This window comes from Mesoplodon densirostris, chromosome 5, assembly GCF_025265405.1.
Source record: "Mesoplodon densirostris isolate mMesDen1 chromosome 5, mMesDen1 primary haplotype, whole genome shotgun sequence".
Taxonomy (NCBI): domain Eukaryota; kingdom Metazoa; phylum Chordata; class Mammalia; order Artiodactyla; family Ziphiidae; genus Mesoplodon; species Mesoplodon densirostris.
Window position 1 is genome coordinate 70192127 of NC_082665.1, and position 72089 is coordinate 70264215.

The 72089-nt window shown below is 39.6% G+C and overlaps 1 protein-coding gene across 1 annotated transcript; it reads right to left on the bottom strand.

Annotated features, from left to right (window-relative positions):
- Positions 1–5689: 5689 nt before the first annotated feature.
- ACP3 (acid phosphatase 3) lies at positions 5690–47442 on the bottom strand. The gene is made up of 10 exons (XM_060099959.1): positions 47329–47442; positions 28608–28703; positions 25846–25932; positions 25250–25402; positions 20649–20747; positions 17935–18027; positions 16464–16596; positions 11687–11769; positions 9591–9694; positions 5690–5879 (listed from the first exon to the last, which is right to left on the bottom strand). Exons 1-10 carry the CDS (start codon positions 47440–47442, stop codon positions 5690–5692), a joined length of 1152 nt encoding a protein of 383 aa, XP_059955942.1.
- Between the last annotated feature and the right edge of the window lie 24647 nt (positions 47443–72089).

Genomic DNA, 72089 nt, shown 5'->3' on the forward strand with positions numbered 1-72089 from the left:
TGGGGGTGATGAGTGAGTTGGGGTTTACCAAAACAAGTTACCAATGTCACTAATGAATGATGAGACATCTCCTGGGAAATTCATAATAACAAGGATGTGAAAAAGGTATAGTAATCAGATGGCCTCATCTCTGAGGAAGTAGGGGTGCTGGAAGGGGTATTATTGAACAGGGGCTTTAAATAGAAATGGGGGAACAGGAGAATGCCAAAGTGACTATGCTGGAAACAGAGGCCAAATACACAGACACAGTGGTATAAATATACAGATATATAGTCAATGAGTGGGTCTTTACAGTGCAGTTACAGTCAAGGCTCATTCATAGCTTCTCTCCCCCATTTATTGAACAACTGACATCCAGGCTTCTGACATCTGGGCCCAGCCATGAGGAAATCAGGCTAGGTATGGAGGGTGGAACATTTGTTCAATTAGCAAATATTGATTAAAGGCACCAGGTTCTCAGCATTGCCTACTGGCTGAAGATTCAAGGAGGAAAAAAGTATGGATCTTACCTGTAAGAAGCTCATGGTTAAATCTTGGGCATGTGTTTATGTGCTATAGAGTCTCAGCTTTACAAAGGTTATGAGGGGAAACTGGAACTTCCTAACAGTAAATCTCTTTCCTACCAAATAACTGGAGTTGGAGATTGAGGTAGGGTTGGGAGAATGCAAGTGAAGAAACTCTATGTTAGTAAAATTTTGGAATTAAAGAAACATTTTCTAAAACAAGAATTTTATTATTTTCAAGTAACATAGTATGAAACTTAGACTTTCCCAACAAAGCCTCTGGTTAATTTAATTGATATGAGAATGGAGTTAATTGGGCCTACCAGCACTAGGTGAAAACACTGCTCATAGGTATAAGGAGAATTTCATGGATGGAAATACCCTAAGGAGTAGGGTTGTCAGGAATTCTGTATATACAGGATATGTCCTGTTAATGGTTTTGTACTGCTTCCTCTACTGGCTTTCTCAGGGCACTGTTAGGGTCTCAAATTCAGCTTTTTTTCAATAAATTATAAAAATTCAGCAGTTAGAGCTATTTATCAAATTTATCTGGGCATCCTGTACTTTTATTTGCTATATTTGGTGGCCCTACTAAAGAGTCATTCAACCCCTACCACCTTCCATACTTCAGCCTGCTCTGTAGAGTCTCTGCCAAGGCAAATGGGCATCCACCCCAATGGACATTTCTGGTCCCAGGGATTGCCCAACATTGAACATTATCTGTCTTCCTGAAATGTTTACCTGCTGCCCCTCACATCACTCTTTGAGACCATATAGAAAAAATCGAATCCTTTTTTCCCTAAAGAAGTTCAAATATTGAATTCACTTTGTTGGAGACCACTTCATGTTACAAACTTCCTATGAACTAAAACCAGTGGTGTGCTGGTAAACTGGATTTAAAAAAAAAACCCAAAACAAAAACCAAAACTCTAATTTGTGGCATATGCTGTTTTCTGTGGTGAAAATACTCCTATATAACACCATGACCAATTTCAAACTGCCAAAGTGAAGTCATTGATCTCAGAGTTGGGAAGTGATACATACTTTCTACACGAGATCTGTATGAGCTAGCTCCAGCACACCAATCCCTAAGTTTTCTTTTTATTAACATATTCTGCTGCTTAATTATATTTCTCTCTACTTGGACATTGGATTGTTGATGTTGGTCTTTTGAGGAAAAGAATTCTACAAACATACTGCAGGTAGATTTGATAAGAAGAGGTGACAGATGGCTGTGGAGAATGAAGGAGAGAGTGATAACCAGATAACTCCCAGGTTACTGGGTATTGCTGCTAATCAAGATAGAAAGAGTAGGTTCAGGGAGGAAAGGTAACTAATTTATACGATCATGAGCAAATATTTATTGAGCACTAATCCATGCCAGGAACAGGCACTTCTGGGTGCTGAGAACCAATACAAGAGAGAATACCACAAATAAAAATCCTTGCTCCTGTGGAGATGACATTTTATCTCATTAAAATTGGCCCCTTGAAGAAAACCTGTGGAAATCTCTTTGGACCCTGAATCTTCTGCCAAGTAACTCCCCCATCCTTGCCAGCTTCAAGCCACTAGTACATTTGATAAAGGCCTTTTGAGCACCTTGTACCACACCATTAGAAGAAACCTCCATCCAAATTGATTCCATATGCTGTCAACCCTTGTAGGAAATCTTCCCTGACGATTCTTACTTCCTCCTTCCCTCCAAATCCAGGTAACTCTATTCCCATAGCAACCCCTGGAGTCATTAGACATAACCTTATAATATGTATCTCTTTACTTCCCCACTACATTGTAAATTTCCAGAGGTTGTTTTCTTAGCCAGTTCCATTTTAAATAGATGAAGCAGAGCCGTCCATCAGCTTAGCCTTTATCTGAAGTAGCAAAGTCCAAACTGAATACATTTTTAGTTTAGAATATTCATTTAAACCAAAGTCACTTTACTTTACATTAATATTTTCCCTCTTGTTACATTAAAATAAAACCCCAAACAAAAATAGGGCCCTTAAAATCTGTCCTTCAGGAATTTAATTCTAAGTAAACACACACACATTTTTTTAAAAAAAAAACATTATAAAAGTAGTGCTTTTGAACTTCCTAAAATGACTTTGTTCATTATTTTTCATTTGGCTTACATGCATGGAGGAGAAATGATAATTAAATGATGGCCCCAAGGCCAAATATTTACTTGGAAAAGAAAGAACACAAATAAACATGTCAATTGATGTCGTATGTCAGTCATCCCATGACCAACTAGGAGAGAGAATGGCTTTGCTCTAGACTCTGGCATCCAGTAGAAATCATCTCTAGAAAAACTGTTTCATCTTGATTCCTGCTGGTAATGTAGCATGGTGTTCTCTAGGCATGTTGCATCTGCACCTGGCAAATCTACAGGACTCTAAAGGGTGTTATTTGAATGTGATTTTTTCGTTTATAATAAGTGGTTTCAGCAGGACCTGTGAGTTTGCTTAGATTTTCTGAAGATACCAGAATCGAAGCCTTATACATTCCCTTTGTCCTCAGAACAGATATCACACTCACACTTTCAACATTCCAATAAGTTTTTTTAAAATATTTTATTTCTTTTTTTTAAACATCTTTATTGGAGTATAATTCTTTACAATGGTGTGTTAGTTTCTGCTTTATAACAAAGTGGGTCAGTTATACATATACACATGTTCCCATATCTCTTCCCTCTTGCATCTCCCTCCTTCCCACCCTTCCTATCCCACCCCTCTAGGTGGTCACAAAGCACCGAGCTGATCTCCCTGTGCTATGCGGCTGCTTCCCACTAGCTATCTATTCTATGTTTGGTAGTGTATATATGTCCATGCCACTCTCTCACTTTCTCACAGCCTACCCTTCCCCCTCCCCACATCCTCAAGTCCATTCTCTAGTAGGTCTGTGTCTCCATTCCTGTCTTACCCCTAGGTTCTTCATGACCTTTTTTTCTTTTTTCTCTTAGATTCCATATATATGTGTTAGCATACGGTATTTGTCTTTCTCTTTCTGACTTACTTCACACTGTATGATGGACTATAGGTCCATCCACCTCACCACAAATAACTCAATTTCATTTCTTTTTATGGCTGAGTAATATTCCATTGTATATATGTGCCACATCTTCTTTAGCCATTCATCTGTTGATGGACACTTAGGTTGCTTCCATGTCCTGGCTATTGTAAATAGAGCTGCAATGAACATTGTGGTACATGTCTCTTTTTGAATTATGGTTTTCTCAGGGTATATGCCCAGTAATGGGATTGCTGGGTTGTATGGTAGTTCTATTTGTAGTTTTTTAAGAAACCTCCATACTGTTCTCATAGTGTCTGTATCAATTTACATTCCCACCAACAGTGCAAGAGTGTTCCCCTTTTCTCCACACCCTCTCCAGCATTTATTGTTTCTAGGTTTCTTGATGATGGCCATTCTGACCGGTGTGAGATGATATCTCATTGTACTTTTGATTTGCATTTCTCTAATGATTAATGATGTTGAGCATTCTTTCATGTGTTTGTTGGCAGTCTGTATATCTTGTTTGGAGAAATGTCTATTTAGGTCTTCCGCCCATTTTTGGATTGGGTTGTTTGTTTATTTTGTTATTGAGCTGCATGAGCTGCTTATAAATTTTGGAGATTAATCCTTTGGCAGTTTCTTCATTTGCAAATATTTTCTCTCATTCTGAGGGTTGTCTTTTGGTCTTATTTATGGTTTCCTTCACTGTGCAAAGGCTTTTAAGTTTCATTAGGTCCAATTTGTTTATTTTTGTTTTTATTTCCATTTCTCTAGGAGGTGAGTCAAAAAGGATCTTGCTGTGATTTATGTCAGAGTGTTCTGCCTATGTTTTCCTCTAAGAGTTTGATAGTGTCTGGCCTTACATTTAGGTCTTTAATCCATTTTGAGTTTATTTTTGTGTATGGTGTTAGGGAGTGTTCTAATTTCATACTTTTACATGTCCCTGTCCAGTTTTCCCAGCACCACTTATTGAAGAGGCTGTCCTTTTCCCACTGTATATTCTTGCCTCATTTATCAAAGATAAGGTGACCATGTGTGTGTGGGTTTATCTCTGTGCTTTCTATCCTGTTCCATTGATCTATCTTTCTGTTTTTGTGTCAGTACCATACTGTCTTGATTACTGTAGCTTTGTAATACAGTCTGAAATCAGGGAGCCTGATTCCTCCAGCTCCATTTTTTGTTTTCAAGATTGCTTTGGCTATTTGGGGTCTTTTGTGTTTCCATACAAATTGTGAAATTTTTTGTTCTACTTCTGTGAAAAATGCCAGTGGTAGTTTGATAGGGATTGCATTGAATCTGTAGGTTGCTTTGGGTAGTAGAGTCATTTTCACAACGTTGATTCTTCCAATCCAAGAACTTGGTATATCTCTCCATCTATTTGTATCATCTTTAATTTCTTTCATCAGTATCTTATAATTTTCTGCATACAGGTCTTTTGTCTCCTTAGGTAGGTTTATTACTAAATATCCAATAAGTTTTTTCCTGGGAGATATTCAGAACATTCTTACATTTCTTTCTTTTTTAAAAAAAAATTTTGTTGATTTATTTATTTATTTATTTATTTATTTATTTATTTATGTCTGCCTTGGGTTTTTGTTGCTGTGTGCGGGCTTCCTCTAGTTGTGGAGAGCGGGGCCTACTCTTCATTACGGTGCGCAGGCTTCTCATTGCGGTGGCTTCTCCTATTGTGGAGCATGGGCTCTAATCATGTGGGCTTCAGTAGTTGTGGCATGTGGGCTCAGTAGCTGTGGAACGCGGGCTTAGTTGCTCAGCAGCACATGGGATCTTCCCGGGCCAGGGCCTGAACCCGTGTCCCTTGCATTGGCAGGTGGACTCCCAACCATTGTGCCACCAGGGAAGCCCCCATTCTTACATTTCTAATTTTGTTCCAGTTTGATACGTGTTCCCCAAATTGCAATTCTTTGATCCCAAGTAAATATTTTCTACTTCATTACTGCCTCCTGGGTTTATGTAGGTTGACAAGGTTTATGGCAAGTAGGGGCAGGGCCAGGTGAAGAGGTAGGAGTTGCCTGAAGTTTAGGTCTCTGAAACATACAATTATTGCCCAAAACCTATTTCTTCCAAAGATGGGGTTGAAGCCAGTTTATATTCTCAAAGAACCATCCGTCTGGAGAAAGGGTGTTCTGTCCTCTCTGCAGAGCTCCGTGTGCACCCTAATCCATAGCGTCTTCAGTACCTTCATGGTTGATCATGGCACATTCTGTGGACCAGTCTTGGGGGATCACAGGGGCAACCAGCTCAGCAAACTTTGTCAGAGGGCAGTTGACGGTGCAACCAGGCAGCATGAGGAGATGCGGTTCATGCTGCGTCTCATTCCTATAGTACATCTCTATGAAGTACTCCCTGGTGGAGGAAAGTAGAGGAACAGGGGGAAAGACCTCTGTTAGTTCTGTGTTGTTGAACTGTCATTGAATTTCTTTCTACTTAGCCTGTCAGCTGAAGGACTAGTGGAAGAATGTATGGGAATGAGTAGATATTAGCCAATTTAGCTGTGGGAAGAGGGGGACTGGGGCAGGTGGGCCAGATTGGGAAGGTGGAAATGGGAGGGCTGGTTTGTTAGATGACCAGGGGCATGCAAGGCAGGAACTGGTATGCTTAGTCAGAGAAGGAGCTGAGGGGCAATGGTTGGGGGAGCTGGGGGTGATTTGGTGAACCTTCAAGTAAGAAGTGGGGCGTAGGTGGGATGTTGGGTTTTCTTTCTCCTATTCTCTCTCTTTCATGCTTCACATTTGCTCTTTCCTTTTCTTTTTCCTCTCTCAATATTTCTTTCAGTCTTCCCCCTGAATGAATGTATTTTCGCTCTCCTTAACCAGGCCAGAAACATGGAACTGAACAATATATAACATATGTGCTTGAACATACAGCAAGACTTATAAAAATGATACCTCAGAAAGAGGGGGTGGGCGTGTATTCAAGTCCTTACATTTGCTCATGTTGAGGAGGGCTCTCTTACCACTTTATTAAAAAAAAATACACTGTTTAGGGAAGGACCATTGGCCCAAACCAACCTTGTAAAGCTAGTACAAGCTGCCTATGGAAGTCATTTGCCAAAGAGACAGGAGAGAAATTCAAGTATAGTAACCTCACAACTGCAACTTTTGGATGTTGTTATAAACAAGCCTTTCAAATAAATCACTTTAAGAAACCATATAAACAGTAGTAACCACAAATATTCATTTATATGTTTCTAAAAACTTCCCTAATATTATATGAATGAGCACTTATATCTTGGAATAACTTTTTCAGTGACAGTATCTTTTATCTCATGTTAATATGGCAAAGACGACTAATAGTCCATCAAAATTCATGATTCTCTTTACATAGAATAAAGTTACAGCTGAGAAGTGAGTACACTTCCCAGACTCCCTTGCACTCAAGGAGGCACCAAGTGACTAATTTTAGCTAGTATAGTAGAATGTAAGTAGAAGTGACATATGCCCCTTCGGGGCTGAGGTGCTTGCTAAGCAGATTGTCTTCTCGACCCTCTCATTCTTTCCTACAAGCTCTCTGAAGGTGAGCACAGCACTCTTGAAGACTGTAGGTCCAAAAGATGGAATCCTGGGTCCCCAAATCACCATGTGTGAATCACACCATGGATGAGTCACTTCCTATTGGCCAGGAACATCTGCATTGGACTGTTAGATGAATGAGAAAGAAATCTCCATTGAGTTAAGCTTCTGAGATTTGAGGTTCATCTGTACAGCAGCCAAAATTACCCTTATTAATTAATATATTTGGAAAACATTTTTAGGGGACTCAAAATTGGCTCCAGTGGTAAAGACACAAGTAAAGGTGCATACAAAGAGTTGGAATAAAAGTGTTTTATAAAATATGAAAGTGAGAAGAAGCACTATTTAACTTAGTGAATTATTTTATATAGTATATGATTTTAAGTTTATGTACCTAACCAAAAATTGAATAGTTTTAGAATATATTTAGCTATCTTATCTACAACCTTAAAAGTTTATATGTTTAAGGTGGATAAAAATCTAAAAATTCTCTTTTTCTCTCTTTATTTTCTCATAGGGATAAAGTGGGATCACCTTACATGGAGAATCCCCTAATTTGCTGGTATATACATATGCCTATATTTGTTAACTTGGATTCTCCTTGTTCTTAATCTATAAGCAAGCAAGTTTAACTTTTGATACTCCTCTGGAGTGTTAAAAAAATCTTAATATAACAACAAACTTGACTTCTGCCTGTGAGTGACAGTTGCTTACTTTTTTTTTCTGTTGTTCAGTGTCTCTTAGTTGAAAAATACCCCACACTTGATTCATAATATGGATTTATTCAAGGTGGTGAGAGAGCGATTCAGTGAGACAAAATGCTGCAGTGACCTAAATAAAAGCAGGCTCAGGACTAACGGGTACAGAAATCAGAGGGGAGGGAGGCTCGAGGAAAGTGGGTAGTTTCTTTTGTCTTATCCCGAAGAGACAGAGCTTACTCCTAGAGCTGATCCTGGAATTTTCACTAGATTTATTAACTCTGTGCCTGAAGCCAGTATTGACAGAGCACTTGTTGTCCACAGTCTTCTCACTCCCATTTTCAGCTCTGTTTGGATTTTCTCCATGTTATGGGTATTGTCTCTCCATCTGACTCTAGATATTTGAGAGCAAAACTTGCTAAGACCACGTTTCAGTTCTATTTCATTGTGCTTGGCACCCAGTTAGAGGTTCAACAAAGGATGAACTTACCTTTCCCTAACTGTGCAGGACTCACTTTCTTTGTAAGCAGTGAAGATGTTGGTAGAGAATAGGCCTCTGTGTTGTTATTTTCCTACTCTACAACTTCAGGTGGCCAGAAACCTATAGCCAGGACTACAATTTGCAAAAAGAAATGCAGGGTGCCTTGTTTAAAAATTATTAAGAATTTCAGAATGGTGACACTGGGTCATTAAACCAAGCACGGGCTCTTCTGAGCACAGGGCCCTGTGTAATTGCAGTCAAGATCGTCCTGACTGCGGCTATTGTGAATGTTGTAAGGGGAGAGCAAAATGCACCTCCCCGGCTAACCCTGAAACAAAAATTTTGGGTCCTTGCCCTAACTTAGCCCCTGCCTTCTTCTCATTCCATCAATAATATTCAAGAGGTATCTTCCTCCCAATGAGAATGCCAGTGTCACAGCAGATACAAATTTTTGGTATGACCTTGGCTATAGTGACCAACTCTTACTGGTTTTCCCAGGGCTTTCCTGGTTTTAACAATGAAACTTACATGTTCTGGGAACCTCTCCAGTTCCAGGTAAACTAGGACACTTGGTCTCTCTAAACTTGGCCTTTCTAGTGGGCTTGAGCCAAGCCTTGGTCAGCTGGGGAGGGCCACACCAGATTGCAAAGTGGTGAACACTGAGCAGAGGTTGTACTTTAAGAATCCTACCTGATGGATATGAATTGCCAGAAGTTGGCAATTGACATCTTTAATTGAAAGAACATTATTTATAACCATCAACAAACTTAATTTTTCTCTTGGCATCTTCTACCAGCCTGTGTTTTCCAAGAGAACAGTGTAATGTCCTCATCCTTCTTAGAATACCTTAATCTTTTTTAAAAAATGTAATTTCTGGGCCTCCCTGGTGGCGCAAGTGGTTGAGAGTCCGCCTGCCGATGCAGGGGATACGGGTTCGTGCCCCGGTCTGGGAGGATCCCATATGCCGCGGAGCGGCTGGGCCCGTGAGCCATGGCCGCTGAGCCTGCGCGTCCGGAGCCTGCGCGTCCGGAGCCTGTGCTCCGCAGCGGGGGAGGCCACAACAGTGAGAGGCCCGCATACCGCAAAAAAAAAAAAAAAAAAAATGTAATTTCTGTCACTTAGGGTGGTTCTTTCAAATTTTTCGTCTACTGTGTCTGTACATTATTTCCCAATAAAAATCGTCATGAAAACAAAGAAAAAGGAAGTCATGACTAAGCAAAGATAGTGTTACTCACCACCATTCTTCCCTCTGAATATGAAACCAACCAGATAGACAAAACAACTCTTAAGTCAATAACAACAATAATGATAACAAAACCTGGGGTCCAGTGATATTAATTTTGAAAAACACCTCTTAGACACTTACCCCTTCTCAAAGTACAATTCCATCAAGTGGCAGGATGCATGGGGAGGAAGGATTCCGTTGTAAACATCTAGCGCCATCTGCAGGGCACTCACAGTAGTGTCATGCTACAGAGATTTGAAGCAAACATTTTTTATCTTTATCTCTGGTTCAAATTTACAGTCAACAGATGTGTATCAAGCATTTGTAGAGCACCATGATGGTTTCTGATTCAATTAAATTTCCCATACCTCCAATGACTTAAGAAGTAGAGAGGGAAAGGGCAAATTTTTGGGTGCTAGGCAGTGAGATTTACATACATATAATTATTTCCTTTCAAAAGATGAAGAAACTGAAACCCAAAGGAATTAAGTTACTTGGGTGGAATTCCCTGGCTGTCCAGTGGTTAGGACTGTGGACATTCACTGCTGAGGTCCCGGGTTCAATCCCTGGTAGGGGAACTAAGATCCCACAAGCCTTGTGGTGTGTCCAAAAACAAAAAAAGAAAAAAAAAAAGAAATTTAGTAACTTGCTTTATGTCATATATCTCCAAAGTGAAAGAAAGTAAAATCTGAGCCAAGTCTTCTGATTTTGTCCTATGCCTTCCCCAGTAGAACATCTCTCTGTTTTAGCCTGTTTCATTGATTTTCATTAAATTTTAAAATAATTTGGCATACATTAATGCTAGATTCTATATTTTTTTACAGATTAGCATCATCTGTGATTTTAAATCTGGGGAAGAATATATGAAGTTACAAATGTTTAGACAGAATAAAATGTAAGGAAGTAGAGTGCGTAGCTTAAAAAGAGTTGTTAAAGGTTTATCTCAGAATAGCTGGAAGGCATAGGAGACTGGTTTTCAGCCCCAGTTTTGCCACCTATTAGTTATCTAATCTTAAGAAATCCTCAATTTTCATATCTACAAAATGGGCATAACATTTGGTTGCCTAAACTCTATGGCAGCATATACATACTCAAAGGGTTAGAACTGATTTACTAGAGAAAAAGAAAAAAAAGGAGTGACAGATTTATGACTTGCCAAAAGTCACACAAGTTAGAACTGGAAACCAGATTAGAAACTGGAAAACCTGAAAGAATCAATTAATTTCAGGCCTACTTTTATCAAAGAAGCACTACATTCTGTTCCCTCCATGAGCTCGTTCTCTAGTCTATACCATTTAGAACCCCAGATGATAAACTCCCTGTATCTTTAATAACCTCTTCCATCTTCTTGCAGAATGAAACCATGGCTTTCTCCAGCCAGACCACATCTGAGAAATCCTCTGTCCCGCAGAAGTGGATGGGAGACCGACTTAGCCCTCCATGTCCTGTTTCCCTGCTCATCCCAGACTCAAGGGACATGCATTTCATTGCATAGTACATCTCTAGAATTCCCCCCTGACAATGTCTCTTTCCCTGGCTCCTGCTCCGAGATGGATGCTTTCTCCAAGATCTCTCTCTCTTTCCTTTCTGCACCCAGCTGTAGCTCTGACTTCAAGTTGTAGCTTTCCTTCCCTTTCCTTCTTATATCCCCTTTACTATCTGAAGTTTCCTCTTGGATGCAGCTGGCATTTCAAACCCAACTGCCTAATGGTACATTCACCTGACCCATGACCACCTCTATTAATGGTTCCACTCTCCTTCCAGTCATTGAGACTTGAAACATTACCTTCATCTGTGGCTTACCTTCCAGATCATTGTCCTCCGCCCACATTCCAACTCATCACGAAGTCTTGTACACTCAGCTTTCCTTGTAGTTCTCCTATCATTTTCCCTCTCCTGTTCCTGTTCTGGTTTTAGTTTGGGACAGAAGTGATGTTTCCCTTCTCTGAGGCACCAAAGCACTGGCCTGTATGACACCGCGACTCTGCTTTGCATGGTATTTATGTGCTTACTTTTCTTCTTGTCAGTATTGAACTCTAAATTCCTTGAGAGCCAGAATTATGTATTTAATTTTAAAGAATTTGAACAGGGAAATGATGACGAAGAAGATGAAGACTCCTCCTGAAAGAGCTCACACACTTGAATAAACAGATGCTGAATGGGAACAAAATACTTACTGCAAAAAAAAAAAAAAAAAAAAAAATAAAAAAAAAAAAAAAAAAAAAAAAAATACTTACTGCAGAATACATAATGAGTTTTCTGTGGTTCAATGGCTGAGTTGCACTCTTCATGTGATAGAGGATTTCTTTGACCAGGACACCTTAAAGAAGATAGATCAACAATTGAGCTGAACCAAATATTGGCTTATATTTTAGTTCATAAGATTTTTGCTCAGTCATACAGAGATTCTGTCTGCCAGGATTCTTAAGACTTAAGAAGAGAGGGCAAGAACTCATTTTTGTGGAGCATCTGCTGTGTGCTAATAGTGTGATTTGTATACATTATTTCACTGAATCCTGACTTCTATCCCCATTCATAAGTGAGGAAGCTGAGGCTCAGAGCCATTAAGTGAGACTCGCTCAGCTGGAGAAGGAGAGCTGGATTGGCATGTTAGGACTCTAGTATACCAGATTTTGTTAAAACTCAAGTTAGGAGATTGATGAACTTGGAATTTCAGACAGCTTTTTACAGATAGTTGTTAGCCATTTCTCTTGTCCAGGGAAGGTCTGAAATGACAGGGTGGCATGCACCTCTCTGTCTTCATCACTCTGGCAGCCACACCTGTGAGAGGCCAGGGGAGAAAGCAGCTCTCTGGATGTCTGCAAGGGTGCAGACTGTCTTCTGTGGACATTGCTCCAGGTTACTCTGGGTGTCACTACTAGGGGGGCAGCCAGCACTTTTAGTTTTCATCTGAGGGCTCCATCTGTCGTCAGTAGAGGAAAGCTTTTGCCCTTTGCATTTGTTGCTCCTGAGGTGGTAAAAGGCACACAGAATCAGCACAGAGTCTCCATCCCATCAGCAGACACTGAGGCTGAGGGTACCTCATGGTGCAGGTGCTGTCCTAAGTACGTGCTGCCTCAGGGGCTTCCACACCATCCACCGAGGACTCCTTGTGTCTCTGTTGGTCATCTCTCTACAGTGCATGTGGTGTCCTCACTTAAGGATGACCAGTTTTCTTTTGTAATGAGCAGGGCATTGATGTTAACAGATTATGATCCCAGACTCTGTGGTCCACTAAGCAAAACATGCACTGAGCAGCTACGATGGGTGAATCAGACATGGCCCCTGTCCTCAAAAAGCTCATAAAACAGTGAGAAGAGACTGTCTATTAGTCTGTGTACCAATAAGCACAATAAAAGAGGGAGGTGATCTGCTCTTTCCGTGGATGCTGGGGTTTCCTTGACTGGGAATAGAGGGAGCTAGAGGCTGCACTTCCCACAGGTCTGCACCTTTCTGCTTCAGGGAAGGTTGCCCTCTGGGAGCCCTTCAGAGATTAGGCTTGATCTTCGGGCCATGATGGAACTAAACTCTGTGGCCAAGTTTCTGGGAGTCATGACAGCCACCTTCAATCAGCAGCTTGTCCCTTGTCAGCAGGTGCCTTTGCAGCAGCTTTCAGTGTTGATGACGGAATAGATCAGCTCTTGTTTCTGGAGTGTTTGTGCAACTTGTCCCAGGAGAAAATAGGGGTAACTATCATAATCATCCACAGGCTCTGGCATGCCAATTGTCATGTTTTATAGGAGGGGAAACTGAGGCTCAGAGAGGTTCAGCAACTTGTCCAAGATCATACAACTTGTAAGTAGAGGGGCTGAGTTTCACTGCACACAGCATGTTCAGCTTCAAAACCTTGGTCTTAAATATTAGGCCTCACTGTAGCTAGCTTCTAAGTTCCCTGGTGCATCATTTATTAAATCTGTATACACTAGACAAAATACTATTGATTTGAAGATATAAACTTCACTTCTCTCACTATTGGGCTATATCAGGAGTTGGCAAACTTGTTCTATAAAGGGCCAGTAGTACATGCTTTAGGCTCTGTGGGCCAGGTGTCTGTCACAACCATTCATTCTCAAGTGGAAGCACAAGAGCAGCCAAAGATACTACCTAAATGCATGAGTGTGGCTGAGCTTCAATAGCATTTTATTTAGAAAAATAGGCAGCAGGCTGGATTTGGCCTACAGGCTGTAGCCTGCTGACATCTGATCTACAGCAAGAAGCAGTTTCCATTAACACAAACAGGACCAGCCATATATTCCTAAATTAGCCTAGAGATTTTCTTGTGTGTATGGGGGTGTGTTGTGGGGGAAGGCAATAGGAGGAGGATATTACTGAACAGTGTCACCCTTGAAACCAAGTGATGGAACAGAAGTTTTGGCAAAGGTAAGAAGATGCCAGGGCTTCCCTGGTGGCGCAGTGGTTGAGAGTCCACCTGCCGATGCAGGGGACATGGGTTCGTGCCCTGGTCCGGGAAGATCTCACATGCCTCGTAGCGGCTGGGCCCGTGAGCAATGGCCGCTGAGCCTGCGCTTCCGGAGCCTGTGCTCCGCAACGGGAGAGGCCACAACAGTGAGAGGCCTGCGCACCGCAAAAAAAAAAAAAAAAAAAAAAAAAAAAAAAAGAAGAAGATGCCAGTCAAAGTCCTGATGTTCCCTTGTGACTCTGTCTCCCAGACTGTACATGCTTTCTCTGCAGAGTTGGGTTCAGGTGCTTCATAATAAGCGTGTAGTTGACAAATCTCTCTTGCCTTGCCAGATCTGAACAATATGCTGAGCTTGTGTCTTGGCAGGAATCACAAAGGAAACAATTTCCTGGTTTATCAATAGCACTGGGCTTCCCCTAGAAAATAGGACAGGTGTGTGCATATGAGTGCCAGTCCTTATAGAGTCCAAGACCCATAGACCACCTTAGGGAAGGACTCTGATAGACAAATATAGTTTATTGCACTCATCAGATGGGGAAACTGAGACCCAGAGAGGGGCAGTGACTTCCTCAAAATGCAATCTCTAGTAGCCAAAGGAAAAAAGTAAAGGAAATATGAAGGAAGCTGCTGAGAAAACCTCCATCTTATATTCAGATACAGACCCCTGCATTTATTAACAGATTCTAGTCAACCCCTACCTGGCTTTCCCTGCCCTTTTCTTCACCATCTCCTACATCTAGAGAAGTGCTTCTGAAACTTTATTGTACATGTGAGGTATCTAGGGATTTCATTAAAATGCAGATTCAGATTCAGCTAGTCTGGGGTGGGGCCTGGGATACTGCATTTCTTTCTAGGGGCTTGGCGATGCTGACATTGCTGGTCCATGGACTGCATCCTTAGTAGTGAGGGGATGAATTCCCGAGCCCATCATGACTATGTTGGGGAAATGAAGAGTCTTGTCTCTACTGTCTGATGCATTTGGCCACCATACTGCTGGTCCCTGCTGGTTCAGGAATGAGATCTGGTGCTTATGTGGCCAACGATGCCCAACTTTCACCCTCTGCATCCTTTGTTGTTTGGTACATAGGATTGAGTTGCATCTTGGGCTCTGTTCCTACACACAGTCTGTGTCCTGCCTGCTAATTTTTCCTAAGACACCAGATTCCATCTATGACTCACCTCTGGATGCTCTCCCATCCCCAGGGTCTGGGTCTTGTGGTTCATGCCCTCAGCAAAGAGTGAGGACTTGTACATTCTCATCAAGTCTCTCTCTGTACTGCACAGCCAGGGCTCTGTAACAGCAGGTCTGCAACACTATCACATCATTCATGACCACTGCCCTAAATTATTTGTCCCAAGGTACTTTGTTCACCTCATATGAAATTACTCCCCACCATCCTGACTTCATACCTCATTAGCTGTTCTTGTTACAGCTTACTTCACTCTTTATATGAGCTTTGGTAGCTATAATTGACTCCTCTCCTGGTTGGTGACTTGAATTCTTTCTCTAGCTCTGCAGCCCTGAGTGAACATCCTCCCAGTCTGGTCCAACCCCCAGGATGCTTTGTCTCTGAATTCTCCTGGGGGTCTGCTGAACTTGCCCAACCTCATGGTGAATAGCGTCTTACAATTGTTGGAGTCCTGATGTGATTGTACTGTTTTCTTCAAAGTCTCTAGAGTATATGACTCAGAACATCTCCTGTGACTTAAAATTTCTTCATTGTTATGACAGCTTGGCATAATAGACTTCTTCTTTCTCTCCATCTTTAGTTTTAATGTCTACATTAACAACACCTGAACCTGTCATATCCTCAGGGGTCTCGGCCTGCCACTCAGTTGCCCTCAGAGCCTCAGCATTTATCCCCATCCTGCCTGATCTTGGCTTCTTTCTTCCACCCATCTATCCTGATTACAAGGGCTGGGTTCCTTCATTATGATTAGATGTCCTGTCCTACAAAGGGCCAAATCCATCTGAGAAGAGGCATCACTGAGAAGCAAACATCTTTCAACACCAATGGAAAAATTTAATCTGTGTCATAAACTTGTCAATTGCAATAGGTATTAATCTACAGGGCATACTTAGTCTGCAAATTAAACTGTATTAACTTTAACAGTGGCTACCGCCAAGGGTTTTAGGAAAACAGGCCACTTTTGCTATACCTCCCACTTGAAAAATTCACCCTATAGGCCACCAGACACAATTGATTTTCATGTGGCTCAGATATAAAATCCATGATTCTTTGATCTGGAAAGGATGAAAAGTATCATTTAGCTTTAGCCCAAAGCTTCTGTTTTCCAGATGGGAAAACTAAGGCCCAGAGTGGGTAATATTAATGATCATAACAACACATAATGTTTGATAGTGTATTATGTATCAGGTACTCTTTGTGGTAAGCCTTTGGAATACATACATTCATTTTAATCCTTACTACGAAAGAAGTGGGTATTATTATTATCCCCAATTTGCCGAATGGAAACTGGTACAGGGGTGATTACGTGTCTAATTCAAGGTCACATAACTTATTAACGGTGGGACCAGGACTCAGACCCAGATCATTTAACCACAATGCTTCTCTCATTTTTAAAATACTTACCCCCCTGCAGTCTAGATTTCTCTTTCTGCTTGTGAATTCCATAGAGGGACAGGAGGGACAATTCTGATATTTCTTTCAACTTAGTCATGGTGTCCTCTGTGGCCCAGGAGGGTAAAGTGAAATTGTGAACACGCTGTAGCAAAGACAAAGGAAGAAAATGTATATTTTTATTTCTGACTGCCCTCTTTATTGACTTTTTAATCCCCTTTCCCCCACAAAAAGTACTGGGTCCAGCCTTTCTTGGGAGAGAGGTAGAGTTCATGAAAGAGGAGACCAAAGTGAAGTAGCCTACAGAAGAATTAAGTGAGAGAGAAGTAAAAAAAAAAAAAAAAAAAAAAAAAAAAAAAAAAAAAGGAATGTGGCCACAACTTGGAATAGCTCAGATCAAACTGTAGTAAGGAAAAAACAACCTCAAGACTTGAATCAAAAAGTGGGTTCTTGTTTTTATTGAAGACTCTTTTATAAGACTAACAAATCTTCCTTGAAACAGATGCTGATGATAAAGTGAAAATATTGCGAATGTCGTGTGTGCTTGGGTCAATGAACTCTAACATAGAGGGGTGCAAACTGTGTCATTTGCTATCAAGATGGAACTATGAAAGTAATTGTCATCCCCAGACACTCACAATGACCTCAAAATCAGAGGTGTATAGGAGTTATGTGGCTGGTCAGAATTTTGCCCCAAGATTCAGTGAACTGGCTGGGAAAACAGGATTATAGAGTTTTCCTTTTCGCCAGCAGGTGGAGAATGGTGATTGAGAAAAACATCATGAAGCCCTGAAACAATAGTAATTTATCTAGCTAAAAAGGTTATTTCACATGCGTTGTATAGCAAAAGAGAAATTATTTCCTGATAAACCAATTTTAATAGCCTGGCTTAAAGTTGGCTTGCTTATTTCTATATCCAGAAATCAGGTAATTTTTTTCTTCTTCTTTCTGTACAACAGTATTGCTTTTTTCATTAAAGTCTATTTAATGGAATGGAGCCCAGTGTTCCTGAGTGACTGAAAAATAAGTAAGTGGTAAGGCACAGAAAAAGCAATTTTGCCTAAATTTTCTTTTTTTAAAGATTTTTTTTTGATGTGAACCAGTTTTAAAGTCTTTATTGAATTTCTTACAATATTGCTTCTGTTTTATGTTTGGGTTTTTTGGCCGTGAGTCATGTGGGATCTTACTTCTCCAACCAGGGATCAAACCCACACCTCCTGTATTGGAAGGCAAAGTCTTAACCACTGGACCGCCAGGGAAGTCACTGCTTATAACTTTCTAAAGGGTGAATACATAAATAAGAGAGAGAAGAAGTCAGAATTTTCAAGTTAATATAAAGAAGTCTTGACTTATGTTTCAATGTCAAAGGAAGTCTAAATAATACATCTATATAAAAGCAAAAGAAAATGTATTCATCTGTTTCAAAATAGGCATAAATCATAAAATCAGATGGTAAGTTAATCTTTGATATTTTTTCTTTTACCTCACAAAATAAAGGGTCGTAGACTTTACTCCAAATTCCAAAAAGGTCCTGGTCGTGGTATCCTGTAAATTTTGGCAAGATTTCTATAAAATCCTGAAACACACACAGAGGGAAAAAAATTTTACACCAGGGTTTCTCGACTTGGGCATTATTGATATTTGGACAGGATAATTCTTTGCTATGGGGCTGCCCTGTGCACTGTAGGATGCTCAGCAGCATCCCTGGCCTCTACCCACTAGATGCCACATCACCTCTAGTCCCTCAGTTGCAACAACCCAAAATGTCTCCAGACATTGACAAAGGGTCCCTGTGAGGCAAACTTGCCCCCATTGAGAACTGCTGTTCTTCACATGAAAGTGCACCAGTAATAGTGGCTACGATAATGCCAACCCAAAGATTTTTACAAATGCTAATTGATCATTTCTTATTATTACATTAAAAATGTGGGCACCTGCTGGCTTACTGCCACATGTTCCTGGCTTGTCCTGGAATCAGACTGAAGTGCACTGCCTCAAATTCATCTTGGAAGTAAGTGAAGTATAACTCACATGTAAATGAATGGAAGGTGAGAAGGGAAAGCATGTCTCAGACCAAAGCACCCCAGGAAAACACAACAGAAACTGGGTCTGGTATCTGGCTATAACTGTGGGATTTGGATGGGATGCAAACCTTTCTACAAGTTCTGTATTATTTTTAGATTGTCATGGTAATGAGACCCATTGGTCAGCTGTCTGAATGATGAATTGGTAGCAATTTCTGGGAAGCCTTTGGAAGATTCTGTTTGTCTGATGAATAAATTTTCTAGGAAAATATAATTTGCTAATATTAACCCAAATGGATTTCCATAAAATAAACAGAAATAATTATTAAAGAGACCAAAACCTCCCCCAATAAAACAAAACAAAAGCTCCAGGGCCAGATAACTTTATTGGGAAATTCTACCAAGCTTTGTGCTATTTTAACTGACCTGGAGCATAAAAAAAGAAAGAAAACTTCCAAAAATTTTGTATAAGCATTGATACTGACAAAGACTGACCAGAAAAGAAAACTATTGTCCAAAGTTACTTTGAATATCAGTGCAAAAAGTCTAGGTAAAATATTAACAGATAATTCAATATCATACTAAAAAAAAGGGAGGCTTGAATCTAGACATGTAAAGATAGTTCAATAATAGTAAATCTATGAATATAATTAATCTTAGTAATTGATCCAAGAAAAAAATAACTTGATTTTACTAAAAAGGTTGAAAAGACCTTTCAAGAATTGAACACCAATACTGACAAAAACACTCAAGAAAATAGGAAAGATAGCTAATTTCTTAAACTGATAAAAAATATATCTATTTGGTCCAAAAGCCAGAATTCTTAATAGGGAAATACTTCTAAAATCAGGAATAAGACAAGGATACCCACTACCAATACTATTATGTAATACTGGACTGTAAGTACTGGCCAGTACAAATAGGCAAAATAAATCAGAGGTATAAATTTTGGAAAAGTAGATGTAAGCCATGATTTTTTGCAGATATTATAAGCCTGGAACAAACTTAACAAAAAATATAAAGACCTATATGAAGAAAATCTTAAAACAATCTTGAAGATAAGAACAAATAGGAAAATGTATCATGTTCTTGGAAAGGAAGACTCAACAAATTTGCAACAAAGTTGCAAATTCTCCCTAAGTTAATTTATACATTTAATATAACCCCAACAGAAACACTGAAAAGTTAAATGAAAAGATACCCATGAAAACTCAGAAAAAGTAGAGAATGAGGGAGAGAATATGTAATATGCTTTAAATATTAAAGCATATAAAATTCGTAATAATTATAACAGTGTGGTTTTGGCTAATAAAATGAAAGAATAATTAAAAAGAATAAAAATTCTAGAAATAGACCTTATACATATGGGAATTTTAATATGTAACAGCTCAAATTAGTGGGGAAAAGAAGAACTACTCAATAAACAGTGATAGAGCAATTAGGTAATATTCTGGAAAAAACTTCAGTAGGATACATACTTCACACCTAACACCAGTATAAACTGTAAATGGGTACAATATGTAAATGTAAAAATGAAGCTATAGTAGAATTAGAAGAAAGCATTGCAGACTTCCTTTATAACCCAGGAGTCATGAAGGCTTTTCTAAATACGACTACAAATATACAAACCATAGATGGCTATATCTGCACACTAACAACCATATGGCAAAAACTCTGTAAACAAGTCAATAGGAAAACAATAAAAAGAGGGCCATTTGTATCCCAGAAAAAAAAAGTTAAGAGAGAGAAAGCTCCTAAAACTTTATAAAAAGAAGAAAACCAATAACCCAAAAGAAAAATGGTGAAGGGATATGAACAGAACAGAAAATACAAATGGCTTTTAACTAGACGAAGATACCCAAAGCTCACTCATTGTAAGAGAAACGTACTACAGCACAGTGTTCTATAATAGTGATGATACTGGTCTTTCTTGTCTCATTCCTGATTTTGGAGGGAATGCTTCTAGTGATACCATCTTTCACTTACAGATTGGCAAATATCCTCATAGTTGTCTACGCACTGTTCAGAAGGCTGTGGAGAAACAGGCACTCTTATGTATTTCTGATGGGAGTAGAAATTGGTATAACCTCATTGAAGGGTAATTTGATAATATTCAAATTATCCCAGAATTTCCACTATTTCTGCATACCACTAAATAACACATTTTTTTAACCTTATAAGGATGCAGCCTCTTTTGGAATTCCTCTGATTTCAAAGTCTTCCTCTCAAGTTCTTGAAAACGAGAGCAGTTCCTGAAAGGCATGTATAGCAACTGAGGAAAAAGAGAAATCGTAAATCTTGTATTAGTCAAAAGAACTGAAGAAGCTGCAGCCATTAGGTATAAAGTGACCTGAGTAAAAGATTCAAATGTGTTTTGAGCTGAATGGAATTCTAAAATTGAGGAAAAAGAGATAAATGATCTGCAGGTCTTAAATAGTAGGATATATACCCAAAACTCAAAATCTTTCTTTTTCATTTCATGAACTTGCCTAAATAGAACTGTGCTATTGGTAAATATTCACACTTCCCGGTTTTCCCTGTGAAATGATAACAATTATCTCGCTTCCTTCCACACCTCTTTCATTTCTAGCACTAGATGCACATCTATGTGCATGTGTGCACACACATACACACACAAACACAAACACAAGTATAGAGAAATGAACTAGAGGTTCCAGAAATAACCTTAAGAGATTGATTAACCATTCACTGAAATACGTTCTTGCAAATTTGCAGACTGTTAAAATAAGGGAACATAATAAACACATAGAAAAATATATTTGAAAACCTATTATGAGGACAAAATGATCATCCAAAAATGAGTTTAAATTTGACAATCTTTTGTAGTTTTAATTATAATCTATAGGCTGGTGACTCCCAAGTTCATTTTGTTGCTCTTACTTTCCATCTGAGCTAGTCCTGTATTTTCAGTCTTTGGTGGATATCACCAGTTGGATGTTCTCTTCATCTTCAAATTTGACATGTACAAACCTGAACTCCACTTCTTCATTTTTAACCATTTCGTTTTTGTAATCTCTCTACTTTTGCCAGTGATGAAATTTATCATCCTGCTTCATAGACTAATCATTTTTGCCTGTCTACTTTTAAAACACAGTTGGCCTTGAACAATGCAGAGATTAGGGTGGTTAACCACACACAGTGGAAAATCTGAGTGTAGCTTCACAGTCTGTATCCACTGTTCTGCATTTGGGGGAGCAGACCAACTGGGGATCATGTAGTACTGTGGTACGAATTCATTGAAAAAATTCGCATATAAGTGGACCCGTGTAGTTGAAACCCTCATTGATCAAGAGACAACTGTATATCCAAAAGAGACCCTTTTTCTTTTTTTTTTTTTTTTTTTTTTTTTTGCTGTACGTGGGCCTCTCACTGCTGTGGCCTCTCCCGTTGCGGAGCACAGGCTCCGGACACACAGGCTCCGCGGCCATGGCTCGCGGGCCCAGCCGCTCCGCGGCATGTGGGATCTTCCGGGATCGGGGCACGAACCCGTGTCCCCTGCATCGGCAGGCGGACTCTCAACCACTGCGCCACCAGGGAAGCCCGAGACCCCTTTTCTTTACTTTCATTGTCCCCTCCCAGTCCAGACCACCATAATCTGTGTTTCAACTACTGTAAGAGTTTCCTATGTGATCAGTTTGCATCACAATTCATCCTCCACACAGCAACCACACTAATCCTTTTTCTTTTATTTTTGTAAATGCTAATATCAATATTTTAAAACATCAATCAGATCATGCCATTCTGTAGTTTATAACTTTCACTGGCTTTCCATTTTACTTGGAATAAAATCCAAACTCAAGCCCTAGTGACCTTTTTGTCCTGCTTTCCTACTGCTGCCCCCTCACTCACTCCTCTCCAGCAACACTGGAGGCCTTCTTGCTGTCCCCTGAACACACAGGCTGGGGGTCTCTGTGTTCCCTGCCTGAGACACTCCCCCCACTCCAGCTCTTCTAGACATCCTGCCCAGCCACTATCACATTACCTTGTTTTATTGCCTTCAAAGAACTCACTGCCATTTGAAATTATTGTATTTATTTTCTTCTTTATCATCCTACCATTCCTATAAAATATAAACTCGAGGATATCCAGAGTCTTGTCTTTCTTGTTCACTGCTGTGTTGTCAAAGCCTAGAACAGGGCCTGGCATATTAGTACCTACTCAAAAACCATTTTATTTTTGTAAGTTGCTTCCTTGTCACGTTCTTCTGTGTCACCTTGTCTTACCTCACCTTCCTTCCACTAATGTCTTTAACATCTAATTTCAGGCCTTCACTTCCTCACTCCTGCATGACTTCAACAGTTGTTTTCAGAGGGCTCAGTATCTTCCCTCCAAGCCACTGTCAGACAAATGCCCCAAAGCACTGCTTATTGTGTGTGTGCCCAGTACTGAGGGAGGTACACAGTTTTTCTATGCCCCCTGCTTTACATCTAAATTTCCCTGCCTGGCTTTCACAATTTTCCATAGGAGAAATGACACTGTTGAGGGAAAAAAGCACAGGACTGTTCATCTAAAGGTCTAGGTTTTAATGAATTACTTAACCTTTCTAGACTTTAGTTTTCTCATCTCACATATTGAAAGAATCAGGCTGAAAATGGAATAATCACCTAAACGTCTGTCCAGAATTTTGAAAGTTACAAAGTCATTTCCTTTTCTTAACTGAGTTGGTTTTCACAAATCCCTGTGAAGAATTTAGGTGGGTACTGTTGTTCCCATTTTACAGAAAAGGAAACTGAGGTGCAGGGAAGTTATTCAAGGTCAAGTATCTGAAGTGGTAGGTGGCTCTCAGACTCAGGTTTTCCCAGCTTTAAATTCAGCCCTCCTTCTACATCACACTGCCTTTGTCTCAAGATTCCTTCTGGCTATTAAATTTGGATTCTCTAACCTGTGCCTGACACACTTATTCAGTCTTATTTTCATTCTTTCTAAATATGAACTCTGAACACAGAAGGGCAAGCACTCTACCTTGACTCAAAGCTAAGCTTTTGGGCTGTGTTGCTCTCCTTTCCTACCCTCCTCCAAGATCTGTTTCAAGTTCTCACTCTGTCCATGAAGACTTGAATGACTGCCCTTTGGTAGCTCTGAGTATGTCTTATTCTCTGAATTCCTCCAGCATGTGCAGCTTGTTCTTGAAATCATTGCCCTCCACTTGCATTGTATTCTACACACTTCACAAGTGTGAGTCTTTTTTCATCAAATGGATTATAAATTAGGGAAGAAAACTGGCCTCGTATTTCCCTTCTATTTCTGTATAGTGGTTAGCAAAGTTCTAGGAATAACTTTGATTGATTGATTGATTTTGTTAAATTTCCTAGTTGATGTTAGAGAGAATTGTTTTCATCTTAGTGAGTAGGTAGCAGGAAGCCACAATCTTGCTTGTTTCTTTCTCCCTCTTCCTCACTCTCCCTGTTTTTCTTCCTCTTCTAATAGCACCTGCATTCTCTTTACTATGTAATTTAATCACTATCTTTCAAGATTAAAGGTTAAACAGCTACCCTGGTCTATATTGGTTAAATTTGGTGCTTCCGTCCAGTCTTTGTAGAAAAGGCTGTGGTAAAAGTGAAGTTTCTTCTTTTTCGAAGAAAATATTCACAAGCTCCTAAGAACACTGATAATCATAATGATTCCCTTCTGATTGTTGATGGAAAGAAGCATAAATAAATCATCCTTTATTTTCCTTTATTTTCAACCTCACTAGAGTGAGGTTGACAGGGTTAAGCTCTTTCTACAAAGCACTTGGGAAAAATTCTTAAGTCACCAGTTTCAGCAATTAAGTCAGATTTCTTGGTAACCCACCCCAGAGCTCTCTGAGCAACATTCTAGATCTGGTAGTCATGCTAAGCCTCAGTCATAAAGAGAGGAGATGGTCATGTTATAATGTGACTGCAGGGGAATTAGGAAGGGTTCCTTGTCCCAAACTATTTCCTTCACACAGTCCTAAATTCCACATCTGGAAGATTAGTTAGATTTATTTATTACTATTTAAAAAAATAGCAATTCCTCTGGAAAGATAAAAGAGTTCTTGGTCAGTCCCACCTAGTGTAAATAAATTTGAGAGTTTCTCTCAAACAACCTCATTTAGGCAACTTGGTTTATGGTACTTGTTCTCAGACTTGGCTGTCCACTAGAATCATCTAGGGAGATTTTTAAAAAGTACTAATGCCTGGGTCCCACCTTCAGAGATTCTGATTTATTATGGCATGTGCCCTAAGCATCAGGATTTTAAAAAATTTCCAGATGATTCTAACAGGCAGCTAACTTTGAGAACCACTAGTTTACACTAAAGGAAAATGCTCTGGAATGAGATCAGCCTGGTTCTAGTCTCAGTAGTGATGTTTATCAGCTGTGTGACTTTGGATCTATTTTGTTTGACTTCTCAGAGCACTTTTTTTCCCCTGGCTTGAAAAGAAGGACAATAATATTGTTCATTCAAGGTTGTTATGAAAGGTAAATATGATGACACATATAAAGTGTTGGGCACTAATTATGTGATCTTTCTTTTTCACCCTGCCTAGGAATGGGGATTGCCAAAAGTTGAACGACTAGCAAAACAAAGTGGATAATAAAGCTCTAAAGATAAATTCTGTTCCTACTCCCTCCTGTTAGGACTTTCTATGTCCTTTGCACCTTTATTTAGGAAAGAATTAAGACTGCACAGCCCACGAAGTGTCCAGACTCCCAGCTCCACAAGTCCTGAGCAGCCTGCCTTCCTTCTTCCAGAACCAATGAAATCCCCCTTTTTTCCATAATACTGACCCGATCTTCAGAAACAGGGACTGTGTGCACCGGGATGGGCTGCCAGGGTAGGCTGGGATTCCAGACGCTGATACCTTCTGGGGGAAATAGGGCTGCAAGGTTTGTCATAGCACTCATCAAAGCCCGGTCAATATCCGTGCTTCGAACATAAACCTAGAGTGGGAAAATCAAAGCAGAATCCAATAGAGAGGAACTGTGGGTATTTTTTTTTCCTATGGAGCTAATAGTGTATTTGAGAAAGGGCAGGACACCTACACCAAAATATTAGCAGACATTGTGGTAGCATCATGATCATAATACCTATTATGGAAGAGACAATATTATGAGCATGCCATGGCATAAAGCAACCTGGTATGCCAACAGCTGAATTGACAAAAGAGACCAATCAAGTGGTGGCTACTTGCCAAGCCTAAGTATTCACCGTAGGTGTCCATGTTGATCTTACTTATATGCATACTTTTTTTTTTTTAAGGAGTACATTTGTAAACAAGACATCTGACTTTAATAAGTTCCTTGAGAGACAGGGAACTTTTACAAATACATTATGCTAAATTATTTCAAGGGGCAAGTTTCCCACTATTAGTTTCCCAACTTACCTGTTCGTGTTTATAGGACTTGTTCAAGAATTTTTCATATCGTTTCCTTATATATTGTCCGAGTTCATAATGCTGCTCCATGCCCAGCTATGGGAACAAATAAAAGCAAAAATTAGTGAAAGTAAGTTCTGTGAAGCTATGTGTCTCATCTCTCCTCATTGATTATGTAGAGTGAACAATAGTGTACTTTAATAGTGCCACAATAACAACACATTTTTAAATGAAAACAGGAAAAGAGAGCTGTAATCTTTCACGATGACTCCCTGAGAAAACTCAATTCATTGTCATTAGCACTTAACATAGAGCCTTGTACAGTTAATAACTGGTGATTGATCTGATTTAAGTAAGTGGTTCATCTCTGGTGTGGTAGAGCATGCAATGGTTCATTTTTGTGCCAGAGAATTTCAAGGGCTGGTTACCATGTGGAAGAAATTCAACTATCTGATAAGAGGTTGGACTTGATGAATCTAAAGATCACTTTCAACCTCTGGCTGCAATGATTTATTATCTGCACAGTTCATTTACGTCTGGTTCATGAAAAACTAGAGCCTGTTACTCAAAGTGTGGTCTGTGGATCAGCAGTATTAGCATCACTTGGGAGTATGTTAGAAATCAAATTCTTGGGCCCCACCCTTGACCTACTAAATCAGAATTGTTGGGGGTGGAGCTCAGGGATCTGTTTTAACAAGCTCATTAAGATTCTGCTGGCAATTAATCATTGAGAAGCATTGCCTTAGCTCATTGATCCTAAAGCATTACTGTGCATCAGAAGCAAAATTATCTAGGGTGCTTGTTGAAATGCAGATTCCTCAGCAGTTCCCCCAGAGATTCCAGCTCATTGGATCCTGAGTGTAGCCCTGGAACCTGCATTTTGACAATTGCCCTGAGTGATTCAGATCAATGTAGTAGAGCACCATGCTTTGGGAAACATTGCATTCTATTCTGTCTCTAATCCAGAGCCTCACCAGAGATTCAGGAGTCAGAAACGATGTGATCACTGTGGCTTCTGCTTGGTCGCACTCCCTCATTTGTTTGTCACTCCTGGCTACCCTTCTAGATGGGAAAAGAGGTAGGAAAAGAATAATGTGTGCTTTGAGGTTTGTGACTTTCCTGAATGACCTGGATAGCTGAAGAAGTAGGTACTTTGGGTGTAATTTGTTGTTCTAACTTAAACCTAACTTTAAAGGAAGTACTCATCTTCTATAGAACAGTGGTTTTCAAACAAGAGCATGCACAGAATCACCTGGAGAGCTCATTAAAAACAAAGATTCCCAGGAGTCAACCCCACAATTTCTAGTTCAGTGGGTAGGGCCAGAGAATTTATATTTCTGAGAAGTCTCCAGGTGATGGTGATGTTACTCATCCAGGGACCACACTTTGAGAATCATTGAACTCAGAACAATTGCTTTGTCACTACACAGATTGGAAGTACCTAATCAAGGGCAGGAATTTGAACTCTAGAACCTTGCTATTTCAAAATGGCCATGTATCAGCACCATGGGCATCATTTAAGAGCATGTTAGAAATGCAGAATCTCAGACCATGTCAGACCCAATGAATTAGAATCTGCATTTTGACAAGATCCTCAAATGATTCATTTGCACTTGGAAGGCTGAGCAATATTGCTTTAGGAGAAACTGGTGGCTAGTCAAGAGAATACCATAAGAAGAATCCAGATCCCACAGTCTGGAAGAATCTTTTGGTTTTACTGGAACTTTGCAAGGGAACAGGAGTCTCGACAGAGCCATAAGCATTATGAAGCAGCCCTGAGTTTTTATAACCCTTCTCTTTTTCAGGGAGCCAGAAGCAATGTAGTCTATGGTGGGAAGAGCTCTGACCTGGGAGCTGGAAGATACTGGCCTCAAATAGCCTCTTTGAATTTTCTCCTCATTGAGGCTATTAAGTTAGGGCACTAATTCTCAGCCTTGGCTACACATTAGAGTCAACTGATCAACCAAGGAGTTTTTAAAAATTCCAATGTCCAGGCTGCACCCTAGATCAATTAAATAAGAACCTCCCAGGCAGACAACAATATTTTGTTAAAGTCTCTGAGTAGTTCCAATGTTTAGCAAAGATCAAGACCCATTAAATTTGGAGGTATCCAGCACTAAACATTCTATGACATTTTCTTAATATATTTAAACAACATTTTGGTCAGGACAGAAGCAACGCACATGGCCCTGTGACTCCAAACAGAAGGGTAATCCACTCTTACAGGAGAAGGGGGCCAGACACTGGAACATGACCACAGATGCTTTTGTTCCCCAGAAAGGTTCAATCCCAATACATCCATCTGACCAAAAATCAATTTCAGGAACAGCACTTCCAAAGGAATCATGTTTTCCCAACTCTGCTGGTTCAGGATTATTTTCTACTTTCTCAGGTGGAGCCTGAGAAACTGGCTTGTAAGCAATTCTTGGCTCTCTTCAGCACCTTTAAGCTCATGTATTCTGTTGTCCATGCATGACTCTTATGCTTTAATAAAGCCAACAGGGTAAAAAAGATCAAAACAGGCAATTCCATACAGTTTTCCTACAGTTACTAGTCACTAGGGGTGACTTGATCATGATCAGAAATTGTTGAGGCTAATCATTAGTGCTTCTCTTTCCACAATCAAAACACACTTTACACTTTTTAGATCCCAGGTAACTGTGCAAAACACTTTCCCAGATATGAGTAAAGTAGTCATATGGTTTCAATATATAACAATCCCACAGAGTTTCCCTTGAGACTCATCAGTAACTTGGTGAAATCCAACCAACCTGAGTGAGTTGGCCAAATCCTTGTGGCCATGATGATTCCTTAATGGGGTCATTAGGAAAGGTTTTGATGGGACTTCGGTCTCCATGCCTAAAAACCTGAAAATAGATTGAGGTAGTAATGTTACAAACTTAACTTAGGTGCTTTGCCTCTACTCATAATGATAGATTTTTCTTGTAAACCCCTGGTTCTTCACCTTGGCTATTCATTGGAATCACCTGGAGAGTTAAAAAACATTCTGAGGACTGGATCCCACCCCTTGTGATTCTAGTTTAATTAGTTTGGGATGCATCAGGGCATTAGGATTTTAAAGACCTCCCCAAGTAAATCTCAGGTTAAGAACTGCTGTTCTAAGTTCACTAACACATTCTAAAGGCTCATCACCTTGTTATTCACATTACGTGAAACACAGGAAAACTGTTAGTGAACTGTTATTGTTTCAGGTAATGTGAATAATAAGATGATGAGCCATTAGGAGTCAGTCGACCCACACATGGAGACCGGTTTACACATCAGACAGGGCAAGAAGGAACACAAAGCTTAGCATGATCACTTTATTGTAGACAAACTCTGATGAGAAGTATTCCTTCCTTAATTATGATTACAGTAATAATAGTGTTAACATTTTGACATATAATAATAGTGGCTTTTAAATGCTACATACAATTTTTGACCATCTTGAGTCAATGATTTATTAGTTTTTAGGAGGTTAGGGATAAAGAACTTGCCAGTGGAAGATTAAAAAAATCTAATTTTCAACAATTTAAGAACATCCTACTGAATTTGTATGCATGTCATCGTGCTTTTTAACACCTTTATTAGAGTATAATTGTTTTACAATGCTGTGTTAGTTTCTGCTTTATAACAAAGTGTATCAGCTATACATATACATATATCCCCATATCTCCTCACTCTTGCATCTCCCTCCCACCCTCCTTATCCCACCCCTCTAAGTGGTCACAAAGAACCGAGCTGATCTCCCTGTGCTATGCAGCTGCTTCCCACTAGCTATCTATTTTACATTTCATACTGTATATATGTCCATGCCACTCTCTCACTTGGTCCCAGCTTACCCTTCCCCCTCCCCATGTCCTCAAGTCCATTCTCTACATCTGCATCTTTATTCCTGTCTTGCCCATAGGTTCTTCAGAAACTTTTTTTCCCTTTAGATTCCATATATATGTGTTAGCATACGGTATTTGTTTTTCTCTTTCTGACTTACTTCACTCTGTATGACAGACTCTAGGTCCAACCACCTCACTACAAATAACTCAGCTTCACTTCTTTTTATGACTGAGTAATATTCCATTGTATATATGTGCCACATCTTCTTTATCCATTCATCTGTCGATGGACACTTAGGTTGCTTCCATGTCCTGGCTATTGTAAATAAAGCTGCAATGAACATTGTGGTACATGACTCTTCTTGAATTATGGTTTTCTCAGGGTATATGCCCAGTAGTAGGATTGCCGGGTCACATGGTAATTCTATTTTTAGTTTTTAAGGAACCTCCATACTGTTCTCCATAGTGGCTGTATCAAGTTACATTCTCACCAACAGTGCAAGAGGGTTCCGTTTTCTCCACACCCTCTCCAGCATTTATTGTTTGTAGATTTTTTGATGATGGCCTTTTCTGACTGGTGTGAGGTGATACCTCATTGTAGTTTTGATTAACATTGCTCTAATGATTAGTGATGTTGAGCATCCTTTCATGATTTTTTGGTAATTTGTATATCTTCTTTGGAGAAGTGTCTGTTTAGGTCTTCTGCCCATTTTTGGATTGGGTCGTTTGTTCTTTGGATATGGAGCTGCATGAGCTGCTTGTAAATTTTGGAAATTAATCTTTTGTGAGTTGCTTCATTTGCAAAAATTTTCTCCCATTCTGAGGGTTGTCTTTTCATCTTGTTTATGGTTTCCTTTGTTGTGCAAAAGCTTTTAAGTTTCATTAGGTCCTATTTGTTTATTTTTGTTTTTATTTCCATTTCTGTAGGAGGTGGGTCCAAAAGGATCTTTCTGTGATTTATGTCATAGAGTGTTATGCCTATATTTTCCTCTTAAGAGTTTTATCATGTCTGGCCTTACATTTAGGTCTTTAATCAATTTGAGTTTATCCCAGGAATACAAGGATTCTTCAATATACACAAATCAATCAACATGATAGACCACACTGACAAACTGAAGGAGAAAAACCATATGATCATCTCAGTAGATGCAGAAAAATCTTTTGGCTAGTCCTCACAGTGAGCTTCAGCTGCCCCTCCACCTCTGCAGGAGACCCTCCAACACTAGCAGTTTCCTTTACACAAGTTGGAAAGATGAATACCACCCAAATTACAGCTCAAACCATATGACAGCTTGCTCAAGCATCTTCAGTCTCCATTGCCTACCAATATACATCAGAAATACATCTATACGTAGAACAACTCCTACAGAACACCTACTGAACGCTGGCAGAAAACCTCAGACCTCCCAAAAGGCAAGAAACTCCCCACGTACCTGGGTAGGGCCAAAGAAAAAAGAATAAACAGAGACAAAAGAATGGGGACGGGACCTGCACCAGTGGGAGGGAGCCGTGAAGGAGGAAAGGTTTCCACACACTAGAAGCCCCTTTGCGGGTGGAGACTGCGGGTTGTGGAAGGCGGGGGGGTGGGGTGGGGGGGAGCTTTGAAGCCACGGAGGAGAGCTCAGCAACAGGGGTGCGGAGGGCAAAGCGGAGAGATTCCCGCACAGAGGATCGGTGCCGACCGGCATTCAAGAGCCCGAGAGGCTTGTCTGCTCACCCACCGGGGCAGGCAGGGCTGGGAGCTGAGGCTCGGGCTTCGGTCGGAGCGCTGGGAGAGGACCGGGGTTGGCGGCGTGAGCACAGCCTGCAGGGGGTTAGTGTGCCACAGCTGGCCGGGAGGGAGTCCGGGGAAAAGTCTGGACCTGCCGAAGAGGCAAGAGACTTTTTCTTCCCTCTTTGTTTCCTGGTGCGCAAGGAGAGGGGATTAAGAGTGCTGCTTTAAGGAGCTCCAGAGGCGGGTGCAAGCCGTGGCTAACAGCGCGGACCCAAGAGATGGGCATGAGATGCTAAGGCTGCCGCCACCAAGAAGCCAGTGTGTGAGCAGAGGTCATTCTCCACACCTCCCTTCCAGGGAGCCTGTGCAGCCCACCACTGCCAGAGTCCCGGGATCCAGAGACAACTTCCCTGGCAGAACGCATGTCACGCTTAGGGCTGGTGCAACGTCACGCTGGCCTCTGCGGCCGCAGGCTCGCCCCGCACTCAGTGCCGCTCCCTACCCCCGGTCTGAGTGAGCCAGAGCCCCCGAGTCAGCGGCTCCTTTAACCCTGTCCTGTCTGAGCTAAGAACATATGCCCTCTGGTGACTTACATGCAGAGGCGGGACCAAATCCAAAGCTGAACCCCGGGAGCTGTGAGAATAAAGAAGAGAAAGGGAAATTTCTCCCAGCAGCTTTAGAAGCAGCGGATTAAACCCCCACAATCAATTTGATGTACTCTGCATCTGTGGAATACCTGAATAGACAACGAATCATCCCAAATTGAGGAGGTGGACTTTGAGAGCAAGATTAATTATTTTTTCCCCTTTTCCACTTTTTGTGAGTGTGTATGTGTTGCTTCTGTGTGAGAGTTTGTCTGTATAACTTTGCTTTCACCATTTGTCTGAGGGTTCTATCAGTCTGTTTGTTTTGTTTTGTTTTTTACTTAAAAATTTTTTTTCTTAATAATTATTTTTTTTATTTTAATTATTTTATTTTACCTCACTATATTTTATTCATTTTTATCCTCTTTCTTTGTTTCTACATTTCCTTCCTTTTATTCTGAGCCGTGTGGATGAAAGGCTCTTGGTGCTGCAGCCAGGAGTCAGTGCTATGCCTCTGAGGTGGGAAAGCCAACTTCAGGACACTGGTCCACAAGAGAGCTCCCAGGTCCAAGTTATATCAAAAGGCAGAAATCTTCCAAATATCTCCACCTCAACATCAACACACAGCTTCACTCAATGACCAGCAAGCTACAGTGCTGGACACCCTATGCCAAACAACTAGCAAGACAGGAACACAATGCCACGCATTAGCAGAGAAGCTGTCTAAAATCATAATAAGGCCACAGACACCCCAAAACACACCACCAGACATGGACCTGCCCACCAGAAAGGCAAGATCCAGCCTCATCCACCAGAACACAGGCACTAGTCCCCTCCTACCAGGAAGCCTACACAGCCCACTGAACTAACTTTAGCCACTGGGGACAGACACCAAAAACAACGGGAATGACGAACATGCAGCATGCAAAAAGGAGACCCCAAACACAGTAAGATAAGCAAAATGAGAGACAGAAAAACACACAGCAGTTGAAGAAGCAAGATAAAAACCCACCAGACCTAACAAATGAAGAGGAAATAGGCAGTCTACCTGAAAAAGAATTCAGAATAATGATAGTAAAGATGATCCAAAATCTTGGAAATAGAATAGAGAAAGTGCAAGAAACATTTAACAAGGACCTAGAAGAACTAAAAATGAAACAAGCAATGATGAACAACACAATAAATGAAATTAAAAATACTCAAGAAGGCATCAATAGCAGACTAACTGAGGCAGAAGAACAGAAAAGTGACCTGGAAGATAAAGTAGTGGAAATAACTACTGTAGAGCAGAATAAAGAAAAAAGGAATGAAAAGAACTGAGGACAGTCTCAGAGACCTCTGCGACAACATTAAACGCACGAACATTCGAATTATAAGGGTTCCAGAAGAAAAAGAGGAAAAGAAAGGGACTGAGAAAATATTTGAAGAGATTATAGTTGAAAACTTCCCTAATATGGGAAAGGAAATAGTTAATCAAGTCCAGGAAGCACAGAGAGTCCCATACAGGATAAATCCAAGGAGAAACATGCCAACACACATATTAATCAAACTCTCAAAAATTAAATACAAAGAAAACATATTAAAAGCAGCAAGGGAAAAACAACAAATAACACACAAGGGAATCCCCATATGGTTAACAGCTGATCTTTCAGCAGAAACTCTACAAGTCAGAAGGGACTGGCAGGACATATTTAAAGTAATGAAGGAGAAAAACCTACAACCAAGATTACTCTACCCAGCAAGGATCTCATTCAGATTTGATGGAGAAATTAAAGACTTTACAGACAAGGAAAAGCTGAGAGAGTTCAACACCATCAAACCAGCTTTACAACAAATGCTAAAGGATCTTCTCTAGGCAAGAAACACAACAGAAGGAAAAGACCTTCAATAACAAACCCAAAACAATTAAGAAAATGGGAATAGGAACATACATATCGACACTTACCTTAAATATCAATGGATTAAATGCTCCCACCAAAAGACACAGACTGGCTGAAGGGACACAAAACAAGACCCATATATATGGTGTCTACAATAGACCCACTTCAGACCTAGAGACACATACAGACTGAAAGTAAAGGGATGGAAAAAGATATTCCATGCAAATGGAAACCAAAAGAAAGCTGGAGTAGCAATTCTCATATCAGACAAAATAGACTTTAAAATAAAGACTATTAGAAGAGACAAAGAAGGACACTACATAATGATCAAGGGATCAATCCAAGAAGAAGATATAACAATTGTAAATATTTATGCACCCAACATAGGAGCACCCCAATACATAAGGCAAATACTAACAGCCATAAAAGGGGAAATTGACAGTAACACATTCATAGCAGGGAACTTTAACACCCCACTTTCACCAATGGACAGATCATCCAAAATGAAAATAAATAAGGAAACACAAGCTTTAAATGATACATTAAACAAGATGAACTTAATTGATGTTTATAGGACATTCCATCCAAAAGCAATGAATACACATTTTTCTCAAGTGCTCATGGAACATTCTCTAGGATAGATCATATCTTGGGTCAAAAATCAAGCCTTGGTAAATTTAAGAAAATTGAAAGTGTATCAAGTATCTTTTCTGACCACAACACTATGAGACTAGATATCAATTACAGGAAAAGATCTGTAAAAAATACAAACACATGGAGGCTAAACAATACACTACTTAATAACGAAGTGATCACTGAAGAAATCAAAGAGGAAATTAAAAAATACCTAGAAACAAATGACAGTGGAGACACAACGACCCAAAACCTATGGGATGCAGCAAAAGCAGTTCTAAGAGGGAACTTTATAGCAATACAATCCTACCTCAAGAAAAAAGAAACATCTCAAATAAACAACCTAACCTTACACTTAAAGCCATTAGAGAAAGAAGAACAAAAGACCCTGAAAGTTAGCAGAAGGAAAGAAATCATTAAGATCAGATCAGAAATAAATGAAAAAGAAATGAAGGAAATGATAGCAAAGATCAATCACACTAAAAGCTGTTTCTTTGAGAAGATAAACAAAATTGATAAACCATTAGCCAGACTCATCAAGAAAAAAAGGGAGAAGACTCAAATCAATAGAATTAGAAATGAAAAAGGAGAAGTAACAACGGACACTGCAGAAATACAAAAGATCATGAGAGATTACTACAAGCAACTCTATGCCAATAAAATGGACCACCTGGAAGAAATGGACCAATTCTTAGAAATGCACAACCTGCTAAGACTGACTCAGGAAGAAATAGAAAATATGAATAGACCAATCACAAGAACTGAAATTGAAACTGTGATTAAAAATCTTCCAACAAACAAAAGCCCAGGACCAGATGGCTTCACAGGCGAATTCTTTCAAACATTTAGAGAAGAGCTAATACCTATCCTTCTCAAACTCTTCCAAAATATAGCAGAGGGAGGAACACTCCCAAACTCCTTCTCCGAGGTCACCATCACCCTGATACCATAACCAGACAAGGATGTCACAAAGAAAGAATACTACAGGCCAATATCACTGATGAACATAGGTGCAAAATTACTCAACAAAATAGTAGCAAACAGAATCCAACAGCACATTAAAAGGATCATACACCATGATCATGTGGGGTTTATTCCAGGAATGCAAGGATTCTTCAATATACGCAAATCAATCAACGTGATACACCATATTAACAAATTGATGGAGAAAAACCATATGGTCATCTCAATAGATGCAGAGAAAACTTTTGACAAAATTCAACACTCATTTATGATAAAAATCCTGCAGAAAGTAGGCATAGAGGGAACTTTCCTCAACATAATAAAGGCCATATATGACAAACCCACAGCCAGCATCGTCCTCAATGGTGAAAAATTGAAAGCATTTCCACTAAGATCAGGAATAAGACAAGGTTGCCCACTCTCACCACTCTTATTCAACATAGTTTTGGATGTTTTAGCCACAGCAATCAGAGAAGAAAAGGAAATAAAAGGAATCCAAATCAGAAAGGAAGAAGTAAAGCTGTCACTGTTTGCAGATGACATGATACTATACATAGAGAATCCTAAAGATGCTACCAGAAAACTACTAGAGCTAATCAATGAATTTGGTAAAGTAGCAGGATACAAAATTAATGCACAGAAATCCCTTGCATTCCTATACATTAATGATGAAAAATCTGAAAGTGAAATTAAGGAGACACTCCCATTTACCACTGCAACAAAAAGAATAAAATACCTAGGAATAAACCTACCTAAGGAGACAAAAGACCTGTATGCAGAAAACTATAAGACAGTAATGAAAGAAATTAAAGATGTTATAAACAGATGGAGAGATATACCATGTTCTTGCTTTGGAAGAATCAACGTTGTGAAAATTGCTATACTACCCAAAGCAATCTACATATTCAGTGCAATCCCTATCAAACTATGAATGGCATTTTTCACAGAACTGGAACAAAATATTTCACAATTTGTATGGAAACACAAAAGACCCTGAATAGCCAAAGCAATCTTGAGAAAGAAAAACAGAGCTGGAGCAATCTGGCTCCTGGACTTCAGACTATACTACAAAGCTACAGTAATCAAGACAGTATGGTACTGGCAGAAAAACAGAAATATAGATAAATGGAACAGGATAGAAAGCCCAGAGATAAACCCATATACATATTGTCACCTTATTTTTGATAAAAGAGGCAAGGATATACAATGGAGAAAGGCAATCTCTTCAATAAGTGGTGTTGGGAAAACTGGACAGCTACATGTAAAAGAATGAAAGTAGAACACTCCTTAACACCATACACAAAAATAAACATTGTGCTTTTTTGATTGCACATTTAATCTTTAGGGAGAGTAGTCTATACTTCTGCAACATTGGTTCTTTGATTCTATTATGCTTTCTGAATAGAATACCAAACCAAACACAAAGCTGTTTTATAAGCAAAAGATAAGGAAAGAAAAACTCAATAAATACAAGATGAAGTCTGCACTGGTGTCAGCAAATATGTTTAATACAGAGGAGAGCTGCATAACAACTTGAATTCTCTGAAATTTCCTGCCCCTTCACTCTTATTACCTGGCTAAGATGCTCCATTGGAAATAAAGACAAGAGGCTGCTCTTTTAAAATCCCGTAAAATAGTTCATCAGACACAGAAGTGTCCTTAGAACAATCTCAGACTTTAGTCATCTTTGAGATGGGATTCCAGGAAAATGAGGGAGGCTTCTAAAACCTGGATGGTGTCTCTGGTGTCTGAATAAAACTTATTTTTTGGCCCCCTGAACTGGTGAGAAATTGAAATCTCAGTAGAACAGGCTATGGCAAACAGAGGGACAATGGTGTGGTGAATCTTAAGAAACTATTTTTGTCAGGTAAGGAATTATTGTCATGAATGGTCACCTCATGGCTGGAAGAAAGGCTGCATACTCTCTGATGAGCACCTACAGTTACTAGCCACTAGGGGTGACTTGATCAGAAATTGTCGAGGCTAATCATTAGTGCTTCTGTTTCTACAATCAAAACACTTTTTACACTTTTTGGATCCCAGATCTGAGTAACTAAAGTTATTATATGGTTTCATTGAATTATAAAGCCCACATCATTTAGTTTCCAGGGCTTCTCAACCTCAGCACTGTTGACATTTTGGCTGTGGGGGCCGTCCTGTGCATTGTAGGATGTTTAGCAGCGTCCAAGGCCTTTGCCCCATAGATGCCAGTAGCATTCCCCAGTTGTGACAGTTGAAAAGTCTCCAGACATTGCCAAATGTCCCCTAGGGGGCAAAACCACCCCTAGTTGAGAGCCACTGATTTAGCCAAAGAGAAGTTGAATGAGAGACATTGTAATAAAATAATTTACAACACTTCTTACCAGCCTATAACCACAATAACCCCTCAATACTTTTTGAAGGCTTGCTTTGTCCTAGAAGCTGTGCTAAGTGCTTCTCATACATTTAATACTCTTATCAATGATACAAAGCAGTTACTATCATTATCTTCATTTCACAAGCCAGGACACTGACTTTAGTTAAGTGACCTGCCCATGGTCACACAGTATGTAAGTGGTAGAGCAGAGGTGCAAACACAGGCTGTGTGAATCCACCACCAGCTTCTGAACCCATGCAAAGGCTTGCTTCTCTCTGGTCAAACATACCCCTCAGTGTCCCACCAGTGGACGATCTGGAATCTGGGGATTTTTATTAACTAAGATTGGAAGCTATGTGTGTGTGTGTGTGTGTGTGTGTGTGTGTGTGTGTGTGTGTGTGTGTGGCGGGGGGAGGGTTATGTTGCATCAGAGGAAACGAAAACCTTGATGTAAGAAACATCCCCAAATATTATTTAAAAGATAAAACTGAGGTTATGCAACTAAATGACAGCATGGCCTGGGGAGAAGAAACAAGTGCCGTCCCCTTAGAGGAATGTTTTAAAGAGCAGAACTGGAACAAAACCATGGGACATGGGCAAGCTTTCCTGCTCTGTTTTTACAGGTCAGGAATAATTGTACTTGCTTACATTTCCATAGGTTTTCAGGGTTTCTGAGGTAGTGGCTCAAACATGCTATGAACTCTATGGAAGGGGTGTTCCACAGAAACACTTAATAAACCATCTCCCACCTCCAGTGCTAGAAATCAAAATGTGTGTGTGTGCTCACACACCTGTGCCTTCAAGCACACGTAGGTAGTATTCTTGAGCTTCTGAAATTTCTCCAGTTTAGCTGGAGCCTTTGGACTATGCCCAGGCATTTTTTTTAAGTCTGTGCAGGGCAATCTTCTTAACTGTTTTCCTGCCATATTTATAACCTCTGTTCTCAGTCCAGCAATCACACTCCAACAAATCATTTAGAAATCTAAGACTATATTATTAGCAGTAGGACTATTTGCAGTACTGGTGGTAATTGCAAAAGGAAGACATCCAAGATAATAACAACCCATTATGATTATGTTACCCTCCATGATTTTGTACAACCTGCCATCTCTTTTAATTCTTACAACTCTGTGAGGACAGGTCAGCACTATTGTTGCACTGAAAAACTAAGGAAATGGAGGCTGAGAGAGATGGAATTAGCCGTGCAGATCTCCTACTTTCCATGATTGCTAGCCCATTGTTTTCCCCACCACATCACATTCACTTCACCCTTTTAAATCACAGGTAACTTTTTAGAAAGAACCACGGTTTGGTACCCATGTGACTGATCCTGCTCCCTTGAGCCTGCTAACCAGCTTTGGTGCACTGTGTAGGATGTCGAGACCCTGATGACTGCAGGACATGATGTCCAGTCCCCCTTCCCTGGCAGCAGTCAAGTGCTCTTTTTAAAATGTTAATCAGAATAGTCTCTTTTTTTTTTTTTTTTTGCGGTATGTGGGCCTCTCACTGTTGTGGCCTCCCCCGATGCGGAGCACAGGCTCCGGACGCGCAGGCTCCGGACGCACAGGCTCAGCGGCCATGGCTCACGGGCCCAGCCACTCCGCGGCATATGGGATCCTCCCAGACCGGGGCACGAACCCGTATCCCCTGCATCGGCAGGCGGACTCTCAACCACTTGCGCCACCAGGGAGGCCCCAGAATAGTCTCTTGATTGCTTAGAACTCTCTAATGTCCTCTCATTCTATTACATTTATTTTTTTTTACAGAAAATTAGAAAGATATTAAAAAATAGAGATTTTTATAATGAGCCCCTATGAGTTCACCATTTGCTCCAACAATGATCAACTCATGTGTGGCCAGTCTTGTTTAATTTATTCCCTCTCACTGTCAGATATTATATCATTTCCCATTACTCTTTGCATAAAATCCAAAGTCTTTACAATGGCTCACTAGACCCTACCTAATATAGCCCTGCCTACCACCATGTTCTCCCCTTACATTCTTGCTAAGCACGCTTAGCCAAAGGACACTCTGCTGTTCTATTCAATACATTAAGTGTGCTCCAGCCTCAGGGCCTTCATGTTCTATATGCCTGGGATGTCCTGCTTCTGCATCTCCTGGCACTTTCACTCGGTCACTGAATTCAGGTCTGTCCTGAAAAGGCAACCTCTACAGAGAGGTCTCTCTTGACCACCCAGTATCAAGTAATGCCTGCTCCATCTCTTTCTCATCACATGGTTTCACTTTTTTTCCTTAATATTTTCTTGTTTTTTTAAAATTGTGTGTGTGCATGTGTTTTTAAGTATCTGGCTTCATCTCCCCATAAACTTCCTGAAAGCAGAATCTTTGCTGTCATGGGCACCACTTTATCCCCAAAACAGTGTCAGACACACAGTAAGTAACACACAATGTGCTTTGTTTTAATGAATGAATGAATCTTGGGTTGGGTCCAGCTACCTCTAGGTACACAATGGCTTTCTTTCCAATCTTCTCATTTCACAAGGGCTTTGAGTTTTCATCCCTACTTATCATCAAGGTGTGCTGTGTGTGCTCTTTTTTTCCTCCTTTATTTCACTCTCTTATCTTTCTCCTTATGCCCTGCATTTGTGACTTTGCTTCTAGAACAATGAGTCTGCCTCTAGATTAGATGGGAGTCCAATAAACCATCATGTCGTCCTTCCAGGTTTGGAATTCAAGACACATCACACAACTTTGGGATGATTCTGGAAATTCTAAAAGGGAACTTTGCTCGAGGCATTAAACTCCACTCCTTATTTTGTTAGGTATGCTCATGAAAAATCTCTTGATGCACAAACCTTGCCATGAATTAAAGTTTATTTTATTTTCTTCTTTGAGGAACTGAGAAATAACTCTGTTAGTAAAGAGAATTAAAAAGTGAAAGAGTTTGGGTAGAAATGAATGAGTCAAGTAAATGAATGCCACTTCAGAGGCAAGAAGGGAAGGCGACTAGCTGTGAAAGGACTCAGGCTAGGAATATGCCCTGCACTCACCATGAGGAAGGCCGAAAGGCCTGGCACGCTAATGAGAGGTATCCAGGGCATAGGAGAATACAGAGGCCTGCAGGAGAAGGGAGGGATGAAACTATGTGTTATATTGAGTGGAACTGCATGACGTCTCAGAAAAGCTCTGGGCTTGAGTCGGTTAGACCTTAGTTCAACACCTTGCCAGATGATCCTGGGAAAATGATTTAACTCAAACTTTTGCATGTCTCGATTTCCCTCGCTGTAAAATGAGAAAATCATTATTTCCTATGCAGGAGGATCACGAGAAGTAAATGTGTAATATATGCAAAGCCATCATCATAGTACTGAACACATAGGATGCACTCAGTACATGAGATTTGTTATTATGAGTGTTACTATTATTTTGGTTGTTGTCGTTATAAATATTATTCAGGCCTTAACTTAGCTACTTGCTGTATTCCTTTCCTGCTGGCAACAGTGGGCAACATTAGGGCAAATAAGAACTACCATTTGAGCAAAGGGAAATATTTCTATTAATTTCTAATCATCTCTCCCCCACTTTTATTTCCCTGACTGAAAAGAAAAACTAATTCTTCCTTTGGATTTAGGGCACTTTGAAAGCTTTCAAGAGCCCATGGTGGCAAGCTGGCTGACTGAAATGACATGAGCCCAATATAATGTCCCTGATCAGTTCACCACATGAAAAATTTGCAAAATGCATTGGCATAATAGTGGGAGAAGCCTGTGAAAGTAAACTGAAGTGACCTCTTACTTGTCCCAGTACCAACCCTCAGTGCACAGTGGTCTGTCCAGCAAATGTCTCTGAAAGACCTGTAGGTCTCCATGGATGGCTTTGCTGCTCTTTGGCCCTGGCGATTAGGGAGCCACAGTGCAGGGCAGAGAGATTGAAGGGCTGTTTGCGAGCTGAGGCAAGAACCCTGGTTTTTGTTTTCCAGGGAAAAGTTTTATCTTGTACGTCTTTTATAAGCCAGCCCACAAGTTGGAGATGTGCCACCAGAGAGTTACGACACTTAGTATACCATAGCTCCTTTCCATTACTGTTATGTAATAACAAGACAATGTCACATGCCTTACTGGGTCATTTGGAGGATTCAAAATACAAAATGCAAAGAGCCTGGCATCTAGTGGATGCTTACAGTATGGTAGCTGTAACTGTAATTCTTATTTTAATAGAAATGAAAAAGAAGTTTATAGGACTTGAGAAGTTTCTGTCTGTGTTCAAAGGTACTGTTCAAACAACAATGAAGATGAAGGCAAATAAAAGGGCAATCAGTAATCTATTCTAACCAAAAGTTAAGAAGGACCAATAAATCAGCCGATTAGTAAGTCAAACAATGGTTGAAATGAGTAAAATCTGTTTAACTTCTTGTCACATTTTAAATATATAGATTTTTCCAGTTTTTATTGTGCCAGGGGCCCAAAGCTGGGAAGAAAACTGATCAATTTTAAATGAAAAAAGACAAGAAAATACTTCACTCTTTGAGAATAAAAAGAATAAATAGAAAAAAATTGACATTTTAATTAACTGGTTATGTGAACATTATAAAAGATACATGAGATAATTGTGTGACTGTATATAGTCAACACAACACAATGGTTACAATGTTTTAGACATTTACCAGATAGGCTTCTAAGTACTTTTGTGTATTAAATCAGTTAAGCCTCACAATAACTCCATGAAGCACTCTTATCCCCATTTTACCAATGAGGAAACTGAGACACAGGTAGGTTAAGTTACTCATCCAAAGTCACACAGCTTGGAAGAGGTTGAGCTGGCATTCAAACCCCGGTGGTCTGATTCATGAGCCTGTACTTTTAACCACTGTGCTGTATGGTATTGTGTAGTACATAATATTATAAATTTCTTTGGTGTTTATATCCCTTATTTTGTTTCTTCTTCCTCTTCCTCTTCCTCTTCCTCTTCCTCTTCTTCTTCTTCTTCTTCTTGTTCTTCTTGTTCTTCTTGTTCTTCTTGTTCTTCTTGTTCTTGTTCTTGTTCTTCTTCTTCTTCTTCTTCTTCTTCTTCTTCTTCTTCTTCTTCCTTCTTCTTCTTCTTCTTTTGGTGGAGCCACATGCCTTATGGGATCTTAGTTCCTCAACCAGGGATTGAACTCTAGGGCCCCAGCAGAGAAAGTACTGAGTACCAACCACTGGACTGCCAGGGAATTCCCTCTCATATTTCTTTTTAAGAAGTTCAAATATTTAATGCCTTTCATGTACCCTATTTCATGGCTTCATCATTTTTTCAACAATCAAAATTAGAAAACAGGGTCATTTTGACTTCTTTCTCTTCCTTAATATCCACAGTCAACCCACAGGGATTCTTCTATCCTCACAATTTTTAAAAGAAACTTTTTTTCTTTTCCAGTTCTACTGCTTTCTGATCCAACTCAGGTCTTCACTGTGTTTTTACTGATCTGTGATAGTATCCCCTCTCTATTCTCCCCTCCAGTTTCTCCCCTCCTCAAGCCATACTTACATACAAATGTGTGTCTCCCCCAAGACAAAATACATTAGAATTCACAGGTGGGGGAGACTTGAGTACAAACAAGGTAAGCTGTTAGCCTGTGGATCTAGAGGACATGATAACTATCTAATACCTAAAGTTTTCTTTGCTGAAAAATAATGAAGGATCATCTAGAACCTTAAGGACATTAAGTAAAATAAGCCAGTCACAAAAAGACAAGTACTGTATGATTCCACTTACACAAGATACGTGAAGTAGTCAAATTCATAGAGTCAGGAAGTAGAATGGTGATTGTAGGGGCTGAAGGGGACGAGGCTGGGGAATTGCTGTTTAATAGATATGAAGTTTCAGTTTTGCAAGATGAAGGGAATTCTGGAGATGGATAGTTTTAATGGTAGCACAACAATGTGAATACACCTAATGCAATTGAACTATACACTTAAAATGGAAAATTTTATGTCCTGCGTATTTTACCACAATTTAAAAAATGAATAATTAAGGCTCACCTAGATTTTATCCAAAAAGTTGGAAAGTTTCTGTTTTAGACTGGTGACTAACAGCAGCACCTTAAATTTGTATAATGGTTCACACTTACATATGTATATCATGCCATTTGAACCTAAAGACAACTTTGTGAAATAGAAATTATAGTTATGATCAATATCCCCAACTATAAGTTTAGGAAATTTGAGGCTCAGATGGATTAAGTGACCTGTTCTCAGTCCTATACCTGGTAAATGATGCTAGAACTTGAATTAATGAAAGTTCAATATTTTCCTAGGTATGGCTTTGAACTTTTATTTTAGCACATAGCATTAGAAAACTGGTAACAGTATTAGACTGTCAGCCTGACCAGTAAATTGTCAATCTGTGGCTTTCCTAGGAGGATTGAGGAAAAACCCAGAAGGTCTGCCATCCCTGAAAGTGTGTGGTGGCCAGAACCATTTGAGTTTACCTAACCACAGTATGGAAGTTACCCATCCCAGTATAGAGATGATGTGCTGAAGATTTGGAGGTGATTTGCATCAAGGATATTCTATTACTTAGCAGAAATTTTGCATGGTTAACCACGAAGAATGAGACTTTGTGACTTATCATCCCTTTCTTTGTAAAACCCAGGTAGAATGAGAAGGAATTATTCTCTTTGAGATCACCTGAACTTGTGGTTTTTCCTGGCTTAGGGGAGAGAGAATGTTTTAAAATGGCATTTCCCTATTTATGGATGGAATAATGATATATGGGATTACTTTTAAAAAGTCCATTAGGAGTGCATCAGCATATAGATGAAACAAGGATGGACATGAGTGAAAATTACTGAAGCTGTTTGATGGGTACCTTGAGACTCACCATACTTATTATTCTCTCTATAAATTATAAAACAGCAATTCTCTAAGGGTTTTCTATGAGACATTATGGAAAAAAAGAGGAGGTGTATTCTGTAGTCAAAATTTAGGAAATATGATTTACTAGATCCTTTCCTTGAAAGCCACAGTACATATTAGAATAATAAAGACTCTGAAAAGTTCTGCATTTGAGACCTCTAAAAACATTTTAACCCACGTTTTCTTCTCCAATCTGATTTGACTATTGAAACACCTGTTAACAACTTGTCAAACTAGTATTCCAATGGATGCACGTTGGTGAACCTGTTTCAAAAGAGTATGTGGTGACTCTGTTCATGAGAGAGAACAAGAACCGGACAGTTTCCTGCTCTTTCTGCCAAGAACAGTTTTTCAGAACCGGGGAAGATTTGTTTTCTTTTTTGTATCACAGTAGAAAAGCAAGGAAACCACTTGCTGACTATGAGTGAAGCCAATACACTGGATGGCGAAGCCTCAGCTTCATGTGCTGGGTTAGGCACACACAGCAGGAACAGAATGTGTCTAGTGATTAAGGGCAGGCTTCTGGGATCATACAGCCTGGGTTCAAATCCTAGCTGTGTGATCATGAGCAAGTTACTTAATCTCTTTGTGCCTCAATTCCTTCATCTATAAAACAGGGTTAATAGGGTTAATAAGGTTTTTACAAAAACGTTATAGAATAGTTTCCAGATTTAGCAAACAAAAATGCAGCATGCCCAAATATTGCATGGAAACATACACATAACTAAAAAATTATTTGCTGTTTATCTGAAGTTCAAATTTAACAGGACATCCTGTGTTATCTGGTAACCCTATTTTATAGGGCTGTTGGAAGGATAATGTAACATAATCCATTGAAATTTCAGAACAGTGTCTGGCACATAGTAAGCATTTAAGTAACTATTGGTTATTGTCATTAATATTATCACTTTAATCAGAGGTACATTTCTTTTATTCTTGTTCTCCTAATAATTTTCTAGGGAATTTCCTGGGTATATAATTGAACCATTTACAGTCAGATATTCTCTGTAATCAGTAAAAAGAAGACAGTGGTATCTTCCAGCAAAGAAAGATGTATTAAGTTGCCCTTAATCTACCACTAATGGAAGAAAGTTGAGGTAGGAAAAATTGTTAACGTTAGTCATGTGTGATAATTGTTAAATTTTTTAGCTCCTAGAGAGTTACCTTTGTAAGGTTTTTCTTAGGTATTAACTTAGTATTGACTTGTAGTCCCTGAACACATGCTAACTGAGAGTAGAGAGGGAGAAAGGAAACCCACAACAGTTTGGTAGCCAAGGGAAGTCAGCCTGAGCTGTTGTAAAACATGGAGGAGAGAATGGACTAGATGCCATTAGCTGAGAGTTCACTGTAATATCCCAAAGAGGATTACCCCTCAACCAGCTTGTCATGGTGTTGACAGTACAATTCCTGCAGAGTCCCTACACTTGCTTAATGCACATGTTTGCAAGGAACACACTGATATAAGTAAAAGTCTAACTCACATGGATTTCCCTATATAAAGTACACAGTGTTCTACAGCTTTTTTTTTTTTTTAACACAGAAGCCTGACAGCTTGTGAATCATTCATAAATAAATTGATGATATATTTCTCTGGTCTCTCACTCTCTCATTATTGACTCATGACCTAGTAAAGATTTATTGGACTAAAAATCATGATTTGCATAAACATATGGTTATGAAATTTTTCTTTAGGAAGTAAAGAAAGGAGTCCTGAGTACAGCAAGCTGAGAAAAATAGGAACTTCATGTTTAATTTTTAAGTAAAAGATGACTTTCCTTGAAATTATAAAAATAAATTTTGGATATTCTTTCAGAAAGGAAATGTACTTATCAGCATACTTCACTCTATCAAATGAAAAAATGTGATGAAGAAAAAGAGATCAAGAAAGCCTGCAAATTGCAAGGAGAGGGTCAGAGGCAGAGACAGACAGCGAGTAAAACAGAAAAAAGAGAAAGAGAAACAGAGAGAATCAAAGACCATGCAGAAAGCGAGAGATACAAAGGAATTAATTCCAAGACAGTAAAGTAGTAAATCCCCTTTACTTTGCAAACTCTCTCCCTATTTATTTTTTAAGGCGATGCCAATAGTATATTTTCTTTCCTTGACAACATACAGTAGCTGCCCCATCCCCCCTTTCCTAACTTGTCACACATACCATGGGTGGGGAAAAACATGATTTTAATGGTCAACCAAATCTATGTTTCAGGAAGTCATCCTACAACTCGAGTTTAGTTTTACTTTTATGCTTCAAAGGCTGCTTATAAATATATCAGGAAAACGGGAAGGGGCTACTTAATTCAGAAAATGACGTTTTTTTGGCTTGCCAACATATAATCATTAAATTGAATGAAGCCAGTTTAGCTTCTGGTGCTAAACAGACCTAGAGGAGGTGTCTCCTGGCCTCGAGTAGCTATCAAAAGGAATCTACATTCAAGGCATTGTAAAGTAAGTGAATAGATAACTAACACTGGCTAAGTAAAAAATAACCAAACCAAACAGGCTTTTGTCAGGACATGTTCACTCTTCATTATGAGGAACTTGCAAAACTTGCATATTCAGCTATCTGAGTTTGGTCTTCAGGAGACTACACTAGGGTAAAATGAAACCTGACACTTGATTTTCAGACCCTGCTGGTAACAATTTTAAGGAAAAAGCAATGAGGAAAGTCTACTCACCAATGTCACAAACCTCAGCTCCTTGGCTCCCACACCTCGATCCAGCCAGAAGGAAAGCAGGAGGCTAAGGCGAAGGCTTGCTGCCCTGGCCACAAGGAGGGTGGCAGCTCTCATGCTGGGGTATGCTGCTTCTGGCTGGAGTTTGGACATGCTGCTTCCAGGGCAAAAGCCATTAGAGGGGAAACTATTTAACCAAGGGATTGAAAGGGAAGTGGGAGGAGCCAAGACTCATGAATAGTAAAATCTCCAGGTGGCTTGGGGTGGGGTTTGGCCTGTGTCTGGTCAGATCATTTTTGGGCTGGGTGTTAGAGCTTATAGTCTTCTGGATTTAAGTTAGAACACTAAGGCCCAGAAAGGGGAGAGCTGTTGCTCAAGGTCACAGAGCACATTACTAGATATTTCTTTCTTAGTTTATCTTTATCCTTTGTTTAGATGGGGTGTGATACAATGTTTGTTTTGTGGCTGTCACTTGGGAAAGGGATAGACCCTAACTTTGGAAACCTCAGGCCAGTGATTCCTAATTTTTTTGGCAATCCAGAATTATAGGGAGAGAAGTATGAAAGGAACTGCAGATACCAACATATTTTGGGTGTATTCACCAGGCCAAACATGGCTTCTTTTTCTAAACTCTCATGTAGCCTCTTTTTAAGTAGAAGAAAAGTAAGAGCAACATTATTTTGAGAATTTTTAGTCACACTTTAAGATATTTGGGGCTCCTCTGAGGTATCTCAAAATTAGGATTACAATTACCTTACCTAACCTGACACAGTTTACAAACAACAACCACACACTAACCTACAGCTCTGTACTATTAGTCACCAACTCTGGCCGGGAGTCTTACAGTCTGGGCAAGTCACACCCTTGCTTCTCCAGCCATGATTTAATCAAGAATGCTACAAAAGAGGATAATCCGGACTGAGGGAATTTAGATTTCCATTTTTTTCCCGACCTGTCAGCCCCATATAGGCTAAAACAGGATTTTTTTGTGCAAAGCTGCCTGTCGGGATGCTCCCACCTCATCAGAGGAGGGAACAAACCATTCTCTGGTACATTGCACTTGGGAGACCTCTGTTGTTATGTGATCACAGGGTGCCCTAGAATGTGGTACATAGGAGAGCTGTTGCTTTTTCCAGTGTAGGGAAATATGTGTGGAGAAGGAATGCATGTATGGTTGGGGTTTGATATTTAAGGGGACTTGTGACCCTCTCTTTGCCATCACATTCTCCACCTGCCAGTCCCCACTGTCATTTTTAATGGGTGAGATATTGAGGAGATGAGTGCAGGGAAAAGGGGATGGAAATTAAGAGGTTGTCCAGGGCAGAGATGAAGTCACAACTTGGACTCCTGTTACATGTACCAGGCAACCTGAGAAAGGAAGCTCCAACACCTACTTATCATCCACACAGGCTTAGTTCTGAACCATGTACTTTAAATTGTGTCAGATACTTGATTCTGTGCAATGTCTTATTTTCTCAAGAACCAGCCAGCTCCTTTTTCTCCTATCTTCTTCCTTGTCTCACCCTTCGTTTGATACCTGGCAGTATTCTGGCTATAGCTTTAGTGCTTCCTGATAATGGCTCTAACCTATCTGTGCCATCTTGTGCTAGGTTGGATAAACCTTACTTCTTACCCAGACCCTACTTTTACTGTGTCACCTCTTCTGGACTTCTTTTAGCCTTCCAAGTAAGAACAACAATAACAGCAGCAGCTTTTTATAGAGAGTGCCAGAAAAATTGAATTGAATACATCTCAACTCAAACTTAAGTCAAGTTGGAATAAGTGAATGGCTTTTACTTCTACTCTATTTCAGTCATCATCCTAACTTCTACTTTGATCATCAAATTATAAAGGGAGACAGAGATCATAAATGTAGTTCTGAATACCATGATGTTGAGTCTGAAAAGTCTCTAAATTCAGATGGATCTCATTTTAGATCTTCTTTGGTCTCCTGAACCTTGAACTCATAAGGTCTTTGTTAAGACCTAAAATGTCATTGGGAATGAATATATGAATATGATATTATTGAAAGTGACACTTGAAAAAATAGTGGGTTGTCTTTATTGACATCCCAATGAACATGGCAATCATTTTAGTGTCAATATGTAGCAGAACTTACTAGTGAAATCACTTTTGTCCCTTGTGGTACTTCTTTTGTCATATATAAAGTGTTCAACCTCTAATTGGCCTAGTGTTAGGAAGTTCCATAAGCGGAGCAGGTTGGGCTCATCAGAAAGCAAACTTCCAAGTGCAGATTTGCATGGGGGAAATTTATTAGGGAGTGCTCTCAGGATCAAAAACAGTAGGTGGAGGAGAAATAAACAGGGCTGGGAAGAGAGAGAAGGCCTCAGCTGACGCTGCTAGTAATTCTGAAGCTGCGATGGTCTTTTGGAGTTATCCTGAATTGGGGAGAGCAACCAAGCCTTTAATCCCTGCATTAGCCAGTCATGGGAGGCAGGCTGTTCCTGGCAGGGAGTGTGACTGTGGGTTAAAATGACTCTCTTCGGGAGGAGATTCAAGATGGTGGAAGAGTAAGACATGGAGATCAATTTCCTCCCCACAAATACATCAGAAATACATCTACATGTGGAACAACCCCTACAGGACACCTACTGAATGCTGGCAGAAGACCTCAGACCTCCCAAAAGGCAAGAAACTCCCCACGTACCTGAGTAGGGCAAAAGAAACAAGAATAAACAGAGACAAAAGAATAGGGAGGTGACCTGCACCAGTGGGAGGGAGCCGTGAAGGAGGAAAGGTTTCCACACACTAGGAAGCCCCTTTGTGGGCGGAGACTGCAGGTGGTGGAGGGGAGAAGCTTCGGGCCACGGAGGAGAGCTCAGCAACAGGGATGCGGAGGGCAAAGCAGAGAGATTCCCAAACAGAGGTTCAGTGCCGACCGGCACTCACCAGCCCGAGAGGCTTGTCTGCTCGGCCGCCGGGGCGGGCAGGGCTGGGAGCTGAGGCTCGGGTTTCAGGTTTCAGTCGGAGCGCAGGGAGAGGACTGGGGTTGGCGGCAGGAAGAGAGCCTGAAGGGGTTAGTGCACCATGGCTGGCCGGGAGGGAGTCTGGGAAAAAGTCTGGAGCTGCCAAAGAGGCAAGAGACTTTTTCTTCCCTCTTTGTTTCCTGGTGCGTGAGGAGAGGGGATTAAGAGCGTTGCTTAAAGGAGCTCCAGAGACGGGCACGAGCCGTGGCTGAAAGTGCGGACCCAGAGACGGGCGTGGGACGCTGGGGCTGCTGCTGCCACCGCCAAGAGGCCTGTGTGCGAGCGCAGGTCACTGTCCATGCCCCCGCTTCCGGGAGCCTGTGCAGCCCACCACTGCCAGGTTCCCGGGATCCAGGGACGGCTTCCCCGGGAGAGCGCACGGCACACCTCGGGCTGGTGCAACGTGATGCCGGCCTCTGCCGCCGCAGGCTTGCCCCAAACTATGTGCCCCTCCCTACCCCCTGGCCTGAGTGATCCAGAGTCCCCGAAGCAGCTGCTCCTTTAACCCCGTCCTGTCGGAGCGAAGAACAGACGCCCTCCAGGGACCTACATGCAGAGGCAGGGCCAAATCCAAAGCTGAAACCCAGGAGCTGTGAGAATAAAGAAAAGAAAGGGAAATCTCTCCCAGGAGCCTCTGAAGCAGCGGATTAAAGCTCCACAATCATCTTGATGTACCCTGCATCTGTGGAATACATGAATAGACAATGAATCATCCCAAACGGAGGAGGTGGACTTTGAGAACAAGGTCTCTGATTTTTCCCCCTTTTCCTCTTTTTACAATGAATTATACCAAATTGAGGAGGTGGACTTTGAGAGCAAGATGTACGATTTTTTTCCCTTGTTCTCTTTTTGTGAAAGTGTATGTGTATGCTTCTGTGTGAGATTTTGTCTATATAGCTTTGCTTACACCATTTGTCCCAGGGATCTATCTGTCCATTTCTTTGTTTTGTTTTGTTTTGTTTTTAATTTTTTTAAATAATTACTTTTAATTTTAATAACGTTATTTATTTTATCATATTTATTTGATTTACTTTATCATCTCTCTTTCTTTTTCCTACCTTCCTTCCTTCCTCCCTCCATCCCTCCACCATCCTTTCTTTCTTTCTTTCTTTCCTCCCTCCCTCCCTCCTTCCCCTCTTTCTTTCTTTCTCCTACTATTTCTTTCTTTCTACATTTTCTCCCTTTTATTTTGAGACGGGTGGATGAAAGGCTCTTGGTGCTGCAACCAGGAGTCAGTGCTGTGCCTCTGAGGTGGGAGAGCCAACTTCAGGACACTGGTCCACAAGAGACCTCCCAGCTCCACATAATATCAAAAGGCGAAAATCTCACAGAGATCTCCATCTCAACACCAGCACCCAGCTTCTCTCAATGACCAGCAAACTACAGTGCTGGCCACCCTATGCCAAGAAACTAGGAAGACAGGTACACAACCCCACCCATTAGCAGAGAGGCTGCCTAAAAACATAATAAGGCCACAGACACCCCAAAGCACGCCACCAGACGTGGACCTGTCCACCAGAAAGACAAGATCAAGTCTCATCCACCAGAACACAGGCACTAGTCCCCTCCACCAGGAAGCCTACACAACCTACTGAAACAACCTTAGCCACTGGGGACAGACACCAAAAACAACAGGAACTACGAACCTTCAGCCTGCAAAAAGGAGACCCCAAACACAGTAAGATAAGCAAAATGAAAAGACAGAAAAACACACAGCAGCTGAAGGAGCAAGATAAAAACCCACCAGATCTAACAAATGAAGAGGAAATAGGCAGTCTACCTGAAAAAGAATTCAGAATAATGATAGTAAAGATGATCCAAAATCTTGGAAATAGAATAGACAAAATGCAAGAAGCAAGGACCTAGAAGAACTGAAGATGAATCAAGCAACGATTAAAAACACAATAAACGAAATGAAAAATACTCTAGATGGGATCAATAGCAGAATAACTGAGGCAGAAGAACGGATAAGTGATGTGGAAGATAAAATAGTGGAAATAACTGCTGCAGAGCAGAATAAAGAAAAAACAATGAAAAGAACTGAAGACAGTCTCAGAGACCTCTGGGACAACAGTAAATGCACCAACATTCGAATTATAGGGGTTCCAGAAGAAGAAGAGAAAAAGAAAGGGACTGAGAAAATATTTGAAGAGATTATAGTTGAAAACTTCCCTAATATGGGAAGGAAATAGTTAATCAAGTACTGGAGGCACAGAGAGTCCCATACAGAATAAATCCAAGGAGAAATATGCCAAGACACATATTAATCAAACTGTCAAAAATTAAACACAAAGAAAACATATTAAAAGCAGCAAGGGTAAAACAACAAATAACACACAAGGGAATCCCCATCAGGTTAACAGCTGATCTCTCAGCAGAAACGCTACAAGCCAGAAGGGAGTGGCAGGACATATTTAAAGTGATGAAGGAAAAAAACCTGCAACCAAGATTACTCTACCCAGCAAGGATCTCATTCAGATTTGATGGAGAAATTAAAACGTTTACAAACAAGCAAAAGCTGAGAGACTTCAGCACCACAAAACCAGCTTTACAACAAACACTAAAGGAACTTCTCTAGGCAAGAAACACAACAGAAGGAAAATACCTACAATAACGAACCAAAAACTATTAAGGAAATGGGAATAGGAACAAACATATCGATAATTACCTTAAATGTAAATGGACTAAATGCTCCCACCAAAAGACACAGATTGGCTGAATGGATACAAAAACAAGACCCATATATATGCTGTCTACAAGAGACCCACTTCAGACCTAGAGACACATACAGACTGAAAGTAAAGGGATGGAAAAAGATATTCCATGCAAATGGAAACCAAAAGAAAGCTGGAGTAGCAATTCTCATATCAGACAAAATAGACTTTAAAATAAAGACTACTAGAAGAGACAAAGAAGGACACTACATAATGATCAACGGATCGATCCAAGAAGAAGATATAACAATTGTAAATATTTATGCACCCAACATAGGAGCACCTCAATACATAAGGCAAATAGTAACAGCCATAAAAGGGGAAATCGACAGTAACACACTCATAGTAGGGGACTTCAACACCCCACTTTCACCAATGGAAAGATCATCCAAAATGAAAATAAATAAGGAAACACAAGCTTTAAATGATACATTAAACAAGATGAACTTAATTGATATTTATAGGGCATTCCATCCAAAAACAACAGAATACACATTTTTCTCAAGTGCTCATAGAACATTCTCCAGGATAGATCATATCTTGGGTCACAAATCAAGCCTTGGTAAATTTAAGAAAATTGAAATTGTATCAAGTATCTTTTCTGACCACAGTGCTATGAGACTAGACATCAATTACAAAAAAAGATATGTAAAAAATACAAACACATGGAGGCTAAACAATACACTACTTAATAACAAAGTGATCACTGGAGAAATCAAGGAGGAAATAAAAATATACCTAGAAACAAATGACAATAGAGACACAATGACCCAAAACCTATGGGACGCAGCAAAAGCAGTTCTAAGGGGGAAGTTTATAGCAATACAATCCCACCTTAAGAAACAGGAAACGTCTCGAGTAAGCAACCTGATCCTGAACCTAAAGCAATTAAAGAAAGAAGAACAAAAACCTCCGAAAGTTAGCAGAAGGAAAGAAATCATAAAGATCAAATCAGAAATAAATGAAGAAGAAATGAAGGAAACAATAGCAAAAATCAATAAAACTAAAAGCTGGTTCTTTGAGAAGATAAACAAAATTGATAAACCATTAGCCAGACTCATCAAGAAAAAAAGGGAGAAGACTCAAATCAATAGAATTAGAAATGAAAAAGGAGAAGTAACAACGGACACTGCAGAAATACAAAAGGTCATGAGAGATTACTACAAGCAGCTCTATGCCAATAAAATAGACAACCTGGAAGAAATGGACAAATTCTTAGAAATGCACAACCTGCCAAGACTGACTCAGGAAGAAATAGAAAATATGAATAGACCAATCACAAGCACTGAAAGTGAAACTGTGATTAAAAATCTTCCAACAAACAAAAGCCCAGGACCAGATGGCTTCACAGGCAAATTCTATCAAACATTTAGAGAAGAGCTAACACCTATCCTTCTCAAACTCCTCCAAAATATAGCAGAGGGAGGAAAACTCCCAACCTCATTCTACGAAGCCACCATCACCTTGATACCAAAACCAGGCAAGGATGTCACAAAGAAAGAAAACTACAGGCCAATATCACTGATGAACATAGGTGCAAAAATCCTCAACAAAATACTAGCAAACAGAATCCAACAGCACATTAAAAGGATCATACACCATGATCAAGTGGGGTTTATTCCAGGAATGCAAGGATTCTTCAATATATGCAAATCAATCAGTGTGATACACCATATTAACAAATTGAAGAAGAAAAACCATATGGTCATCTCAATAGATGCAGAGAAAGCTTTCGACAGAATTCAACACCCATTTATGATAAAAACCCTGCAGAAAGTAGGCACAGAGGGAACTTTCCTCAACATAATAAAGGCCATATATGACAAACCCAGAGCCAACATCGTCCTCAATGGTGAAACACTGAAACCATTTCCACTAAGATCAGGAACAAGGTAAGGTTGTCTGCTCTCACCACTATTATTCAGCATTGTTTTGGAAGTTTTAGCCACAGCAATCAGAGAAGAAAAAGAAATAAAAGTAATCCAAATCAGAAAAGAAGACGTAAAGCTGCCACTGTTTGCAGATGGCATGATACTATACATAGAGAATCTTAAAGATGTTACCAGAAAATTACTAGAGCTAATCAATGAACTTGGTAAAGTAGCAGGATACAAAATTAATGCACAGAAATCTCTTGCATTCCTGTACACTAATGATGAAAAATCTGAAATTGAAATTAAGGAAACACTCACATGTACCATTGCAACAAAAAGAATAAATACCTAGGAATAAACTTACCTAAGGAGACAAAAGATCTGTATTCAGAAAGCTATAATACGCTGATGAAAGTAATTAAAGATGATACAAATAGATGGAGAGATAACCATGTTCTTCGAGTGGAAGAATCAACATTGTGAAAATGACTTTACTAACCAAAGCAATCTACAGATTCAGTTCAATCCCTTTCAAACTATCCCTGGCATTTTTCACAGAACTAGAACAAAAAATTTCAAAATTTGTATTTAAACACAAAAGACCCTGAATAGCCAAAGCAATCTTGAGAAAGAAAAATGGAACTGGAGAAATCAGACTCCGTGACTTCAGACTATACTACAGAGCAACAGTAATCAAGACAGTATGCTAGAGGCACAAAAACAGACATATAGATCAATGGAACAGGATAGACAGCCCAGAGATAAACCCACGCACATATGGTCACATTATTTTTGATAAATGAGGCAAAGATATACAATGGAGAAAAGACAGCTTCTTCATTAAGTGGTTCTGGGAAATTGGACGGCTACATGTAAAAGAATGAAATTAGAACATTCCCTAACACCATACACAAAAATAAACTCAAAATGGATTAAAGACCTAAATTTCAGGCCAGAGACTATAAAACTCTTTGAGGAAAAAATAAGCATAACACTCTATGACATAAATCACAGCAAGATCCTTTTTGACCCACATCTTAAAGAAATGGAAATATTAACAAAAATAAACAAATGGGACCTAATGAAACTTAATAGCTTTTGCGCAGCAAAGGAAACCATAAAGAAGATGAAAGACAACCCTCAGAATGGGAGAAAATATTTGCAAATGAAGCAACTGACAAAGGATTAATCTCCAAAATTCACAAGCAGCCCATGCAGCTCAATATCAAAAAAGCAAACAAGCCTATCCAAAAATGGACAGAAGACCTAAGTAGACATTTCTCCAAAAAAGATAGAGAGATTGCCAACTAACACATGAAAGAATGCTCAACATCATTAATCATTAGAGAAATGCAAATCAAAACTACAATGAGATATCATCTCACACCAGTCAGAATGGCCAGAATCAAAAAATCTGAAACAATAAATGCTGGAGAGGGTGTGGAGAAAAGGGAACCCTCTTGTACTGTTGGTGGGAATGTAAACTGATACAGCCACTATGGAGAACAGTATGGAGGTTCCTTAGAAAACTACAAACAGAACTACCATGTGACCCAACAATCCCACTACTTGGCATATACCCTGCGAAAACCATAATCCAAAAAGAGTCATGTACCACAGTGTTCATTGCAACTCTATTTACAATAACCAGGGCATGGAAACAACCTGAGTGTCCATCAACAGATGAATGAATAAAGAAGATGTGGAACCTATATACACTGAAATATTACTCAGTCATAAAAAGAATCGAAATTGAGTTATTGGTACTGAGGTGGATGGAATTAAAATCTGTCATACAGAGTGAAGTAAGTCAGAAAGACAAAAACAAATACTGCATGCTAACACATATATATGGAATCTAAAAAAGAAAAAAAAAGTCATGAAGAACCTAGGGACAGAACAGGAATAAAGACGCAGACCTACTAAAGAATGGACTTGAGGACATGGGTAGGGGGAAGGGTAAGCTGTGACAAAGTGAGAGAGTGCCATGGACATATATACACTATGAAATGTAAAACTGATAGCTAGTGGGAAGCAGCCGCATAGCCCAGGGAGATCAGCTCTGTGCTTTGTGACCACCTAGAGGTGTGGGATAGGGATGGTGAGAGGGAGGCGCAAGAGCGAAGAGATATGGGGACATAATGTATATGTATAGCTGATTCACTTTGTTATAAAGCACAAACTAACACACCCTTGTAAAGCAATTATACTCCAATAAAGATGTTAAGAAAATAAAAGGTATCAATGTGCAAATTTCAGAGACTAAAAAACAAAAAACAAAAAAAACCCTCTCTTCTCCAGTGACAGTTCTCAAAGGAATTGACAGCTGAGTGTTGTCAGACAACAAATTCCCGAGAGCTGGGGGAAATTAACTCTGTAGGTCATGAAGGGATATCTGGATGGTGTAGCATAGAATCCATGACAATGAACAAATATTTATAGGAAAAAAAATTCACGATCCTTGGTAGGTAAAGGGCTATAAAAGCACCAAGTGAGCCTCTGATAGCAAGAGTCTGGGTTGGAGTTGAGATCCATCAATAGGTATATTAGTTGTTCCCAGGTAGGACTGCTGTGTTTAAACTCTGACTTGCTACATCCTTACAGTTCTATTGTTGGCTCTCAGTGCCTTATGGACTGTTGGGCGTGCAATAATATTGATTGATGATATTGATATAAAGGGAAATTTTTGTAATCGAGCCTTGTTAAAATGTTAGCTGATTTGAGGCAAAATTTTATATAAGATTTGTTTAGAGTAAAAGTTCTCCACCTCTCAACTGATCATTTTGTGGTCTTGTGTTTGTATATGTCTGTTGGCCCTTGTCATAAAATAACTATTTTATTGTTTAATATTTAGAAAAATGTCCTCTCATATAACCAATGACTATGTCATTGGAATGTTATCAAAGTGAGGTGTAACTTTAAAGATCATCAGAACTTATTTTCTGTATTCCACAAACTAGCCTGCATATGAATCACCTTAATAAAATATGAATTCCTGGGGTTCACTCCCAGAAATTCTGGTTTAGTAGGTTCAGACAAGGTTAGCAACAGTACCCTGCCAGATGTTATTAGAGCCTTAGGCAAAAGGAAAAAAATCAGTCATACTGATCATGTCTTTATTTAAACAGTTGATATTTTTTACACTTTAGATGGTTTTACATTAACTTATTTTTTTAAAATATTGTGTTAAAATATTACTTATCTTGATTACAGAAATTTTTGCACCCCTTAAATTATGTGCCCAACACATAATTTAAGGCACAGTGAGTGCCTCACTGTCACCCTGGTTCCCTGATGTGACTTTAAGAACTGGAAGATGAGAGAAAATTTTTTCTTTTAAAATTAAATGATCTGACTTTCCCTTATTCTCTCTACAAGGAAATAAAGTTTTGGGTGAGATGAGACCAGGTTTAGAGGACTATACTGAGGTGCTGAGAACTGAAAGGAACCGAGTACCATTAGACAGAACAAAGCTAATGCTTCCGCTCTTTGGACTGTAATGACCTAGCCTCCCTCATAAGCCTTCCCCCTTGTAATAAAGCTGTCTTTTCTCACATTTAGGACTAACTAACCTGAGAGAATAGAGCTGATAGTGACCCACACTAGAGAAAGAAGAACAGGGATAGAGTCCAGTCTTTCTGAAACTGTCACCCAGAAAGGAGTCTCAATTGTTCAGGTTCTGGCAGGAAAGATAGGGCACACATGTTTTGTCACAGTCCACCTTGCATGTGTAATATTGTAATTTACAGGAAAAATATGTATTTGGTGATCTGAATGACCAAATCTATATTTGCTCTATATATTTGATCTTCATCCACAGTTCTTGGATTACAGCTTCCCAAATCCTTGGAATTTCCTGAGGGATAAGAACAGTGGGATATTTGGTCTCTTGTTCTCAGTTCCTGAAACTGTTTCAGGGAAGGTGACTTTTGGATCCTATCCAAAGGTATATATACATATATACCACATCTTCTTTATCCATTCACCTATTTTTTTTTTTTTTTTTTTTTTTTTTTGCGGTATGCGGGCCTCTCACTGCTGTGGCCTCCCCCGCTGCGGAGCACAGGCTCCGGACGCGCAGGCTCCGGACGCGCAGGCTCAGCGGCCATGGCTCACGGGCCCAGCCGCTCCGCGGCATATGGGATCCTCCCAGACCGGGGCACGAACCCGTATCCCCTGCATCGGCAGGCGGACTCTCAACCACTTGCGCCACCAGGGAGGCCCTCCATTCACCTATTGATGGACATTTAGATTGCTTCCATATCCTGGATATTGTAAATAATGCTGCAGTGAAATAGATATGCATTCCTTTAATATCTGCTTATAATAAATCAGCAATCTAGTGAGTAAAAGGGTTTTCCTGAGTTCTGTGAGCCATTCTAGCAAATTAATCAAACTCGAGGAGGGAATTTTCAAAACTTCCAATTTGTAGCTGGTTGGTCAGAAGTACAGGTAACAACCTGGTCTTGGAACTTGCATCTGAAGTACAGAGTGGTCTGGTGGGACTGAGCCCTTTACCTGCAGAATCTGATTCTATCTCTGGGTAGATAGTATCAGAATTGAGTTGAATTGTAGGATACCCTGCTGGCATCCAAAAACTGCGTGTTGGTGTGGGGAAGTCGCCACATGCATACAGGTTGCAACTGGGTCAAGAACTTTAGTTAGCTTGTCCCCTCAAAGTTCTCATTACTGGAATAACCAGGCAAATATTGTTCTATCGCTGTCTCACCTTTAGTATAGCCTTACAGACTGAACACTATATTTGTTCTATTATATTTCAAAGGTAAAGAACTCACAACTTACAAAAATATTACCCTGGGCTTCCCTGGTGGCACAGTGGTTGGAAGTTCTCCTGCTGATGCAGGGGACGTGGGTTCGTGTCCCGGTCCAGGGGGATCCCATGTGACGCGGAGCGGCTGGGCCCGTGAGCCATGGCTGCTGGGCCTGCACGTCCGGAGCCTGTGCTCCATAATGGGAGAGGCCACAGCAGTGAGAGGCCTGCGTACCACACACACACACACACACACACACACTATATATATATATATATATATATATATAATATATATATATATATATATAAAATCCTATTTTTTATGCATGTATACTGAATGAACATCTATGACATTTTGATGGTGATTATTTTTCTGGGTGATATGATTAAAGTGGTTTAGTTTTCTTCTTTCTCCTCTTCCCTACTTTCCAAATTTATTACAATGAACAGATATTTCTATTAAAATCAGAAAAATATTAAATGTCTTATATTTACTATGTGCTATTTCTCACTTGATTATTAGGTACCCTCAGATTTATAAAAGGTGGACATGAAAAGTAATTCAGTTTATAGCATAGTTCACCCGCCTATTCCTATTCTATGCCCAAGTCCCAAACTACTGAAGACAGAAAATTTCCTTTTTCCTGTCTCAATTTCTGCCCCTGTCTCCCTTGTCTGTCTTCTCATATCTTGTATTAAAGAAATTCCACAACTTCTTGTAGTATCATGAAAATCCCAGAATAACACAATACCCATTTAGAAAGTCCTCAGTTTGCCCTTAGAATTTTCTGAATCAAATCAGGTCACTGGCCTATGAAAAATCTTCTATTGGCTTCCTGCTACACTTAGAATAAAATCCCAAATCCCTCCATGGCCTACAAAGGCTCCTCTTGATCTGGCTCCTGCTTCCTCTTCAACTCATCCCTATCACTTGCTCTCCCCTTGCTCGCTCCATTTTAGTCACACTGAACTCACTGTTCCTCAGAAAAACCACACAGGCTTCCACTTCACACACTTTGCATTTTACAGCTCCCTCTCTGTGCTAATATCTTCCCTCCGATGGGCTGATTCTCTCACTTTTTTTTTTTAACATCCCTATTGGAGTATAAGTGCTTTACAATGGTGTGTTAGTTTCTGCTTTATAACAAAGTGAATCACTTATACATATACATATGTTCCCATATCTCTTCCCTCTTGCGTCTCCCTCCTTCCCACCCTCTCTATCCCGCTGCTCTAGGTGGTCACAAACCACCTAGCTGGTCTCTCTTTGCTATGGGGCTGCTTCCCATTAGCTAGAGTCTGTCATACAGAGTGAAGTAAGTCAGAAGGAGAAAAACAAATACCATATTCTAATACATATATATGGAATCTAAGAAAAAATGTCATGAAGAACCTAGGAGTAAGATGGGAATAAAGACACAGACCTACTAGAGCGTGGACTTGAGCAAATGGGGAGGGGGAAAGGTAAGCTGTGACAAAGTGAGAGAGAGGCATGGACATATATTCACTTTACTTTTTTAAGATGGGCCTTCCTTGACTGCTGCAATTAATCTAGCAGCTTCCTAACAGTCTGTATCATACCACTCTGTTTTATTTCTGTTATATCACTTTTTATACCTGACATTATGTTGTATATTTATTTGTTTATTGTCTATCTCTTCTATTAGAATTTTAACTTCCATGAGAGCAGAGGTGTTTACTGCTGTGCCCCATTGGACAGAACAATACTTGGTATGTGGTTGGGGTCATTAAGTATTTGTTGTGAATGAAATAATTTTTACTAATCAACTCCTTTACCTAAAAAAAAAATTCCTAACACGTTTTGAAATTCTTTTATAATATCTATAAACTTGTTTTCCATTTATTCCTTTACAAGAAGGATGGGAATTTTTACATCTTGGAAGACTTGCTTTGGATAAGTAAAGTCATGTTACTCTTTATATCATGATTCTGATGCTTTCAAAGCTTTGTGATTTCCTAAGTTCTCTTCTCCAGCATTTGTCTACTGACCTTAGGCTCCCTGCTAATTTCTGTCAATTGGAATGTGTTTGGGAGGAATCAGCTGAAAGAGAGACTTTTTTCTTTTCCTGCGGTACACGGGCCTCTCACTGTTGTGGCCTCTCCTGTTGTGGAGCACAGGCTCCGGACACACAGGCTCAGCGGCCATGGCTCATGGGCCCAGCCACTCCGCAGCATGTGGGATCTTCCCAGACCAGGGCATGAACCCATGTCCCCTGCATTGGCAGGCGGACTCTCAACCACTGTGCCACCAGGGAAACCCAGGAGAGACATTTTTGAATTCCATGCTTGATCTGAAAATTAATATAACTTCTTCATTTTATGTGAGAATGTCTGTGTTTTATTTTACTTATTTATTTATTTTAGATCAACATCTTACCCTTTGTAATATACTCACAAATGTACACACAAATTTCATGTTTACAACTATGAAAGGCAAAGGAACCTCAAAGAATCGAAGTAACTGTGTCATCAGGTACATTCAATAGTGTTCATACTGTTGTCCCCTGTCTGTGTTTATTTTAATAAAAATAATATTTTAAATTACTTATGGGGCACACAGTCCATGATGATGTTACCACCACCCCTCCATCCTGTCACACACACACACACACACACACACACATGAATGCATGCCCCAGGATAAATATACCCTTCCTCAGGAAGTGTGGCATTAATCATCCTCAAAGGGTAGTATTACAAGAAAACATGGGACACTTTCTGATGCTTGATGGGGAAAGCTTTGTCATAGGCAGTAGGGTGGGAGTTCTATCATAGTGAGGTTGAGAGTAGGCTTCCTAAAACATTCTAAATATATCTAGTTTGCCCCATTTCATCCTTCTTCACTTCTCAATAATTGTATTAAATTTACTCAAATAAATTTGAGTAACGTGAAGTTCATACTCTACCTAACATTGCTCATAAAAAATGATGTTGAACACAGAAATATTACTCTTTGCATAAAATATTCAAGCACCTTGGTAACATGACATAATTTTGGATATCATATACATGTAGGAAATAAAAAGATTTTTATAGTCCCAATTTTGAATGACAAAGTAAATTCTTCATGGAAATTACTGTAGTAATGTACAGATAATAGTCTATTGGACCAGATTATAAAGGCATAAGGTTGTTTCAATCAGGAAAGTCTTGTGATTCAAAGAAAAACTATAGAAATCCTCATTCATTGACCTTGTATTTTCATTGTCAAAAAGGCTGACAGGGGGCTTCCCTGGTGGCGCAGTGGTTGAGAGTCTGCCTGCCGATGCAGGGGACACGGGTTCGTGCCCTGGTCTGGGAAGATCCCACATGTTGCGGAGCGGCTGGGCCCGTGAGCCATGACCACTGAGTCTGCACGTCCGGAGCCTGTGCTCCACTATGGGAGAGGCCATACCAGTGAGAGGCCCACGTACCACAAAAAAAAATAAAAAAATAAAAAAGGCTGACAGAAGACGAGTGTCCTTGTAGCTGAAGGATTTTAAATTTAGTGAAGCCAGGGAGATCAGCTCAATGCTTTGTGATGGCCTAGAGGGGTGGGATAGGGAGGGTGGGAGGGAGGCACAAGCGGGAGGGGATACCGGGACATGTATTTGTATAGCTGATTCACTGTGTTATACAGCAGAAACTAACACATCATTGTAAAGCAATTATACTTCAATAAAGTTGTTAATAAATAAATAAATAAATAAATAAATAAAATGAATTTAGTGCTGCTACTGGAATTATGGAAAAGTAATGTAAATGGTATTCCAAAATGTCACTTGCTCAAAAATACCATTTATCTGTATTAAAAATACCTTAGCACAAACTATTCTGTATAAAATAAGTTGCAAGCATATATTGTACAATGCAGAGAATATATCAATATTTTATAATAACTATCCATGGAGTATAACATTTAAAAATTGTGAATCAGTATACTGTACATCTGTAACATATAATATTTTACATCAACTATACTTCAATTAAAAAATGTTTTTTAAAAAAGATGTATTCTAAAACCAAAAATAAAAAATACCTTAACTTAGAGAAGTTCTATCAAAAAATATATATTTGATTAATGTGTTTGGTACCATATTACAAAATAACGATTCACAACAAATGATTGCCAAGTCCACCTCTTCTTAAAGATCCCGCTGGGACATAGTTTCTATGTTCAATCCTAAATCATAAGCCTTTTTGTCAAATCTATTGAACCCAACCCAAGACAGGGTATTTTTGCCTGTATCATTTTGTTCAGATGAAGAATTACTATAAAACAGTGGTTCTCGATGTGCGGGATGGGGGCTCTGAACTCTTTCAGTGAGTCCCTAAGATCCTTTCAGAAGATTTCTGAGAGCTATTCTGAGGGTCCATGGTGTCAAAACTATTTTTATAACAATCCTAAGATATTATTTTCCTTTTCACTCTCATTCTCTCGTTAGTATCCATTGGAGTTTTCCAAAGGATACATGACATGTGATGACATCATTGCTCTTATGGCAAGTTGAATGTGTGCCTGTGTATTCTTGTGTTTTTTTTTTAAACTTTGTTTCATGGCCTAGGCCTTAGCTTTTTGTTTTTTGTTTTTAAATTAACTAATTTGCTTTTTATTTCTATTTTTGGCTGAGTTGGGTCTTTGTTTCTGTGAGCGGGCTTCTCAGTGCAGTGGCTTCTCTTGTTGCAGAGTATGGGCTCTAGGCACGTGGGCTTCAGTAGTTGTGGCACACAGGCTTAGTAGTTGTCGCATGTGAGCTCTAGAGCGCAGGCTCAGTAGTTGTGGCGCACGGGCTTAGTTGCTCTGTGGCATGTGGGGTCTTCCCAAGCTGAGGCTCGAACACATGTCCCCTGCATTGGCAGGTGGATTCTTAACCACTGCACCACCAGGGAAGCCCTATTCTTGTGTTTTAAAATATTCTCAGTGTTAATTTTGAATACAGTAAATATCAATAGATATAACTCATAAAAACAAAAGCTGTTAAGGATTTTAATTATTTTTAAGAGTCTACAAGGGTCCTCAGACCAAATACTTGTGAACTGTTTCTACAGGCAAGTTTGTGATTAAAAATGTGTTGATGATCTACTATGAACAGGCCCTGGAACACTGAGTTTGTGTGGACTGAATCACTTGGTACTCTTTCTGAATACTTCATCCACTTTATTACTCAGGATTCTTTTGGTGACAAGTGACAGAAATCTAATTTAGTTCATCTTAGGCAGGAAAAGAATTTTTGGTCTCATGTAACTGAATAAAGGGAAGGGTAAAGATCAGTGGGGACTTGGAACAAAAATGCCACTGGGATCCATCTAATTTATTTTTCTTTCTCCTTCTTGCTCCATGTGGCTTTAATTTCTCCACACCTCCACCTCCACTCACCACTCCAATTGAAACTAGAACCAAGGCTGCTCATAGTTTCACCCAAGAAGAAAGAGCTCTTCTTCTCCAACTCCAGTTCAAAAATCCTGGGGGAAAATCTAGTTGGTCTGGTTTTAGTTATAAGCCCATCACCTCACATTCATTCAAACAAATTGACTATCTGCTGGTGTTAGGCACTGTTCTAGTTCCTTAGAATACAGGAGTGAACAAAACAGATAAGTTTCTTCTTTCATGAAACTTTATTTTTGCAGGGAGAAACAGGTAAACAAGTAAATGAATAAACAAACAGGATAATTTCATGTAGTAATAGCTACTGCAAGCACAATAAAATAAACTGATAAGACAGGGAGTGACTCTGTGGGTGGGGCCACTTTAGATGGATGATCAGGGAGGGTATCTCTGAGGTGACATTTGAGGTGAGACCAACTGAAGTGAAAGTCTGATTTCTGTGAGCATCTGGAGCACAGCTGACTGGGCAGAGTGAACCTAAGACCAGAATGAGGCTGTTGTATCAGAGAGAAGGAAAGAAGGCCAACATGACTGGAGATTAATAATCATGGGCAAGAGCGAGAAGAGATGAGGTCAGAGAAGGGAGAAATGGCCAAATCCCATAGGGTCTTTTTTTTTTTTTTTACAAATTTAATCAGTTATACATATACATATGTTCCCATATCCCCTCCCTTTTGCGTCTCCCTCCCACCCTCCCTATCCCACCCCTCCAGGCGGTCACAAAGAACCGAGCTGATCTCCCTGTGCTATGCGGCTGCTTCCCACTAGCTATCTACCTTACGTTTGGTAGTGTATATATGTCCATGCCGCTCTTTCACTTTGTCACAGCTTACCCTTCCCCCTCCCCATATCCTCAAGTCCATGCTCTAGTAGGTCTGTGTCTTTATTCCTGTCTTACCCCTATGTTCTTCATGACATTTTTTTTCTTAAATTCCATATATATGTGTCAGCATACAGTATTTGTCTTTCTCTTTCTGACTTACTTCACTCTGTATGACAGACTCTAGGTCCATCCACCTCATTACAAATAGCTCAATTTCATTTCTTTTTATGGCTGAGTAATATTCCATTGTATATATGTGTCACATCTTCTTTATCCATTCATCCGATGATGGACACTTAGGTTGTTTCCATCTCCGGGCTATTGTAAATAGGGCTGCTATGAACATTTTGGTACATGTCTCTTTTTGAATTATGGTTTTCTCAGGGTATATGCCCAGTAGTGGGATTGCTGGGTCATATGGTAGTTCTATTTGTAGTTTTTTAAGGAACCTCCATACCATTCTCCATAGTGGCTGTACCAATTCACATTCCCACCAGCAGTGCAAGAGTGTTCCCTTTTTTCCACACCCTCTCCAGTATTTATTGTTTCTAGATTTTTTGATGATGGCCATTCTGACTGGTGTGAGATGATATCTCATTGTAGTTTTGATTTGCATTTCTCTAATGAGTAAAGATGTTGACCCATAGGGTCTTGTTTGCTGTGGTGGAGTTTGGATTTACTTTAAATTCAATGGGAAGATAAATTAGGAATTTTAATCATGGGACTGACATGTATTAAAAATCACTGTGGCTACTTGTCAAGAAATAGAGGAGCAAAGAGAAGAGTCAGGAGGTATGGCACTGACCCAGGAGACAGATGGCCTGGATCAGGTTAGACATAGGGAGGTGGAAAGATGGAAAATATGTATTGTAATAGGGAAGTAACTTGTATTCTATTACTAATTAGTAATCACTAAAGGGATGTTGCCTATACATAGGCCTATCTCTGGGAATACTGCTTCCCAGGTAATGAGTGTTAAGCTAAAATACCTTTGCTTAGCTCACAGGAAACATCCTGACTAAGCCACCTGTGAATGGCTATAGGAAGGGAGAAATTAACACAGCCCCTCAGAACCTGGCCAGAACCAGGACTATACCTTTTCTCCTTTTAGTATAAAAGAAGCCGGAATTCTAACTTGGGTAAGATGGTTCTTTGGGACACTAGTCCTCCATCTTCTCAGTTTGCTGGTTTTCTAAATAAAGTCACCATTCCTTGCCCCAGCAACTCATCCCTCAATTTATTGGCCTATTGTGCAACAAGCAACATGAGTTCAGACTTGGTAACAATATTCAGAAGGAAGAGCTCATCAGTCTTGGATATGAGAAGTGAGGGGGAGGGAAAATCAAGGAACACTCCTAGGCATTGGGCTTGAGAAACTGAGTGAATGGTTGTGCTATTATTGAGGCCACATATCAGGATGATTTGGGCCATGAGTTGCTGAAGAACCATTTCAATTTTCATAACAAGTAGTACAGAGGTACAACATTCCAGGGTTGTTTAATTTAGGGCTCAAGGATGTCATCAAGAGCCTAGGTTATTTCTTTCACCTTTTCTCTACTTTAGATTAGCTCTATTCATGGTCTCAATGTGGCTGCCATTATTGTAAGTATAGCTGCTTTACCTATAATATAGCTATAATATTAAGGCATGCAGGTGGAAACAGCCAGATGCAGAAAGAGGGTGGGTATTTCACTTGTATGGCTCACTTAATCTGTAAAGAAAACCTTGCCTTCACATTTTATTGACTAGTGTAACATCACAACACCACACTTAAGCCGATCACTGGTAGGGGATAGGACCACTGTGATTGACACAGACTGACCATGAGTCATCCTTTGGAGCTGGGAAAGGGCCTAGTCCCAGCAAGCACATTATTGTCTGGTACCTGAACAAGATTTACATTCTTTTAGCCAGAAAAAAATGTGGATAGATGCTGTAAGAAACAAACATGTCATATACAGATTTGTGAACATGAGGAAGAGCAGGAGGTAAAGCTTGAGAAACAGGTTGATCTTGTTTTTATTTTATTTTATTCTAAATGATAACACTTTATGACCAAGCTATGTTTATATCTGGAATGCAAAGTGTGTTTAATTTTTAAAAATTATTTATTTTTGGCTGCGTTGGGTCTTCGTTGCTGAGCGTGGTCTTCCTCTAGTTGCGGCGAGCGGGGGTTACTCTTCGTTGAGGTGAGCGGGCTTCTCATTGCTGTGGCTTCTCCTGTTGCAGAGTACAGTCTCCAGGCATGTGAGCTTCAGTACCTGTGGCATGAGGGCTGAGTAGTTGTGTCTCACAGGCTCTAGAGCGCAGGCTCAGTAGTTGTGGCACACAGGCTTAGTTGCTCCGCAGAAAGAGAGAAGGTTTCAAAATTTTTTGGTGACAGGATTCTTTGTTTTTAGTTTTTAATTTTCAAAGGCAAGCTAAAGTCTTCTACTGTAAATGTATTTCTGCCCACTTCTTGTTGCATTATTTGAAGTTTTTGCCCTTTGGATTATATGCTATGATATTTGCTATATAAAACTTATGATAATTAGAACTTCACTGTGGACTGTACCATTATGTGCTTTGATATAGTAACCATCTTTATGTATTTTTTTTCTCTACCAAAGTGGCAAACTTTCCCTAATTATTATATGGCTGGGCCTTTTCTTCAAATTACAGTATATATTCTAAACTTCCTCCCATTTTGAGCCTGTTTATCACCAAAAAAACCTACATCCCGTAGTAAAGAGACAGATGAATTCGTAACTTCCACATCTTGATCCATAGATTCAATTATACTGTTAGAGTTCCAAATGTCTCTAGATCCTTTCTTAGCATAAAGAATAATGTAGAATGTGGATAATGTATTCCTTTTGAAACTAATCGATCAAACATACAAACTTACAGCTTGAACGACACAGGGAGCTAGGGAACAGAAAGCCGGTAGGCCCTAGAGTTTTCCTGAATCACCTGGGATGTTGGTAAAAAATGCAGGATCCTGGACTCTGCTCCCAGATATCCTGAATCTCTAGATTTGGAGGGTCAGGTGGGGGCAGAAATCGGAATTTCAAATAAGCACTCCAAGCAATGCTGCTGAACATGATCTGTGGACCACCCTTTAAAAAACACTGACATAGGGAAAGGACTCTGGCTAAAAAATAACCACATAAATCCTGGAGACATGTAAAAATCATCTGTCATAGGCTGTTTGCTCACTTTGAACAGTCGGCCACTTTCTCCAAGGGTTCATGGCCTCACAGGACATCTCTGCATGGAGGATGTAGGAAAACAATGCTATTAGTACTCATGCTTTGATTCCATATCTTCTATTATTATTTTTTCCTTGCTCTGTCATACTTTTATTTTTATTTATTTATTTATTTTGAATTTTTGAATTTTATCTTATTTATTTTATTATACAGCAAATTCTTATTAGTTATCCATTTCATACATGTTGGTGTGTACATGTCAATCTCAATCTCCCAATTCATCAAACCACCACCACCACCCCCCACGCCACTTTCCACCCTTGGTGTCCATAAGTTTGTTCTCTACATCTGTGTCTCTATATCAGCCCTCCAAACCGGTTCATCTGTACCATTTTTCTAGGTTCCACATATATGTGTTAATATACAATATTTGTTTTTCTATTTCTGACTTACTTCACTCTGTATGACAGTCTCTGGATCCAACCATGTCTCTACAAATGACCCAATTTCGTTCCTTTTTATGGCTGAGTAATATTCCATTGTATATATGTACCACATCTTCTTTATCCATTCGTATGTCAATGGTCATTTAGGTTGCTTCCATGACCTGGCTATTGTAAATAGTGCTGCAATGAACATTGGTGTGCATGTGTCTTTTTGAATTATGGTTTTCTCTGTGTAGTAGAGTCATTTTCACAATATTGATTCTTCCAATCCAGGACCATGGTATATCTCTCAATCTGTTGGTATCATCTTTAATTGCTTTCATCAGTGTCTTACAGTTTTCTGCATATAGGGCTTTTGTCTCCCTAGGTAGGTTTATTCTTGGTATTTTATTCTCTTTGTTGCAATGGTAAATGGGAGTGTTTCCTTAATTTCTCTTTCAGATTTTTCATCATTAGTGTATAGGAATGCAAGAGATTTCTGTGCATTAATTTTGTATCCTGCAACTTTACCAAATTCATTGATTAGCTGTAGTAGTTTTCTGGTGGCATCTTTAGGATACTCTATGTATTGTATTATGTCATCTGCAAACAGTGATATTTTTACTTCTTTTCCAGCTTGTATTCCTGTTATTTCTTTTTCTTCCCTAATTGCCGTGGCTAGAACTTCCAAAACTATATTGAAAAATACTGGGGAGAGTGGACATCCTTGTCTTATTCCTGATCTTAGAGGAAATGCTTTCAGTTTTTTACCACTGAGAATGATGTTTGTTGTGGGTTTGTTTTATATGGCCTTTTTATATTGAGGTAGGTTCCCTCTATGCTCACTTTCTGGAGAGTTTTTATCATAAATGAGTGTTGAATTTTGTCAAAAGCTTTTTCTGCATTGATTGACATGATCATATGGTTTTTATTCTTCAATTTGTTAATATGGTGTATCACATTGATTGATTGGCATATATTGAAGAATCCTTGCATCCCTGAGATAAATCCCACTTGATCATGATGTATGATCCTTTTAATGTGTTGTCAGATTCTGTTTTTAGTATTTTGTTGAGGATTTTTGCATCTATATTCATCAGTGATATTGGCCTGTAATTTTCTTTTTTTGTAGTATCTTTGGTTTTGGTGTCAGGATGATGGTGGCCTCATAGAATGAGTTTGGGAGTGTTCGTTCCTCTGCAATTTTTTGGAAGACTTTGAGAAGAATGGGTGTTAGCTCTTCTCTAAATGTTTGATAGAATTCACCTGTGAAGCCATCTGGTCCTGGACTTTTGTGTGTTGGAAGATTATTTATCACAGTTTCAATTTCATTACTTGTGAAAGGTCTGTTCATATTTCCTATTTCTTCCTGGTAGAGTCTTGGAAGGTTATACCTTTCTAAGAATTTGTCCATTTCTTCCAAGTTGTCCATTTTATTGGCATAGAGTTGCTTGTAGTAGTCTCTTATGATGCTTTGTATTCCTGTAGTGTCTCTTGTAACTTCTCCTTTTTCATATCTAATTTTATTGATTTGAGTCCTCTCCCTCTTTTTCTTGATGAGTCTGGCTAATGGTTTATCAATTTTGTTTATCTTCTCAGGGAACCAGCTTTTAGTTTTATTGATCTTTGCTATTGTTTTCTTTGTTTCTATTTCATTTATTTCTCCTCTGATCTTTGATTTCTTTCCTTCAGCTAACTTTGGGTTTTGTTTGTTCTTCTTTCTCTAGTTCCTTTAGGTGTAATGTTAGATTGTTTATTTGAGATTTTTCTTGTTTCTTGAGGTAGGCTTGTATTGCTATAAACTTCCCTCTTACAACTGCTTTTGCTGCATCCCATATGTTTTGGATCATTGTGTTTTCATTGTCATTTGTCTCTAGGTATTTTTTGATCTCCTCTTATTTCTTCAGTGATCTCTTTGTTATTTAGTAATGTATTGTTTAGCCTCCATATGCTTGTGTTTTTTACTTTATTTCCCTGTAATTAATTTCTAATCTCATAGCATTGTGGTCAGAAAAGATGCTTGACAGGATTTCAATTTTCTCTAAATTTACTGAGGCTTGATTTATGACCCAAGATGTGATCTATCCTGGAGAATATTCCATGTGCACTTGAGAAGAAAGAGTAATCTGTTGTTTTTGGATGGAGTGTCCTATAAATACCAATTAAATCTATCTAGTCTATTGTGTCATTTAAGCTTGTGTTTCCTTATTTATTTTCATTTTGGATGATCTGTCCATTGGTATAAGTGAGGTGTTAAAGTCCCCCAGTATTATTGTGTTACTGTCTATATCCTCTTTTATAGTTGTTAGCAGTTGCCTTATGTATTGAGATGCTCCTAAGTTGGGCTCATATATATTTATAATTGTTATATCTTCTTCTTGGATTGATCCCTTGATCATTGTGTAGTGTCCTTCCTTGTCTCTTGTAACATTCATTATTTTAAAGTCTATTTTATCTGATATGAGTATTGTTACTCCAACTTTCTTTTGATTTCCACTTGCATGGAATATCTTTTTCCATCCCCTCACTTTCAGCTTGAATGTGCCCCTAGGTCTGAAGTGGGTCTCTTGTAGACAGCATATATATGGGT

Excerpts from the sequence above, each read along its gene's own strand:
- ACP3 (XM_060099959.1), bottom strand. The coding sequence starts at position 47,442 with ATGAGAGCTGCCACCCTCCTTGTGGCCAGGGCAGCAAGCCTTCGCCTT. Across the intron at positions 20,748-25,249 it reads TCCCTGTTTCTGAAGATCGG|TTGCTATACATGCCTTTCAG; the intron begins GTCAGTATTATG and ends CTTTTTCCTCAG. Across the intron at positions 9,695-11,686 it reads AACTCATTATGTATTCTGCA|CATGACACTACTGTGAGTGC; the intron begins GTAAGTATTTTT and ends AAATCTCTGTAG.